The sequence below is a fragment of the Bidens hawaiensis genome, unplaced genomic scaffold (genome assembly GCF_021521415.1).
Source record: "Bidens hawaiensis isolate Kalapana, Puna unplaced genomic scaffold, B.hawaiensis_p1.1 tig00006961_1, whole genome shotgun sequence".
Lineage (NCBI taxonomy): Eukaryota > Viridiplantae > Streptophyta > Magnoliopsida > Asterales > Asteraceae > Bidens > Bidens hawaiensis.
In genome coordinates this window covers 1,089,243-1,161,331 of record NW_027491477.1, presented here as the reverse complement: position 1 = coordinate 1,161,331, position 72,089 = coordinate 1,089,243, and the positions used below count along the sequence as shown (strand labels likewise).

Below are 72,089 nucleotides of genomic sequence, written 5' to 3'. Positions count from 1 at the left end.
ATTCAGAACCCTTTTGGACCTATATTACGACTACATATTTTTTGCTTTAGCTTTCATTGAAAGTAATGAAATTATAATAATAATAACCTACAGAACATAATGATAATGAATTATTAAACCTGTAACCCCAATACTAGAACCCACAAGGGTACTTCACTTCAGCCTTTTCATATTACAATCAACCATACATGTGAATAGAAAATCTTGATAACACTTATAACTCTTACAAAATATGCTTATTCTCTCGTTTCTTGAACCAATTTATTATTCGTGACGGTTGGATTGGTTGTTAACAGTCACTTCCACCTCAAATTCTTCTTTATCTGTACGTTTTTTATTCGGTTTCTCTGTTTGATCCTTATCATTTTTCTTATTGGAATCCTTGTATATGCAATAAAGTATCATCTGAGCTATCCCAAACAAGAATCCAGCTACATTTGGTACCTATTAACCCAAACCAACATCATTATCTTAAAAACGAATAATGACGAAAACGTGAGTAGCTAAAAACGCTCTTTACTTACCGCTATATAAAAATCGTTTACAAAGAAGCCATAGAAGAACCATGCAGTGGCACACAAGGTGAGAGAGAAGGAGAGCATGAACGGCATGTACTCCACACTCCTTGTTCGAATCACTCTCCTCTGCACGAACAGATCATATTTGGATCATAGTTATTTTTGTGACGTTCGTGTGGTTGCTATATGCTCTTACCATGATGCTTAGAGGTGCCGCGAAGACTGCTAGATTGATGACTGCACAAATCCAGGCTACAAGTTCAACTCTTTTGGGGCCTTTCACCAACATCAAAGAGACTAGCATAACCGTGCCGAGTCCACCCACGTTGAATATAGATATAAACTTTATTGTGGATATCTAAAAGCAACATTGTTAGTAACATGATGGAACTGTCAAAGCTAGGGGTTTTGATAAGGAGAGCAAAAAACTTTTTATCAGTGTGGTTAAGATTTTGTACCCTGGAACTGTTAGTTGCATAAAATATGTATATTGAAAGGTAAGCTATTTCAATAAAACATCCAATGCAGTTGATGCTGATGATCATGTCCGCATTCGTCTTCAGAACCGCATAGTACAACAACAACGCTGCACTAAAGAGAGCCACCATGTAGGGTACTGCTTGGTATCCTTCCGAGGATTTCTTTCGGTAAATCTTGTAAAATGTTGGCCTAAAGAAGTAAAACAATTAAAAAATTTATAAAAAAGAATCATGATTTTAATACTAGTTGAAACAATGGTTTGAGTTTGTGTGACTTACAGGGGGGCTAGGAACACAAGAAACGATATAATATTACCTGCATAAGCATCAAATATACAATTAAAGCCATCTTTATGAGTCATAAGTAGTCACTAAACAGACCAAAGCGGTCACTAATTGGCATTCGATGATATAAAACAATACCTAAGAGACCGAAGACGAGAGCCAAGAAGTGAGCGTTTAAGAAGGCCAACATGTTGTCAAATTAAGCACTATTTTCTTCGAGGGACTCCTCAAAACGTTCTATATTTAAGCTTGATACGTTAAGAGCGAGTGAGATGAACACTTAACATGAACATGATATATATACTCGTAGTTTGGCAGTCTATAACTTTGATTGTTTTGGAGTTTTGGTAGTCATAAAAATGCTAATGAAATTGGATACATTTTAGGTTAGAAATGTATGGAGTTAGGCAGGGATTTTTGTCGTCGTGATGCGAGTGAATACATGTTTTATGAAAGTTTACATGAAAATAAATGGAAGAAAGATGTACATGAATGAATGTATTCATATTTTAACCATCAGTCCATCAAGACATAGAAAATGAGTCGGAAAAGGATCTAACTTAAAAAGGGCACGCTCTTACTACGTTTGGAGTTACGAGGATTTAAGTAATGGATGGAAACGTCTGAACATGCCAGATCATATGGCCCGTTCTATGAGAAACAGTCATCCATATCAACCCAAAACTTTTAAAAAATGACCCGTATCAACCCATTTTTGAGATGGTTAATGGGTCAAATTTGACAGGCCTAGTGCTTCCGCAATTAATCATAATTTCCTTAAAAAAATACACACGGGTTAAAAGAATACAAGGTAAAAAACAGTCCATTTTCTGTCATGAAAACCAAAATTTAATGTGCGTGTGGGGACGCCAGAATAAAATTCATAACCTGATAATTTACTTATTGTATAAATATGGAATATACGTGTTTGGTAGGTTACAAGGTTGAGGCTTGTCTCCATTACATATTATTTGCTAATTAAAAACAGTTTGCTTTTGTTGTCATTTGTCTCTCATTAGTTTCTAGTACTAGTAGTTTCTTCCATGTCTAACCATCAAAACATACCGGTTGGTCTGCAAATAAATATCTTGTCTGATATTGGTTCAAATTGTACTGAAATTGATATGGAAGAAGTATAATGACAGGACATGGATCCACCACTCGTGTGTCTATGAAACATACACGCACGTTGTTAGAAAAAGTAACAAACGCAATAATTCTTCGTATATGGTCACTCATTTTAAAATGTGTTAGCATGTTATTGATCGCTCTTAGACGGACATTAGAACACTTCTTAATTAATACTTAAATAACGGATATGTTATATTTATAACGGTTATGTTAAGTTCTTTATAAACTAACACTTTTTTTTGTTTTTTATTTTGATAAATTGTATGAAAGGTATAATCAGTACAACACAAAAAATATGATAACACGGATCTCTTCAGGGTGGTGTTGATGACCCACAATTGTGAGAGGAAAGTGTTAGGCCAGAAGAAGCGTATCCTTGTCTTGAAACCACCAATATCGATCCCTGTTACACCATGACCGATATCTTATAATTTGAGCATGGAGAGATCTCATGCTCCATATCCTCATCTAGATGTAGCAATATTATTTATATAGAATTACTATTCAATTGTTTAATGTTTGCAGGTTAAAGTAGTCTAGACAAAGTTTTTGTAAGCACTGGAGGCACCTAACGAAGCCAAATTGGTAGAGGTGAAAGCTATGAAATACGGTGTACAAAGAAACATTTGTCGGCAATTTGTCAAAAGTCTTATTAATCCCAACCTAATTTCCAACCAAGTATCGCGATTCTAGAATGGATTTATGTTGATACTAGGAGTCATCCTTACCAATGGATTATGGTGTTAATGAGTGTCATTCGTTGTTTTGCGGTGAGTATCAGCACAAATGGGCTTGATTGATGTGATGTGTACCACACAACTATTGTGGCATAATGTAACAAACGAAGACAAATGTATGTGCTTTTGTGCTATCCGCTGGTTGTTGAACTTAGTTGAAGATGCAATATTCGCTCCCTTTGTATAGAAATATGTAAAGCATGCCCAACGTAAATGAGTGAATAAATCTTGTAGTGGTTTGTAAGGAAGCTCTTTTTACTTGTCACAGTTCTACTCAACCCGCAAAGGCAGGAACCATTAACCAATGTAAACCCATCACTGAGCAAGTAAGTGGTTCATTTGACCGATATCAAACAGTTTAATTGCATTTTAAAAATTGTTTAAAAGCAATTAAAAATAATAGATTGAAGGATGGGATCTTGATTCTTGAAACCAACTGCTGCTAAAAGGTGCAGAAGGAAAATATTCAAAACCAAAAGATTCATGTGCCCTGTTCAGGTCTATGTTCTTGAATGTGTATAAATGTTTTGATTGTTTTGTTTTCACCAAGCTTATGAATTCATTTCCTGTCTTCTAAAATCGACACATCAAACATTACCAAAAGTTATTATCATCCGGGTGTATTCCAACACAAAACATTTGTAGACAAAGATAGAAGACCAACAGTTGACAACAAACCATCATCATCCATAAACCCAAAAATGCAAACTATTAACATCTCTAAAGCAATGACCATACCATTTAATTAGTTGGCCCGGCTTTTAAAAACCTCAAGATCCATCTCTGTTGGATCCGTTGCTTGAAGCTCCACCTGAATCCCATCTAATTCCCTCTTGAATCTATCCTTAGAGCTTGCATAAATCATCTTGCTTCTCACCCGTGCAGTGTCAGGAGACCTTTACAAAATTAACAAAATAAAAGAACAATTACACCATGATTCTAAAAAAAATAAATAAATTTTCTTTCAACGTCTTATTATGATTACCATGCAATGAAAAAGATCCTGCTTTTTTGGCAATTCTCTTCTGTAACAAAGTCATAGTCGAAAACAGCATAACGACACTCGGACTCAGGAAGACAAGCAGCAAAATCCTGGTGGCTTTGAGTCGGCTCGCCAACTTTTTCCACAATCACTTGCTTTTGTTTCTCTTCAATCTTGAAGATAATGTATCGGAAGGTTCTTTTAGCCTTTAACTCCAGAAACCTTAGCTTGCATTCATCATGCACCGCCATCCCAGATGCCGCGTTAGCCTACATATATTAACAATCAACCACATACAAACTCCAAAATTGGATAATAAAAAGCGTTCCAACAGACTAACCAAATAATATGTGTCAATGCTGCATAGGGTCCAAACAAAGAACATTAAATATGTTGACTAACCCCCACAAGGTTCAACATCAATAATAAAATAAAGATACAACCCAACTTGCATATTATATAGCTATTATGAAAAGACAATAACACATACAGCAGCACTTATCAAGTATCAACACAATCACTTAGTATAGTTTGTCTTTAAACAACTATTATTCATACATAGACACTACTGAGCGTAAGAAATTAATAGTATCATAAACTATCACAATTGAGCACTTTTGAAGAAAGTTGAGGCCTTAGGTGGTGTTAAACGAGTCGTGCTTGCGAGTTGGCGGGCCCAACCGAAACCGAACACGAACACGAACCAGAACACAGCCTGAAAATCATGTCAGACTCGTGAACCCGAACCCGAACACGACCCCTTTGACCCGAAATTATAATTTGTTTTTCACATATTAATATTTTAAATTTACATTTTTACAACAAAAAGTACAAATTTATATAAAAAATACATTTTAATAATAAAATCTTGTGTAAATTTCATTTTTAGTTTTACACTTCGGAATAAAATACCCAACCGGTTTAATTTGTAACATAAAATACATTAAAAAAACAAATAAAAATTAAATGGGTCAACCCACGTGAGTTGACTTGAACCCAACCCGTTTAGCTAACAGGGTTTGGGGGTTTAACCCAAAACTGACCCTGACCCAAACCCGCGAATTTCGTGTCATAAATCATAATTTTTCACACCCCTAGAAAAAACCAATAATATACTAGCTCTTGCAGCAATATTGTAAATGATATCAAACAAATAATGAGCATATTTATCACATTAAATTGGTAATTTAAAATTTGTGAAAAAATAAAAACAATCTGCCTGAATACGAAGAAAGTCGTTCTTAAAAAAAACACCATCTGCCTGAAGTAACTAAAATCAACAGGTAAAAGACAACAATTCCTAAAATAATTGGAAACAATTATCATCAAAATTAGGTAGAATCAGATCCAGGAGCTCAAAAGACAACAGCAAATTAGGGTTTGAAACTCAAGGATGGAACACCAAATTACTAATTAATAGCAAATAAATAGATTATTAACCACTACACAAACAAAAGGTGGGAGATTAATGTGTTTAGAATGAAGTAACTAACTAACCATGGCGGATGATTGATCGGAGGAGATGAAAATAAAAATAAAGGGTATTGATTGAATTGAATTATTATTATTATTATTATTATTATTATTATTATTATTATTATTATAAAAATGAAGGGAAACTTTGAAGCAAATCAGGAATAATAATAAGTTTGCAGGTGAAAGAGATATTTGGGCATGCTAGAAACTAAATATCTTTGATATTTGGTTAGCTTTAATAACTGCTTCACTTTGAACGGGTTGGTTATTCCACTTGTTTAACGCTTCAATTTGGACTTGGTCACAATATCAATCAAGGTCAAGTTATAATTAACTTCCAAACAAAAACATATATAAGGCAACTTGATGTCTATAGTGGTCACTTACGGGGCATTTAGGTCATGATAAGTTACGATATTGTAACTTATAACTTATTTTAAAAATAAGTTATAAGGAGGTAAAAATAAGTAGGGGTGCAAACGAGCCGAGCCCGAGCTCGGCTCGTTTAACTTACACAGAGCTCGAGCTCGAGCTCGGCTGGTTTCGAGCTCAATTTCCAAAGCTCGAGCTTGGCTCGTGAGTAGATTTTTCAGTTCGAGCTCAGTTCGGGCTCAGCTCGTTTACCATTTATTTGTTATTTTTTAAATAATATAATTATTTTTATATATTATTATCTTTTATAATTTTCTGTATAAACTAATATATATATATATATATATATATTATTTAGTTATTTTTATTTATTTTTTATAAAAATATATATTAACAATATATATATATATATATTAATAATTATTAAATATATAATTTGAAAAATTATATAAATGGCAGGCTCGTTTAGGCTCGCGAGCCGGCTCGAGCTCAATAGGTGAAGCTCGGGCTCGGGCTCGTTTATTAAACGAGCTTACTTTTAGGCTTGAGCTCGGGCTCGGGCTCAATTAAGCTCGGCTCGTTCGAGCTTTTTAACGAGCCAATCCCGAGTAGCTCGCGATCAGCTCGGCTCGTTTGCACCCCTAAAAATAAGGCATCCCAAACAACCTCATAATCAGTTTGATCCCGTTAGGCTATGAATGCCATCATGCATGTCTATGTTGTCGATTTTCACATCACACTTTTTGCTCGTGTATCTCAAATATGATAAGAGATGCCTAGATTATGTTGTATCACCCAATACGATTGCATATTGCAACTTTAGTGACACGAACGTCCATTTAGTACAATATGTGAACCTGTTTATGTTTATTCATCTCCCATTTAAACTGGTATTTATTTTTCAAACGCTTTCTCTCCCCCTCGTGCTCTCTCTCTCTCTCTCTCTCTCTCTCTCATACAAAAAGAAAAGGCATAAAGAAAAAGATCTTTATATTTGTTAGATTGTTTGTTAGAGATCTCAGTGATAAAATACATGTGGAGTGGCTAAAGTAATACAGAGGGTTTTCATATACCACATCAATCATTGTTGATCTACAATGGAGTGGCTAAAATAGTCACACACCTTATCTTTTCTGTCAAATGGCATAACTAGTAATCTAGTATTGTTGTCACTTTCTAGAAACTCGGCAACTTTGTTAGAGACCTACAATGTGTTTAGATCGCCATAATGTATAGTAGATAACTCACACATAACCGCGATATCTTTTTATATCATACGTATGCGTATACTTTAAATATACATGTATACACGAATAAGAACCGATTACACACACGATCCAAACTTGTGATGTATTAGTCTACATCAACAAAGCATAACTTTTGTTAAGCATGTGTGAACATTAGGTGACACACTAGAAGTTATACTATACGAAATAGCTATTTAAAATTCTTAATATAAGCTAGCTAATTCATACCACTGGACGAACCCACACCTTATTTAAACAATCTATCTATTTATAAGAGTAAAAAAAATCACCAAAAAATAGTAAACTGTTGTAAAACAACGACCTATTAGCAAGATCCATACACGATCATTTACATGTAGAGATGATAAAGAGAAAGAGATTGATTCTTATTGATGTCCATAACCAAATACAAGATACATCTATTTATAAAGACATTGCATTAATACAAAGGTAATGAATAGATGGAGGTTATGCATGTGGAGAGTCACTATATTAAAATGTATTCATAACACTCCCCATTGACTATCCACATGATGAAATATGTTTGTTGTTGCCTCATTAAAAACCTTGCTAGGAAAACCCATTAGGACAAAACCATAGCTAAGAAAAAAAGAGTGCAACGCGTATAATACTCCCCCTCATTTATACATCCGTAAGTTATGGGTTTCGATCTTCTTGGAAAGTTTGGTTGAGACTTTTATAGTTAAGAATCCGCCGCTTGATCTTGTAGCACACACTTCATTATTTGGAGAATTCTTCGTGTATGACTAATAGTACATCATCTTTTATATAAGTGACTTGTAGTGCCTCATCTTGTAAATAAGTACCACAACATCTATGAGTTTGCTATATTACATTCCCTGCATCAACATAACTAACCAAACCCTTTTTATTACGGGTTAGTAAAATATAAACTCGTATCTTTCATACCTTGAATGTATCAAAATTTATATGTTTAGCTCATTTCAAAAGTAAAATATAGACTCGTATCTTTCACACCTTGAATGTATCAAAATATTTATGTTTAGCTCATTCCAAAAGTAAAATATAGACTCGTATCTTTCATACCTTGAATGTATCAAAATATTTATGTTTAGCTCATTTCGAAGCCTCTTCACTTGAAACAAGTTATATCTTATCAATAAATATAAATAAATAATATATCTAGTTGTGTATAACTAGCAACAAAATTTTACACCAGTTGCAATAAACTATAGTACTTCTTGACTAAAATGTTGAATTTTGAATTAGAGTATTTGTTTTATATGAGATGAACTTCATTCATGCTCCAACATTTTATATATGAAGTTTGATTTATAAAAATGTCATCATAGAAATGCTCTATACGCATACCATCTCTTTATAAGATACAATGCAATCATCAACATGATATTATTGATTTAGTATTAAAATATTCCATACATGGATCAAATATATCATAGTCGTATCTCTTTTCCAAGAGATAATCACCGAGTTGATAATGTCATTTGACTCATTTCTAACTTGGCTTTTATAGTTCACGTATAGAACTTGTTAATTTCATATAATAAATACCTTGAGCTTTTAGCTTAAATGCTTCATGCACGCATAAATTGTCATGAACTCCCTTCTATGTTAACCAATCATGTATACAATATACGACTCAAAAGGTTTTGCAATCCATCATGGACTTCCTTCCATGTTAACCAATCATGTATACAAATTTACTCTTCAAGAGTTTGACACATAAACTTTATCTGGTTAGCACATTCATTTCTATGTCATATTTAAAGATGTCATCAAGAATTATTTTAATTTTATTCCATATTGTACCATTCTTATTAATGCATAGGAATTACATCCTTAAGATGCTTACTTTTAACCAATAAATCTTGTTAGGAAACTCACCAGGAGTTTCATATATATTCCATTCATCAATGTATACAAGAATAATATGTACTCGGATCCAAATTTATACAATACAATCATATCGTTCTCGAGAACTTATTTTACATGACTTGACAATTCAAATCCTTCATAGATTTTCTTGTAAATCTCAATATCAACTGAATAACAATATTTATTGGACGCATATCAATTCTCTTTTTGTATTACCAGATTGTTTAGTTATCGGAAAGTCGTTGCTTCCATCATTGGAGAATGTGTCTCCTCATAATTAATCATGGGTCTTTGCAAAAATTCTTGTGCCATCAATTTTGCAATTTATCACTTGATGAATATTCATAACTAATATACAATACCCGTTTGTATCTAACATATTTTACAACTTTAGTTGTACGGACTGCTGGTCCAACATACTTTCCGTTATTTAGAGAATTCAATTCTACCGTGTTTGCGTCTTGCTACTTTGGCCAATCATTTTTATATCTCATTTTTCGGCAGACCGTAGTTCTTAATCCTCAACGTTTTCATTATTTCAAGCGTTATACAAAATTATCAACGACGTCGATCTTTTTTACGATTCCATATATATCTAGACATGATATAGTTTGTTGAGATCTCTTTATTCAGGTACCTGATGTTCTTCTGGAACCATCATGTCTAATGTCTATTCTAGAGACCCTTTTACTATACCTCGACTTGACCATTTTAATTACCTACTTCATTTTCGAGGATTTTTATTGTGGGAACCAAATTGTCTAGCATGCTTCAGGCGTGCCATATACTTAGCAACAATATATTGTTGTCCTTCAGGGACACTAATCATAATTGGAGCACTAGCAGTTGGTATATGCGACTTGGCTAGTCACTTTGTTCAGGTCAGTAAATACGTCTAGTAATTAATTCACATATTCTTATAAATGAATTATCTTTTAAATTTATGATTCATACTTTTTTTCGCTTGAGGATCAATATGACATAATGATAATTCATTGCAACTTTTTTTCGTTGTTATTTTCAACTGCTTCTTATCTTCCCCCTCATGTTGGAAAAATTATTTTGTTAAAGTAGAAATCAATAAACTGATTCGTAAACGAATACCACATTAATGACTCTAAATTCATAGTTATGAATATTTTTCTACATCCAACATATATTCTCAACTTTCCTTGAAGTCACATCTTTGTGTGTGGTGGATCAATTTTAATACATACCGCACACCAAAAATCACATATGAAAAATCTTTGGTTTCTGACCTAAACCCAGTTGTAACAGGGAGGAAGTATTATAATTTATTGGCCTGATGTGAATTAGCATCAATATGTAAAAACACATGTTACATTGTACACATATGAACTTTTGCTCTCATGATTATTGGATTTGCAATCAATCGGAGATCGTTTGTTCGTCCTCTTCGACAAAAGCAATTTTGCAACAACATTCATCACATGTAGTTAACACTTATTCCGATAATCATTAGTGATATGGGAATTAAGATCATCCGCATTAATCAAAATATTCTATAAGAATGTGCTTGCTATCAGCTAAGTCACAAGTCACGCAAACTGCAGGTTGCGAATTTGATAACCATTTAGACGATGCATCAATTTAAATACACTAAATGGTATCATGTCGGGATATGCATATCCTTTTATAATTTTCATAGTATATCAGAGATTTACACCCAACTTAGTTGGTTAATAATTAACTTCCCATTGAGAGCAAACATCGTATGTTTAATTACCATGAAAAACTTTTCGGTTCTTCAATATTTTCACATCATCAATGACTCGGAATGTTCTAACCGGTCAAATCAATATATTAAAAAATCATGATCCATAAATTTCCTGTTTATGATCATATATGTTTTAGTTTCACTCGTGTTTGCTTGATACACGACAGAAAATACGAGATAATATTGTATTATTGTTTCAAGTGTTCATGTTATAACACATTTTATGTATTTATTCTCGTATAATCACTTCCTTGGTGCGCCACTTCGTGTGGTAAATTTTAATATCGACATGGTTGATCTCATTATTAACGCAAGGGTCACTACAATTTGCTTATTTAACCATGACTATTACCTTTATAACGATCATTGTATAATCATCACATTATTAACATAGTTATCTCATTATTGATCATAAACATTTTTTTTCAATTACCATGATCAAAGACTTTAGACCGGTCATTCACATAACATTAACTTCGAGGAATGGATTATTAACCATATAATATTCATGGTAACACACATACAATTTCCTTAGTTATGTACATGATCACAATCTCTCACAATGATCATTTTGACATCACATTCGCTTCAAATAATGGATTAGCACCACAAAACTATCATAGTGGGCATTTTCATGGTGGTCGTCTCAAACCTTGTATATTTACTAAAATCTTGTTACTTCAAGATCATATTTGAGATGAAAACTATTTTATCCAACCTTTACTCATAAATATTCTTCTCATCACATGACATCAATTGAGAAGATGTGACAAAATCATTAAGATTTAGCGGTCTAAAATCTTACACGCTTCTATAAATTTATAATAAGCTTTAGTGAGTTTGACACAACGGTGTCATATTATAAATAAATCTTGATCACTATTTAGTCATGTTATAACATGTGATCATATACCACAACTTTGATCCTTTGATGTTCTTTTCAAAATTAATAACATATGGGACACAATATATACATAAAGCTAGATTATAAAATGCATGGCTTTATAACATATCACAAAGTAAAACAAGTTATAATATGACTGTATGAAACACATGTGTTCATTACTTATAAGAAATATTTTTTTTTTACTCTAACTTGAAACATATAAATGTATTATAATGCTTTAAAACAGAATCAAATATGCCATTTTTTATCTTCCATATAATTTGATAGGTGTCATGAGATTGTCAATGCCAAGTTAATTTATTACATATCCTTTATAATTCAAGCATTTCACATGTATAAAAACTATTAGCAAGGGCATAAATACAACATTCACATGTATCAATAAAAATATTATACAATTACCAACATTTTAACATACCATCATATAAGACATGTTATATAATGCTTTTTATATAATTGCAATAATGATAAACTTGAAATAAAAACCATCCCATATCATTCTTAATATGTTTTGTATATGCACCAAAAGTTATCAGTTTATCATGCATAATGTGTTTACGATGATGCAATGATACGAATAATTTGTTTTTAGGACATGAACTAGAAAAACAACTTAATCTTAATGGGTGAAAACTTAATTTCATACATGTGTCAACAGATTCCAAAAGTTCTTTAATTTTATAAATACAAATAAATGCAGATCTTGTTCAAGTGACATTTTCATTGGTTATATAAATATATAATCAATAATGATAAATATTGTTTAATTTAATATACCTAAGTCACATATACGATTAAACTTGAAAGATCTTAAATTCATTGTGCCTTTGTATACATATCTATAAGAAAAACTTTCAAAGATAACCAAATAACTAAACCAATAGTAAACACTAATTTCAAGAAAAAATACTAATTGAAACTATATATTACTCCTTCTTTATATAATATGAAACACAAAAAACGTCAGCTTGATTGTCATGATAAACATTTTTTATCAACACCTTATTTATGTATCAAGGTTTTTAACGTATTTAATAAAACAAGAAGAGTAATTATAATAGATCTCTATAACAACCCAAAATTGTACGACTTATACCATGGTTTATGTGTGAGATAATAAGGAATTATAATAGATCTCTATGACAACCCAACATCCTGCTTTTGAAAAAGAATTAATAAAATAAATTTCGTTTATTTAATAGTGTGTCGTTTATCAACTACTGATTCGGGTTAGAATTTTAAACATGATTCGGGTTTCAAATTTATTTTTATGGGTATTGTTGAAAATAGTTAAAAGGTTCGGGATTTGACAAATTGACTATTTTTCATTCGATATTAAAATTTAAGAAAACATTACGAACATTTTCGATAACTTTTATCAAATTTGAAATATTTCATTCAATTAATAAATATATCAATAAAGGTAACGCTCCTTCTGTATTTAGGATTAGTTGTTAGAACTATTATCGTATGAGAAATCTTATTTCCTAGTTGGTTCATAACAAAAAATCATTCAATGTCAAATAATCAAATCCAGGAACACTAAACCAATTATTCGGCGGGAAAAAACAAAAAAAATACTAAAACACCCGTGCAAATTCAAAAAATTCACGCAGCCTTGTCATTGGCCAATTAAGTTTGACGCGGATCAAGAGAAACAAATCTCAGACGTTGATCAACCCCAGATCCAACCGCTACAAACAGCCCGGTTCAATCCGTCCGATCCTCCACCACCCAATATATAAACGATTTCACCGGTGAACCAAACACAATAACCAAACCAACCGATCATTCATTTCCATTTACAGAGAGAATATTATTATTATTATTAATTAAGAGAAATGGAAACCACCGGAAAAGCTAAAAAGGGTGCCGCAGGACGCAAGGCAGGCGGCCCAAGGAAGAAGGCCGTCACCCGCTCCATCAAAGCCGGCCTGCAGTTCCCCGTCGGAAGAATTGGCCGTTACCTCAAGAACGGACGCTATGCCAAGCGGGTTGGAACCGGAGCTCCGGTTTACCTCGCTGCTGTTCTTGAATACCTTGCCGCTGAAGTAAGTTCACTTATTCCCAATTTGTAATTTGATTTCTTAGGGGTTTGTTAATTTTACTCAATTTGCAAATTAGGGTTTTGTTTGTTACCAATTGGGTGTTACAATTCGTGGGATTTTTTTTTCTGGGTTTAATATTATTTGGGTCTTTTTCGATTAGATTTTGTAGTTGTTTGTAATTTGATTTCAGGGGTTTTCTTGAAATTAACTGAATTTACGAATTAGGGTTTTTATTGTTACTAATTGGGTGTTACAATTTGTGGGTTTTCTTTTTCTGAGTCTAATATTATTTTGTTTTTTTGGAGTTGATTTTTGGGGGTTTCTTGAAATTAATAAATTTGCAAATTGGGGTTTCGATTATTACTAGATGGGTGTTATGATTTGTGGGTTTTTATTGGTTTAATGCTAATTGTTTTTTTTTTTTTGGATTTAGGTTTTGGAGTTGGCTGGAAATGCAGCAAGAGATAATAAGAAGACAAGAATAATCCCAAGGCATGTGCTTTTGGCGATTAGGAACGATGATGAGCTTGGAAAACTGTTGTCAGGCGTGACTATTGCTCATGGTGGTGTTCTACCTAACATTAACCCGGTGTTGTTGCCTAAGAAGACTGCTGCTAAAGAGGCGAAGACACCCACGAAATCGACCAAGTCTCCGAAGAAAGCTGATTAGAGAAGTTTAAGTTGGATGTTGTTTTTATGGGTTTATTGTAGTTAAATGAAAATGGAATTTAGTTTGACGTTTATGGTTGTTTTATTATATGAATGGAAGAAACCAACCTCTGGTTTCTGTTTTCTTTATTTACTGGTTCTTGTTACATTTTCTATCTTATTGCGATGATGGCTTGTTAAGATGAATCAAATGGTGCTGTTAATAATTTTGTTATCGTTGATGCATAATAATAAAAACTCAACTTATCAATGTATTCATCTTAAAGTTCCTTCTGATAAATTCTATCAAGTTGCAGATACTATACCAATATGGAAAGTTATTGGGAAATAAAGCTAATGTTGTATAAGTTTTCGTTTTCAGTACACAGTCAATTAACTTGGTATAGTTAAAAGAAACATAAGCTTTAAGCGTGTGTATCGGTAAATATATCATATATGTTTGATTGCACCATTTGAGTTTCTAGAATTCGGTCTATCGATTTCAAGAAAGAGATGCTATCTGAAATTGGAAAATTGATATGTGCAGAGGTTGAAGATGAACATTATATAACCTTTAGCCCACCAAATTCAAAACATCTCATTTTTACCAAGAAAAGTGAAGAGGTTTTTATTATTAGAGAATACTAAAGAATATATTATTATAATTAGAGTTTTATTATTACAAGAACATTAATGCAATCAAGAGCTCCATGACTATAGGCGCGCTTTCTTAAGACCTAAATTAGAAATAGTTAAATCATATAATTTCATCCATATATAAGAAAATACAGATACATTTGAGTTTCTAAGACCATCCGTAGTCGCCACAAGATGTGGTGTTTTAGCCACAAAACGCTGGGAGTACACTCCCCCTGGCTTTTTTCCTTAGGCGTTTTGGCACAAGTGTTGTGTACAAAACATAAGTTCGGCTCGATATAAAATTGTGTGTGGGAGGGGGAGAGGGGATTATATGCAATTATTGTAGGAGAGTTGTGGGTTTTTTCATACTACACTACCTTTTACAAAACTCTCCATTGCTCGGGGATGCCACATTGCCACGTGCCTTACAACGCCTATATATGAAGAGTTTTGACTACGCATGGTCTAAGAGTGATGACAATAACATAACCAATACACTTGCATCCAATAGTTCATCTGAAAAAAGGAAAAGTGAATAACCAATGCACTTGCATTCAAGAGTTCCTCTCAAAAAAGAAAAAGTGAATAGTCGCTCACATCATCTAAGATTTTAAGGTTAAAAAAGGGACATAAGAGCATTCACATCCCATCCCTCATCCCCATCTCTATAATTACACTACAAAACACTATATTTCTCTTTCCTGTTTAATTAAATAATACTTTTATCATTACAGTTTTCTCTATACTCTACTCACAACCAATCCAACAAATATTAAAAAATATATAGGGGCAAACAATATACCCCAAAATTTACAAAAAATCACTATATTTCTCTCCACCCTATAATTTACACTCACAATCATTCAAAACTCCACTCTATAATTTACCAATCCCCCTCACATAATTATGAGGATGGGATGTGAATGCTCTACTCAGGCCAAATATAACTTCACATATCTTTACAGAAACAAGCTTATAGTGGATCTCCTCATTCAACCTATCTAGATATTAGGAAATTAGTAAAACGTCACGACAATGACAATCGGAAATAGAAAGTTAAGAACACTAGAATCATTTAAACTTTATTACTCTTTTTGAGCCTATCGATAATTCAACTTCATACGAGATTTGTGATATTGTTTCCATGTTTATTTCATTTAAGGAAATTGGATTTTCAAATAAGTTCTTGCTTAATGCAATATTTAATATCAAGATATTTTGAAATGCTTGATTTAACTCGTATAAGGTATTGTGTCAAGAGCTTGCATGTGCAAGAAAATGGGAATTTCATCTAAGTAGCGTGTGCATTTTAAGCCGAAAAAGTAGGTTTAGACCAAAAAAGAGCTACTTATCAAAAGCCAAAAAAAGTAATAAGAAAAAAGTAGGCTACACGAGCAAAATTAATGAAGAAAATAGTAGGATATTGTGCCTTAACAATCAAGCATTCCTGCAGTAAATCTTCAATTTGTCACCCATTCATAATCAGAAATTTCAAGACTTTCATGGGAAGCACTTCATTTAGTAGTGTCATCTCCCTCTTTAGGTGTTACGGGCTTGGCAACTTCGACAAAGATCAATCTACCATCTATTATCTGTGCCCAAAAATACAGAAAATAAGGTTAAGAACAGTAATTAAGATAATAACTAGATTAACTGTAAAAATAAATCATGAATGTCAAATTAAAGTATTAAACTACATAATACATAAGCTCCATCTGATACACTTCTATAGAAGTTAACTATACAAAATTAAAAATCATTGGGAAACCAAGCTAATGGTGTAAATCTTTTCTTGGCAAGCGAAGTTAAGCCACTCAGAATGTTTTTGTAATAAGCAGTAATTAACTTGGTAGAGTTAGAAGAGAAAATAACGATAAGGGCGTAGTAGCAGATAAAAAAATGTAGGCATCTGTAATTCCATGTGCATATGATTTGATATCAGCATTTTAGGTTTCTTGAATTTATAAAACTTTGTCTGCAACAGGAATTCCATGTAGACTAATCTGAATATCTGATATCCACAATTGGTGAGATTGAACCTTATGTCGACAAATTATGCAGGGTAATCATGTAACCCATGAATGATGGATTGACCTGTCTGGAGGTTGAAGATGAACATTATTCAAACTTTTGCCTAATTGCCTACCAAATTTCAAAGATCTCATTGTGACCAAGAAAAGTGAAGAATTTTTACTTGCAAGCTTCGGAGAATATATCAATCAATCATACCCAGTGGAGTCCCACCAATAGTAAAACTATAAGTAGGGTCTGGGGAGGGTGGGATGTAGGCACACCGTACCTCTATCCAATGGGATAGAGAGGTGGCTTTCAGAGAGACCCTCAGCTCTTGATTACATATGTGTGAGGCAATATAAAAGGAAATCAAAGTACAACTATAGTATCATTGATAGTAACACGTAGTAAAAATGATAATACTATATATATATATATACACACACATATATATATTGAAAGAAAATATCATAATAGTGTGTTACCAAAAAAAGGTAAATAGAGGCCCCTAAGGTATTCATTTTTCTCTAAAAATCCTTAACTTTAATTCTACTTCTCCAAAAATTCCTATCCCTAACCATGTCCTCTGAGAGATTTAGGTCTATCATATCATGCCTAATCCTCTCATCCCACGTCAATTTAGGTCGTCCTCTACCCCTCCTCCACTCTACAGTAATGTTTTCTACGGATCTAGCCGGGTTCGTCGTCTGTCTTCTCTTCACATGTCCAAACCATCTCAATCTCCACTCTCTAATCTTGTCTGATATGTTAGCTACCCCTAATCTCTCTCGAAACACGTTTCTTGGTCCTGTGCCACTTGAACTCAAATCTATCTTACCTTCAATCCATCGCTGTCCAGTCAAGCCAGCCATAAAAAAATGTTAGACCGGCTGACACAACCGAATTGGTTGAGGAAAAGAAAAGCCCAAACCTTGTGTGCCCACACATCCATCGTAGCATTCTCATCTCTGCTACCTCCATCTTCCGCACTTGTGCCTTCTTGATGGCCCAACAATCTGTTCCATATAGCATTGCAGGTCTAACCGCTACCCTATAAAATTTTCCCTTTAGTTTAATTGGGAAACTCTTGTCGCATAAAATACTTGTGGCTGCTTTCCATCTACACCATCCTACCTGAACTCGATGGGTCACATCAAAATACTTGTGGCTGCTTTCCATCTACACCATCCTACCTGAACTCGATGGGTCACATCACTGTCTAATTCCCCATCGCTCTGAACAAATGATCCTAAATACTTAAACTTCGTTACCTGTGGGACCGCTTGCCCTTCAATGGTGATCTGGGCATCCTCATTGTCATTTACTCCACTGAAATCACAGTGGAGGTGCTCCGTCTTAGAGCGACTAATCCGTAGACCTTTTGTCTCTAAGGTTGTTTGCCACTCCTCTAACCTCCTGTTTAGGTCTTGTTTTCTCTCAGCAAGTAAAACAATATCGTCTGCAAACATCATGCACCACGGGAGAGGCCCATGGATCGACTTTGACAACTCATCCAAGACTACTGCAAAAAGAAACGGACTCAACGCTGACCCTTGGTGAAGTCCTACCTCTACGAGGAAGAAATCAGTATCCCCCACGGGCGCACGTACACTTGTTGCACTCATGGTATACATATCCATAATTATCTCTATATATTTTCTCGAGACTCCTCTACCCTCCAAGCACTCCCAGAGCACTTGTCGTGGCACGCTGTCGTAGGCTTTTTCTAGGTCAATAAACACCATATGCAGGTCATGCTTCTTCTCCCTATACTTTTCCATCCATCTTCTTAAAAGGTGTATTGCCTCTGTGGTGGAACGCCCCGGCATGAAGCCAAATTGGTTCACCGTAACCTGAGTTTTTGGTCTAAGTCTAACCTCAATCACTCTTTCCCATAGCTTCATAGTGTGGCTTAGTAGTTTGATTCCTCGGTAGTTACCACAGAATTGGGCGTCGCCTTTGTTCTTATAGATAGGAACTACAACGCTGCTCCTCCACTGGTCTAGCATCTTACCAGATTTGAGGATAATATTGAACAAAGTAGTTAACCACATGACTCCTTCCTCTCCCAAACACTTCCACACCTCGATGGGTATATTGTCTGGGCCAACCGCCTTAGCCCTTCCCATCCTCCTAAGTGTAGTCTGCACCTCTTCCCGTGTGATCCGTCGGCAATAGCAGTTATTCGGTTGTTGTCGTTGGAAGGTTGTGTCGTCATAATCTTCTTGGGAAGCTCTCCCATTGTTAAAAAGATTGTGGAAGTAGGTTTGCCATCTTAGCTTGATGTCCTACTCCTTGACCAATACATGCCCATTTGTATCCTTTATGAACTTCACAAGCCCTAGATCTTGCCTTCTACGTTCCCTAGCTTTGGCAATCTTAAACATAGCATGTTCCCCCTCTTTTGTTTCTAAACGTTCATACATACGTTTATAGGCCGTGTTCTTTGCTTCCACCACTGCCTTCTTCGCCTCTCTCTTTGCCGTTTTGTAGGTCACCCTCAATTCCACTCGCTCCTCATTCGTGCACCTCATAAGCTCCCTAAAACATCGTTGTTTGTCCCTTATCTTGACTTGTACGGCCTCATTCCACCACCAAGACTCCTTATGGCCACCTCCCTTTCCTGATGTGACCCCAAGAGTCTCCTTTGCTACTTGAATGATCTTTGTCGCCATAGCCTCCCATATATGAGTTGAGTCCCCATTTATTCGATCCAGCGTCTGCAGTATGAGTTTATCCTTAAACAGTGGGACATTTTCGTCCTTCAAATTTCCCCATCGAATTCTAGGTGTACGTTTCCTCTCTCGAACAGTCAGCTTATTTCTGAAGCCTATATCTGCCACCAGTAGTCGATGTTGAGACACAACCGTCTCCCCAGGTATGACTTTGCAGTCCTTCCACCAACGTCGGTCTCCTTGCCTCATCAAAAGGTAGTCAATTTGTGTGTCGCGTCCGCCACTACTAAAAGTGATCAAATGAGAATCTTTTTTCTTAAAATACGAATTTAAAATACCTAGGTCATGGGCCACGGCAAACTCTAGAAGATCTGTTCCGTTTTCATTCCTATCACCAAAACCGAAACCCCCATGCACGGCTTGAAAACCATCGTTAACCTTACCAATGTGTCCATTAAAATCCCCCCTATACAAATCCTCTCACTCCTAGGTATGGCCCCTACCACTGCGTCTAGGCAATCCCAAAATTCTCTCTTTTCCTGCTCCCCTAGGCCTACATGAGGCGCGTAGGCACATACTACTGCCACTACTTCCTCTCCTAGTACTAATCTCAACACCATAATCTTGTCATTATGTCTTATCACCTCCACCACACTAGTGTGTAGTTCCTTCACCATTAGAAACCCCACTCCATTCCTAGCTCCATCAGACCCCGTGTACCACAACTTATACCCATTACACTCCGCCCCTCTATGCCCTTTCCACTTAGTCTCCTGGAGACAAACTATCTGAACCTTACGTCTTTTAAGCACATCCACCAATTCTAGCAACTTACTATTTAGTGTTCCTACATTCCAAGAAGCTAGTCGCAATATATACTCCCTACCTACACCCCTTGATTCAGGACATGGTCTCAAGTAATAAGCATGGTTCCTACGCTCTATGATTGCGACTAATCACACAAACACAAATAATAGGACACCCAATCAAAATAATAATGATAATAATAATAATAGTAATAGTACTGTTAATAATAATAATAATAATAACTATACTAATATATTAATAATAGATGGGTAATAGGATATGAAGTAATAAACTGTAACCTGGTTCTTGTATCCAAAAACAGAGCAACCCCACCCACCCAATTAAACCTGTTCTTGCCGTTCTTAGTGGTTTTGCCGGAGAACGAGTCCACCTAAACGAAAACTCCCCAGTGGCTTGAGACAAGCTTTACCCAGAATTTGTCCGCCGCCGTCACTAAAATGTCTCCGCCGTGAGTTGTCTTGCTGGAGATAGAGTTGAAAGGTTGTGGAGTTGATTTGCAAATCGGCAGAAACCGAGCTCCTGGTATCTTGAAGCTTGCTTGACCAGAAGACGACTAGCTTCCCGTCGGTCGTGCCTTCGTTTCTCAAACGGTGACGTGCTGGTGGTTTGTTAAGAGCCTGCGAGAAAGACAAGAGAATATGGGGAAGATTTACATGGTTGCCGGAGAATTTCCCGTCGGGAAGGGTGGTTTGCAGGTGGACGTTGGAATTGTTGTACGGAGAGAAAGATGTTGTACGGAGAGAAAAAGATCATAATAAAACAAAACTGAAGATGAGCTTCGGAGGATTGAATACCTTAGGGGCCTCTATTTACCTTTTTTTGGTCACACACTATTTGCCTTCTACGTTCCCTATTATGATCAAGGTTCCTAAAGTTTCTAAGTCTGAACACATGAACACAACTGAGACAAATGCAATCAAGAGTTCCACGACTATAGGCGCAGTTACTTTAGGGAAAAAAAAGGGAATGATTACTCGCAGCATCGTAGGTTAAATAAGGGATCATAAGGATATCAAACATAAGCTCAATTAAGTTTATAGTAACAAAACTGTAGTGGATCTCATCAATCAAGAATCTGGATAATAGGAAACTAGTAAAGAAGACACGCCGCTCAGAAATAGAATCTTAACAAACAGTGGCGGATCTATGTGGAGGCAGGTTCCGGGAATCCGGGATACCCCTCAATTTTCTTGAAGAAGTGTAATTTTATGTATTGTATACCCCAAAACTTTATTCTCTCTCTTCATTATAATATAGCAAAACCTTTCTTGATATGCAATATTTTTTTTTGGGATATCCCTGAATATTTCTTCTAGATCCGCCACGATAATAACGCTAGACGTCATCACAATGTTGTGCTTATGATATAAATAATACACATGTGACATGAGGAATGTCGTAAGAATCATTACAACTTTATCACTCTATTGTTTAATTAAATTTTGTACAATACTTGTGACTTTGCTTCCATGTATATTTCATAAGCGGAATTGGATAATATGGATTCCTAGACAAGTTTTGCTTAATGCATATTTTATATCAAGACATTATAATGTCTTGATAATGCACGTGCAAGAACATAGGACTTTTCATCGCATAAGGAGTGTGCGCCTTTTAAGCTGAAAACGGCACTAAAAAGAAGGTTTTAGACCTAATAAAAAGCCGCTTATAAATGTAGAAAACAGCTGTGCACTGTAAATGATAATGATGAAGAATTGTATCGATTGCACATGCATTCGATACTATTGCTGAGCCTATAGCTAGATAACATAACAATTGCAGCGATATATAACAAAACGTAGTACCTAATCTGTATCATTTTATATGTGAAAGATACTACATTTAACCTCAGTAAAAAACTACAAAAAGTAGCATACTACGCAACCGGGTCAAGAAAGCAAATTAAGTTTGTAATACAATTGGCATTCACGTGATTAGATAAAAATTTCAATGGTGAAGCCTTATATATTAATCTAAAAGTAGAATCTTATCTTGAGCTTTTGTATGTTTGAGCCTGGACAAAAAAAAGTTGAATTCTCTCCCCTTATTCCACTCATAAGAATCACAAGCATTCCATATGCAGCTCAAGAATACTAACTTGGCTAGTGAAGAAAAGATCTTCTAAGTTCTAATATCAGATTATGCTAGACAACATGTTCCTTGATTATAAGATTAAGACGTGTAATGATTAATCAGTATTCGGCAAAGAAGACAGCTGCAAAAGAGACCAAATCACCAGCAAAATCTACCAAATCTCATAAGGAAGATGCTTAGATCACCTTAACTTGGTTGTTCTTCTGTAATTTCACTGTAAACTGAAAATGGAAACTATAGGAACGTATCAATAGGTAAAGGTCTAAAGGATGTAAGCATTAGGAATTCCATCTGCATATGATTTGATATCAGCATTTAGGTTTCCTGAAATTGGTCTACAGATTTTATGAAATAAATAATTAAAAATGTAAAACTTGTGTGGCTGCAATGGGAATGTATTTTAGTCTGATATCAGAAATTGGTTGGATTGAACCCTTTGTTGACAAAAAAAAGTGCGCAGGGTAATCATGTGACCCATGGATCATGGATTGAGTTGTTCAGAGGTTGAAGATGAGCAGTATTCAACCTTTTGACAAAGAAAACTAAAAGAGTTTTTACTCTAAGCTTCTGCGAATATAAACTTCCTAAAGTATCTAATAGTGATCACAAGACCGTTATTGAGACGAATGCAATCAAGAGTTCCATACTTCCATGACTATAGGTGTGGTTTCTTCAAAAACAATTACTCACATCATTTTAGGTTAAAAAGGTAAGCTCAATTAAAAATATGGTAACGAGCGTGCAGTGGATAACTTTAATCAACCTATATGAAGAATACAAAAATAGTAAAAGGCACAACAGTCAAAAATAGAATCTTAAGAACAGTAGACCTCATTCCACTTTTGTACTAACGATATAAATAATAAGCATGTGTCATGTAGGACCAATAAGAGCATCAGAACCAGACAACCAGTAAGTGGTAAGAATCATTGTAACTTTATTACTCTTTCTGAGCCTATCATTACTCGTCATATTGTTTAATTCAACTTCGTGCAATATTTGTGATACTGTTTCCAAGTTTATGCATATGCAAGATAATGGGAATTTCGTCTCATAAGAAGTGCATGCGTTTTAAGCTAAAAAAGGTACTAAAGAAGGTTTTAGCCCAAAAAAGAGCTGCTTATCAAGCCAAAAAAAAAAATAGTAGATTTTGTGAGCCGAAAATGATAATGATGAAAAAATGTTCCGATTGCATGTGAAATTGTGCGTTAGATACTGCTGTTGATCCTATAGCTAATAATTTAATAACTGCAGTAAAATATATAACAAAACATTGTGCAGACAAAAAAGTTAAAACCAAAAATGTGAAGAAAATCTGTCTCCGTTTTACATGTGAAAAAATACTAGGGTCCTCAAAGTCAAAAACATACAAAACAGAGGATATAGCAACTGCATGTATGATGATCATATGGAAACAATGATGGTAACTTTTCTATCATGATGATTACTACGCAAACAGATAAAGAAAACAAATTAATTCGGTAAAACAATAGGCTTCCATATGATAAGATAAAATGTTCAGTGATGAAAACCCTGTAACACCTCATTCTCTATCTTTTTCATACTTACATCATAGTTATTAAAAGCGTTGCTTTTCTGCGCCTAGGCGTTTTTTTTTCAGTTCACGCACCTGCAGCGCCTTCCTTAAAAGCAGGCGCAATTTTAGGCAATTAATCGCTATTTTTTTGTGTTTTTTAGCTTGATTCTATATAATTTGTTTTTGATTTATCACTTAACTTAGTTAAAGAACTTACCTAACATTAATGGGTTTAACAAAATTAACTCAATATCGTTATAAAACGATTGATCTCTGCTTATTCAATATCACAAAGCAAGAAGCCAAGAACGGAGTTATCAAAATTAAAATAAATAATTTCTGACATTTGATCACTTCGGTAACATCCATTAGTATGGCCACAATAAACATTTCAAAATTCTTCTACTAAATATATACTTACAATAAACAGTTGATCGCATTAGTAACTTTCACTATTATAGCAGATTATGGAGATATTTTCAAGAATAACCGGAGATTGATCATTTTGGTACTTGCTTTGGGTTTATAAATGATTTTGGTACTTTATGTTGAGGATTATGGTTTTGAAATATTTTGGAATTTATAAAAAGTGATATTTTCCATTACAAATTTTGCTTTAGATGTTTTTTTATTTAAGTGCGCTTATTTGAGGCCCGCGCTTTTTTTGTGCCTAGCGCCTAGGCCCTCGAAGAGGCCTATGCGCCTTAAGTGCGCCTAACGCATTTGATAACTATGACTCACATATACTTACTTTATTATTTTTCTACTTTTTATACACTATGTATAACAAATAATATTGTTTCAATGTGAAATGCATAACAAAATATAGTGCAGACAGAAAAAAATTAACCAAAAACTGTGAAGAAAATATGTATCAGTTCTGCATGTGAAAAATACGACATTTGATCTCAAAGTCATTATACAAAACGGAAGATACAACTAAATGCATAATCATCGTATAGAAACAATGATAATAGTTTTTTTTAATCATGGTAAATACTACGTAAACAGATTAAGAAAACATATCAAGTACGTAAAACAAGGCTTTCACATGATAAGATAACAGAATGTTCAGTGGTGAAGCCTCAGCTTTGGGTATTTCCATATACAGCACAAGCATATACTAACTTAACTAGTGAAGACTAAAGAAAACAACAGATTCCTAGATTATAAGATTAAGACATGCAATGATTAATCATTATTCAGTACTAACATAAAGCTTAATCTTTATTCAGTAAAAATCTAAACTTCCCTTACAAAAATAACCATTTACATAAATTCTCTAAAGTTACAGATCTTCTATACATATTCATAACCCTTAAACACAATTGGGAATAATTAGACAGCGTAAAACTTTTATTTGCAAGCATGCATAAACTACTGGCAATGTTTCTGTTTTAACCAGGTAATTAACTTGGTATATTTAGAAGAGTAATACAACTGTAAGCACGTATCAATAGGTAAAGGATGTAGACGTTAGGAATTCCATGTGCATATGAATTGATATCAACATTTGGATTTCCAACATTGGTCTACGGACTTTATGAAAGACATGGTAATTAGAAGTTGTAAAATATATGTAGCCGGAACAGGAATGTGTTTTAGTCTGATATCAGCAATTGTTTGGATTGAAAACTTTGTCTACAAAAAGTGCAGGGTATTCATGTAACCCATGGATCATGGATTGAGCTGTCCAGAGGTTGAAGTCTTGAAGATGAGCAGCATACAACCTTCTGACAAAGAAAAGTGAAGAGTTTCTACTCGAGACATTCTGACAATATAAACTTCCTAGTTCCTAAATCTAAGAGTGATCACAAGACCATAATTGAGATACATGCAATCAAGAGTCCCATGACTGTAGGCGCATTTTCTTTATTACTCACATCATTTTAGATTAAAAAGAATTCATAAGAAGGCCAAACATAAACTCAATTAACATTATATTAGCGAATGTGTAGTTGATAGCATTAGTAAACCTATCCGGAGAATATGGAAAATAGTAGAACACACGAAGGTCAGAAAAAGAACCTTAAGAACACTAGACCTTATTACATTGTTGTACTAATGTAATAAATAATACACATGTGACATGCAGGACCAATATAAGCATTGGAACGAGTAAGTCGATGGAATCATTTGAACTTTATTACTCTTTCTGAGCCTAACATTACTATCATATTGTCTAATACAATTGTGTACTATATTTGTAATGAGGAACTGGATTTCCAGATCAGTTCTTGCTAAATGCGTATTTTATATCAATACATTAAATTGTTCACTAGAAATTCTGTAATTGTGCATGAGCATATTAGATGTGACACTTTTTAAGCTGAAAATGGTACTAAAAGAAGGTTTTAAAAAAGAGCTACTTATCAAGCCAATGAAAAGTATAAGAAGAAAGTAGGCCTAACAATCAAGTATTCCTGCAGTAACTTTTCAATTTGCCACCCATTCACTGATAGGGTTTGATGCGTTCTGATTGTAATTGGTTAAGTTTAGAGATGAGAATAAGGAAAACAAAGGACCGAACGCTTGTATTACGGAAACCTAAAAAAGAAAGTAACAAGAGATTCCAGGGCCTAGCCCTATGTCACTGCATATGCAGGAGCCATGGCAATACTATCTTAAACATAAACATACTCTCCTCTCTCCCTATTGGTTTTTGATACCTATTTATAGTAATATAAGTTGCACTTGCCCTCCCAAAATAGATAAATGACATTTAGACTAGAACTAGAGCATGATTCCTATCATTCACATTCAGAAGTTCCAAGACTATCATGGAAAGCACCTCATTTAGTAGTGTAATCTCCCTCTTTAGGTGTTACGTGCGGCAACTTCAACAAAGGTCAATCTACCATCTATTATCCGTTCCCAAAAAATTAGGTTAAGAACTGTAGTTAAGATGATAACAAGATTTTCTGCTTAATGAATTAAGAATGGCATATGATTTGATATCAGCATTTGAGTTTCTTGAAAATGGTGTATGGATTATATAAAATAACTGGTAATTAAAATTCTATAATTTGTGTGGACACAGTAGAAATGTATTTTAATCTGATATCAGCAATTGGTTGGATTGAACCCTTTGTCAACAAAAAGTGCAGGGTAATCATGTAAACCATGGATCATGGATTGAGCTGTCAGAGGTTGAATATAAGCAGTATTCAACCTCTTGACAGAAAAAAAAGGAAAAGAGTTTTTACTCGAGAGCTTCTGAGATTATAAAGTTCCTAGAGTTTCTAAGAGTGATCACAAGATCATAATCGAGACAAATGCAACCAAGATTTCCATGACTATAGGCGAGATTTCTTAAAAAATAATTGCTTGCATCATTTTAGGTTAAAAAGGTATCATAAGAAGGGCAAACATAAGCACAGTTAAAATTATAGTAATGAACTTGTAGGGGACAACATTAATAAACCAATCTGGAGAATAGAAAAATTGTAAAAATAGGATCTTAAGAACACTAGGCCACGCTTCATTTGTACTAATGATATAAATAATACACATTTGACATGCAGGACCAATAAGAGCATCAGAACCAGTAAGTCGTAAGAATCATTGCAACTTTGTTACTCTGTCTGAGCATATCATTACTTGTCATATTGTTTAATTTAACTTCGTTATATTTGTGATACTTTTTCCGTGTTTATGCATATGCAAGACAACAGGAATCTCATCTTACTCATAAGGAGCACATGCTTTTTAAGCTAAAAATGGTACTAAAAGAAGGTTTTAGACCAAAAAAGAGCTACTTATCAGCTAAAGAAAGGTATAAGTAAGTAGGCTATGCGAGTCAACTTCACGAAGAAAATAGTAAATTTGTGAGCCGAAAATGATAATGATAAAAGATTGCTCCGATTGCATGTGCAGTTATGCATTACATACTACTGTTGATCCTATAGCTAGATATTTTAATAACTGAAGTGAATAATATAGCAAAACAAAGACAAAAAAGTTAAACCTGAAAATGTGAATACAATTTGTATCAGTGTACAAAAATACTAGGGTTCGCCTCAAAGTCAAAACATACAAAACGGAGGACATACAACTACATGTATGATTATCATATAGAAGCAATGACGGTAGCTTTTCTATCATGGTGATTAATACGCAAACAGATTAACAAAACATAAAGTCGGTAAAACAATAATAGGCTTCCACATTATAAGATAAAATGTTCAGTGATGAACCTCGGTTTTAGGTATTTCTATGTGCAGACGAGTAAAGATCGAAAATTTTCTGACATCAGCTAAACAACAGGTACCTAGATTATAGCATTAAAATGTGTAATGATTAAAGCTTAATCTACATTCAGTAAAAATCTAAACTTTCCTTATAAAAATGACCATTTACACTATTTCCTTTGATCGTAAATGAAGCCATAATCACAAATTCATTTCCTTTGATCGTAAATGAAGTAAAGGAAACCAAACGCACCTTCCCATTGATGGCTTTCAGGGCATTGTGGGCATCAACTTGTGATTCAAAAGTAACAAACCCAAACCCCTTTGGCCTCTGAGTTCTTGGATCAACAACAAGTCTAGCTGCAATTCATTACTAGGGTTGCTATTTGATTCTAACAATCTGGACATGAAATAAAGATGTATGGATGGATGTATGTATGTACCTTGAGTGATTGGACCGAATGGTGAAAACAATCTTTTCAAGTCCTTTGGTGTAGTGTAAAACGACAATCCTGCATATAACAATAATAATAATAATAATATTCAATTACTAAAGAGGAATTAGGGTTTCGAAAGGGGATGGATAAAGATAAAGAGAGAAAGAAAGATTACTGCTCACAAATAACTGCGACCCAACCAATCTCTTTGCCATTCTTCTTCTTCTTCTTTACTATTGTCTCTCTACCTTTTAACAATTACAGCTTGGCTTTGATTATTGAAATATTAGAAAATTTTGTGAAAAATTAAGGATAAAATGTCAAATGTTACTTTGCTTATCATATTTATAATTGTTCCTTACTTATAAAAGGATATTTTAGTGAACCTAGGTTTATATAAAGAGTTCATTCTCAGTTTTCCCGAATCTTCTCTATTTTTCCAATTATTGATTTCACAACATGAAACAATTTAATTTGAAAGTGAATCTCACGCATTTTAGAAAGGTATCCGTGACATTCTAGAAATACAGAACCTACAAGAAGTACCTATATTGCAATTTGAAGTTCGAGTATCAAGCTTGTTTATTTTCTATTTATGAACGCGACTTTCATTAACGGTACATGTCACACTAATGATTATGCGCAAAATAAAGACTATGTCCAAAACAGTCTAGTGGGATTTCATGTAGAAGCTTGTATCGCCCTCATTCAAAAACACGTTTTAACTACTTCATGATGGTAGAAGGTCGTTTATCCCTTACTCAAAAGCACGATTTAACCACTTCATAATGTCTGTATAGATAATTTTTGACTTACATATATGGAAGCAGCATGATTTGCGAGTAGCTTGTGCACTAGCCAAACATTAAGTTCGACACACCACAAACCAATCCAACCAACATGCACAAAATGTTAGAACAAAAACGTAAGAAATTAACAAATGCATACACGATTTTGTGGTGCGGATGGTGTTAACTAACCCCCCTTACATCACTCACTTGATAACCCTTCTATGGTCTACCTAACATGCCATTTCAAACCTATACTCATCATTTCTGTTTGGATACAAGCTAAACAGGTTCGTACATTTGGATAGGTAAATCCAAACATGTTAATAATATGATACTCAAATACATCAGAAAATCAAACAGGCCTTAAACATATTCATAAAACTGCAACAAAATTGATACAAAAATATAAGTTTGTATAAAAAGCATCCACAGCTATATCTCAATCCCTGTTGAGATCACAATCTTTACCAAAAATATAGAACAGATCAAATCAAACATTGTCATTGTTGCCTACCAAGACATCACAAATTCAATCCATCAAACATATTTCATTTCATTAAAACATCTACTAAAACGAAAGATTTTTATTACAAATTCTTCAAATCTCATATCCCGAACCGATCGAATTACAAGATCCAACAACAACAGTTACAACCCCTAAAGCTTTTTTTTTGAAAAACGTCATTACAATATCTAACACCAAACACACATACCCCCTAAAGCCATTTTGAAAAACGCCATCAACATGAAAACCCTAAATTCACGAACTCGTAAACTTAGTCACGGCCTTGGTCCCCTCAGACACAGCATGCTTCGCCAATTCACCAGGAAGCACCAATCTCACGGCCGTCTGGATCTCCCTAGAGGTAATGGTGGGCTTCTTGTTATACCTAGCCAACCTTGAACTCTCCTGAGCAAGCTTCTCGAAGATATCATTAATGAAGCTGTTCATGATACCCATGGCCTTGCTGGATATTCCGATATCCGGATGCACCTGTTTGAGCACCTTGAAGATGTAGATCTTGTACGTCTCAACGCTCTTCTTCGTTCGCTTCTTCTTCTTGTCTGCACCGGCTTCCTTCGGCAGCTTCTTACCGGCTTTCGGCTTCTTCTCGGCGGCTGGTGTTTTCTTCTCCTCTGCGGGTTTCTTCTCCGCTGGCTTCTTCTCGGCCTTTGGTGCCATTGAATTTGGGGGTTTAGGGCTTGGAAATTGATTGAATTGATGAATGATTGATGTGGTTGGGAGATGTTATATAGGAGATGTGATGGGTTTGTGATTGGTGGGTTGGGTATTATGCGGATCGGTGACGTGGCGTAAGTGTGAAGCGTTGATTGGGTGGATATAAGAGGAAAGTGGAATGGATGGTTCTGATTTGGTGTTTATTTGTTTTGAGGAAGGTGGTTGGTTTTTTTTTCTATACTCTAAATACTTTTATATTAATTTAGTTAACAATATTTTATTTTCGTATAATCCTCTTTATATTTCAATCTATCTTTCTTCAACAGAAATATGATAATTATATTTAGTTGTAATTTTGTAGCATTTTTTAAATTTAAATGTTAACATAGTATTATTATTCTCGTCAAAAAGTTGTGCTATATATATTATTATGGTTTTTCAATATTTAGAAACTTTCCTAACTTGATACTTTTTAGCACGCGCTCATATATTATAAGAATGATAGAGTTAAACAGCATGATACTCTTGGACAAGCGTTTCACATGCATCTCCATTTTGTGCATCGTTCAACTGGGATCCACTTTTCTAGTCACTATATTCTTCAATCACGCGTTTATGTGATCGCTTATCCCCAGTGTCGACTAAGCTTAATTTCAACTATTACAATGGCTAAGGTTAGTCTCCAATCATGGTTATGTTGACCTCCATCAATAGAAATAGAAACAATGATTCATTGCTCAAAATATGAGCAATCTCAACGTGCTCCTTGAACTTTGATCTTGCTTAAGTTTGGGTGATCGGTTATTTTCTCAACGTACTCCTTGAGTTGTCTATTGGGCTGACGTACAAACTCAACCCATGATTTCAACGTACGCATACCTCATTTACGTATCCATGTCTACGTCACCACCATAGTGCCGCGGCATCCTTAAAATAATTCTTGATTTTCATCAAGTTGCCTACGATGTTTAATATCTTATGTGTTATTTCGTTAATTTCCATATAAATGTGGTTCAAATGAAGCATGAAAGCGTATACAAGCTAAACAAGGTTGTTGAACAAGTTTAATTGTGAGGAGCTTTGATCTAAGTTAGGGTATGGATAATAGCAAAACAAGTATAAAACTTAAAGCATAAAGCATATGATACACAAAAGGTGTCCGATTAAATGCTCAAATAAACAATCTTACAAGAATTGGATGGATTCATGATAAACTATAGTGTGTTTTTAACTAGCAGGTCAAAATAAACGTATATGAATCATAAATCTAAGTTGAGTCTTATATGTGATTGAATGAATCACCGTGATTATTAATTAAATGCAGTATAGCTCATTTGCAAACTGACAATTAATTGATCTCCCATCGAGTGTATTGAATGTAGTGAATTTACTTGTACTCGGAAGTATGCCATGAGATCAACAAAATGGGCCAAGGCGGGTATATCTTATTCTTTAGCATATGGATTATATTGTCACCTTTGCACTATGATTGAACGGGTTATTCATACCCAATTTGTTAATGCGACGGTGTAGAATGATTAGGGATGAGATTTTTTTTCTTGAATACCCGCATTCGTACCCGTTCAGTATCGGTACTCGTATGTGTCTATCAGGTACGAGTATGGGTATCTAAATTTACTGATTTTAGGTACGGGTGCTGGTACCCGTTTAGAATATAATGGACTTTTATTAGGTTTCCAACACTCATGACTTAACTTTCAAGCGATATTTTCAAAACATAATATATATTAGTTGATTCAGTTCCTTCTCTCTTGTTTTTTTATAGTAATTGATGAAGCAATAAATAAAGAAATAGAAAAGTGAAAATGAAAAGATGACTAGTGAAGATTAAACGAATGTTAACTTTCTTTGCATAAGTTAACTTTGTTTTAAAATTTTATTTATGGAGACTTTTGTATGTTTTAGAATTCATTATTTGATTATGAATGAATTTTATATTTCATACCAAGTTTAGTGGAGATTTTTTTAAATAACAAAGTGGTACCAAAACGAGTATCGTACCCGAAAGTACCCGTACCCATACTCGGTTGGGCTGTCACTTTTACCCGAAACCCGAAACCCAACCCGAGAAGACACGTACCCAAACCCGAACTAACCAGACCCGAAAAACCCGAACTCGAAAAAAGACTAACCCGAACCCGAACCGAAGTAATTCAGGTTGGTTCTCGGGTTTGATTTATAAGTTTCGGGTCAACCCGAATAACCCGAACAAACTTTTAGTTTTGAAATTAAATATATATTTAGGTATAATATGCTTAGTCTTAGCCACAAAGTTATCAAAATCTAGTCATAATCAATTGTTGTCATTACAACTATTATAGATCGATTGTTTGTTAATTTATGTTTTCCGTTTATTACTAATAACAACCGTAATCGAACAACTAAATCACGTTCGATTGAAAGCGATTATGGTTTGGGTTAGTTTTACTCTTCTTTTGGATTGTTTTATAAAGTTATGTTGATTTATTATTTGATTATTTGCTTACGAGCAAACATTAATATGTTAATTTAGTTTTAGCATTGTAGTTTTTAAAATTTTTTTGTTTTGTTTTCTAAGATACTCGAAACCCGATTAACCCAACCCGAAAAAACCCGAACCCGATTAACTATGTATTAGTTAAGTGACTCTTGGGATAATAAGGTTTTATGACTAAATATTTCATACTATAATATAGAAATATAAATAGTTTAAAAATGTTTTGTCTCAATGTTTAATTTTTCTAATAAGTGTGTTAGAAAGAGTTATTTTATAACTATAAACAACGCTTGTCTAAACATTTTAATAGTTTAACGTGCGTGTTAGATATGATTTTATTCGTGAAAACTGATGGTTTTAAACAGTTTCGAAAGAAACAAATTATTTTATAGAATAAACGATAAATAAAACTTGGTGTTTTTATGAACATAAGTTTTGTTAAAATTTACAAAGTGCATGTAGTTAACAACTTGTTGTTTTGGATAAATTATGATTGTTTAAGAGTATGGTTTCAAAACTGAAATGAGGATATGAGGATATGTGTGCATGGATTTCTATTTGAGGGAGTATCTTAATACATAAAATGATATCATTGAGATGATTTTGATTGGATGATGAAAGTGTTGAAGTTAATAACACTATTTAATGTCTAAATGTCATATGTGTATCCATTGATTGAATTTAAAAGGTGTTTTACACTTTATGTCGTAGTTTCGGTTGTATTATTATTTTGTGTTCAATATCTTCGGATAACACATGCAGTTTTACAACCAAATACAACAATATTTATTGTGACGTGTAAAATTAGTTTATAGAATTTTTTTTCGGATTAAAAAAAATAGTTAATTTAAATTGATAGTTCAAAAAGAATTTTGCATAAGAAACAACTTGTGAGTTGTTACGTTTACTAAAGTCTATGACGACACATCAAATGTATAACCACATCATGAGAGGGTCATGAAATAACGTGGTGGGTGTATTAAGATGAAATACACAAGATTATTATATTCAAATCCTTGAAATTCACTAAGTGTGAATTATAACATATGAACTAATATATGTTAATGAGAAATTAAACTTCTTGAAAATTCGCTAAGTGTGAATTAGAACATATAAACTATTTCTTGGAAATTCGCTAAGTGTGAATTATAACATATGAACTAATATATGTTAACAAGAAATTAAACTTCTTGGAAATTCAATAAGTATGAATTATAACATATGAATTAATATATGTTGATGGTGTATTTAACTCTTTGAAGATCCACTAAAAGTGAATTGTAACGTAATATCGTTAATGAGATATTTATATCATTGGATATTCATTTTTCAAAATTCACCGAGCGTGAATTATAAGAGACCTATCATGTTATTATTGTAATTGAATCTTAATAGATTTATTATAATATGCTTACAATAGTGGTGAATAGATAAATGTTTTTACTCCCATCCATATTTGAACTATGTGAAAGTTTGTCTTTTATTTTGAGATAATATCTCAATATATAGTTTCAAGAGACAACAACGAAATGTATAAATCACTTTATGCTAGTGTGAATCCCAAGAGTTTGAGTGTCAATATAATTGACTTTATCTCAACATAATAGTGATTGTAGACGAGTAGTGTTCATCTTGTTGGTAATAAATGTATTCATCAAAATGATTCGGATTAAGACTTATAAGTCAATGGTGAAGCCTTGAAGATCAAAGGCAAAAGAGTTATGTTCCTTAAATGAATGAAAAAATTATTTATGTTCTATATACAATAACTTGTGAGACTTTCCTGAATATTAAGGTTTGGGGATTGTGAATAAGTCTCATAATTATGTCTAAACAAAGGGTTGAGTGTTTCAAAGTGATATTGTAATGGCTGTGAAAGATCAGAATGATGCATCTTCTGTTCACATGCTAAAGTATTGTAGTCTAAAGCATGCTAGACTAATACTTGTTAATTATGGTGCTTTATGAAGACTAATTAACGCGGAAATTTGAAGCATCAACAACACAAGAATTGTGTATAGACAAATTTAAAGAAATTTTCATTCAATATAAGGTAACAATGTAACTTATGAGGATCTTGAGAAGACCTCAACTTTCTAGGGTTGCCTTGGAGAGTGATTTAGAATCCTTCTAAGTTAGTGATGTTTGATAATAAACTTTTGACAAGTGTTACTTTATTAGTAAGCAATGATGAGCTCATTGATACAAAGACATGGTCTTGTTCAAATCCTGAGTGTCAAGTTGTCTGCATAAGTAAAGTTAAACATACTATATCAAAATGCAAGAAATGTGGAGGAAAGTCATTTAAGAAACTACTATTTAAAAGTGTGTAGAAATGATAATTGATATGATTTATCAAACTTGTGTAGAAAGGAAGAACCTTCTTTACCCCATTATGTTATCCAATAGAACTTAAATGTGGAGGTGTCTTGCATTTGAACTTGGAAAGTTTAGCAATGAGGATTATAGTAATCCTATCTAACATTGCAAACACACGACTTAGTGGAGAACAAAAAGGTCGTAGTGCATAATGGATATGTGTTTGCCTTAATGATAAGTGTATCTTACAAGACAAATATTATAACCAGATTCAGGTGGCCACTGAGGTTATTGTCTTAGAAAGTTAACAATAGGCAAAATTAACTTATAAGTTAAGAACACATCATGACAACTGATCTCAACTACGCAAGTTATCTGTGGTGACTAGACATAGTCAAAGATAATGTTATGGATCCAACAACATGAGGGTTTAGTAGAGATCAAGTTGTGGAATGAGACTAAAGCGGTATATAAAGGTAAACCTAACTTAGTTGACTGGAGATCCCATGATCTAAGTTCAATAGGACAACCTAATTATATATCTAAGGGTGGTCACTGTGGGGGCATAACTTATGTATAAGCTGATATATAAGCTAATATCTATATCCTCCTAAATTAAAAAGGGAGTCTAACTACTTCCTAGTCCATTCCAATAACAGCAGTGACATGTTGTGAGGCTAAGCATAATGTATGGTTAATGATTTATACACTAAATGCTTTTAATGATTTATGGATAATCACCTATGTGAAAGAGAGGTGTGGTCGCTTCAAATGAAATTGTGGGGTGCGCAATTCCTAGAGCTTTCACAGAACCAGGCTAGTGTTCCAGGACCATAATGGACACGACAACGAGGGGATGTGCCCGGCTAGGGAGAGTATTGTGTGAAGTGTATTGTCGTCTACACAAATGGGGGTTTGTTCAGGGACACTGCGTCTACTAACCGCTAGGAGACTAAGTGTACTTCACAATGGAAGGTTCAAAGCTAACAACTACCTATCTTGCAATACTCAACTGTCGAGGTTACATTGGATATTTTGAGTGTTTTTATCAATCTCCATTCATGTGGGGGATTGTTGGAAAATTGGATAATGTAAATGGAAATTTATTGAATTATTATATTAAATTCTTTATGTCACTTTTTTGATTTATTAGAATTTATATTGATATTAAATTCTTCATATGGTGGAAAACTTTTGAGTGGAGCTCTTTATGAATTTGATTAGTTTTTATTAGACTTTATGTCTCTAATTAAATTTATAATTAAGAGAGATTATTCACCATCCATAACTCTTATACATAATAGGCTATGTGCCTCATTTTAGAAATACTAGAAAAAGTATTAGTTTGAAAATACAAGGAGATGTATGCATACATGAAGAGTTCTTGGTGAAGAAGAAAGTCTTGAAGATCCATATGTTGGGAATATATAGAGATGAGTTTCTCTAATTAATTCATCTAGATTTTTTATTCTATTTTTTCCACAAGTTCTAACACTACAATTTACCCGATGTAGCCTCGGGCCATGGATATCTCCGGCAGTACCAACTGCTTAGGCTGTTGTACCCCGGGAGACAGACGCGTTGTCTTATGTAGAGGCGCGAAATCTGTTTTAAGGGAAGCGTGTTAAATGCGTGCCTCAGCCTCAACCGTCAAATTTAGTTTGTTCATTGTTGCAGCCAAGAGCCGACTAGAAGACCTTGTTTTGGTAAAAGTTGAAACTAAGTTCTTGTCAAGAAGATTACAAGAAAATGTTGCTAAAGAAAACTATTGAAGACTTTATCATTTGAAGAAGCTTGGTTGGAATCATTTAACATAATTGTTATATTCTTTCATTATTTGTTTTAGTTTTGTATTACGGTACATGTACTACTTATTTTCATGTTAATAACGAGAGTATCGTTATTATTAATATTAATTTTAATATAAAAGTGTCCCATTTTCCTACATCAAGTCAACCTAATACACTACACACAATACACCATAACCAAAACTCAAAACTCAACACTTACTTCATAATTTAGTTAACATTAAGATCATTAGTTCAAAAGACACAACAACCATTACCAAATAAAGTCAAGTGATCCCACAAGTTCCAAAATACATAACCATAAACAGAAACCATATTAAACAAGTTCAAAATACTAAACCAACTAATCTAAACAGAAACCATAAACAGAGCATATTAAGCTGCCTTTTTCCCCTTCTTATTAAATGGGCCTTTGCAGGTCCTCACATTATGGCCAGTGCTCCCACACCTGCTACATGCTCCCAAGGTGTTCTTTCTTGTCAATTTTCCTGTTGTTGGTACATCATCCTTTTCCACAGCTGACCTCTTTCTTGCCTTCTTAGGTCTACCTGCCATTGTATGATATTTGGGTGCTACAATGGTTGTGGGAGCCTCACATTTTGTCCACATAGACATCCCATTTATTGGATTAATTTTGAATGAGTAAACCAGCTTCCACCTATCCATTGTGTGCACCGGGTGAACCTAACTTTCTAATGTCCCCACCCTTTCTCCATTAGTAGCCATGACCCAAAGTGCAGCCACAGCATGTCTGCATGTCAAACATGTAAAGAGTATATTAAGCATTTTGCCCATATAATTAAGAGTATATATATTAAGCATTTTGCCCTGTGTAGACATACCTGTAATTTCCCAGGTCCTGCAACTACAAGTCCTCAATGCCAAATTCACAACTCTTGGATCAGTGGGTTTACCACTCACCTTATATAGATCCCCTCCATTGCACTGCACATGGTAGTGATTTGCCTGATTTTGGATTGTTGCAAACAACTCAGTGGCTCTAGATGTCAACAAGCCATCCCATTTATCAATAATACCAAGCACAGTAACAATCCTCCTCATTAGATACTCCCTTACATACTCAAGTGCAGATATTATAGGTCTGTCCATGCCTTCCACTATCTTGCCATTGTAAAACTCAAACATATTGTTAATCATTACATCAGAAACTGTCGTTCCTAATATCAAAGTTCAAAATGCATACCAAATTAATCAAAATTGAACTTGCATACCAAACCTAATTTACTCATAAATAATGTTAAAGTATATGAATACTAACCAGAGTAGTGTGAGCTGGCCCAGGATTCAGGTGCTATTTTTGACAACCACAAGTGTGCTTCCTTGTTGAATTATTTTAACTCATTCATTGCAGTTAAGAACTCAGGTTTTGTTGTTTTGGTAGCACAGTTGTACAACATGTTTTTGTAAAGTACACCTCTATATCCTGCAAGCTTCATATTTTCATGGATATGCCTAAGACAGTATCTGTGCTCAGCACAAGGAAATAAAGTTTGAATGGCTTGAAGAAGCCCCTGTTCAACATAAAGACATAAGGTTAAAAAATAAAATAATGAAAGTAAATAAGGTTGAATATATGGAATTCCTTACCTTTTGCCTGTCACTCATGAAAGTAAACCTTGAATTGCTTCCAATTTCTAGATCTTCTGACATAATCTCTAAGACCAAGTCCATGAGTTGTTACTTTCTGACTCCACAATTGCATAACATACAAGATATAGACCATTGTTGCTGTCAAGACCAACTGCAGTAAGCATCTGACCAGGAAATGTGCCTTTCGTAAATGCACCATCTAGACCAAGCAAATCCTTGTTTAATGCTTTAAACCCATTTTTTAGTGCAGCCAAGCATACATATATCCTTTTGAACTGTCTGGTTGTAGATTCAGGATCTGTTGGTAGCTCAACCTTAATCTTCACAGTGCTACCTGGATTCTTATCAACTAACTCAGCAACATACTCCCTAAGCAAAGAATATTGTTCTTTGTAGTCCCCTTCAACCCTTTTCTTTGCTTTCATCTTAGTCCTATATGCTTTCATCTTATGAACACTAACACCATACTTCCTCCTAAATTGACCTTGAACTGCTTTTAGTGAGATGGTAGGGTCCTCTTCAATTTGTTCTAACATTTGTTCAGATAAAAAAGTTGATGTACAAGCATAGATGTGTCTTGATTGAATGCATGTGTGGTTGGTATTCAATGTTCTAACCACCCAAGATTGAGAATCTTTTTATTTGGAAAGTAACATCACCCATGGACATTGATATTCATTAGGATTTGTCCTTCTCCCCCTCTCACCAACATTACTTTCTGCTCCTGTAACCCCTCCACCTTTAGGTTTAACTTTTTTCATAACAGTCCCCTTACTTTTAGAAATTTTACCACTTGCACCTTTGTCTTTGGTTTTCTTCCCTTTAGAAGCATGCACCCCACCACCATCAACTTCAAAATCTGGCTTAGAACCAGTACAAACTGCCCTAACCCTAATGTGATCATCTTTGATGATTTTAGTTAACCTTCTACTTTCAACTGCATGTTTTCTAATAAGCTTCTTGGCCTCCTCCTTTGTTCCAAAAATCTGACCTAGGTAAAGGTTTGCCATGTTTTCATTTGGTCTTCTTATGCCATGTAAAATGTGTTTCCTTGAACTTGCTTCATTCCCATCTGACTCTGACCCACTTAGAAACTTGTCATTGTCTATTACATCCTCCCCCAAATCCATTTTCTGTTCATTTCCAAAGTCAAACCCATCCTCTACATCTGAATCAACATTAATCCTATAATCACTCATGTCAACTTTAGGGTCAGTCATATTATTTTCTGGATCCACAATATAATCATCATCACACTCATCCTCACTGCCACCACCCCCAATCTTAATCAGCAACATGATCACCATCACCTATATCCTTACTGCCACCACCCCCTCATCTAAATCATCTAAATCATCTAGATCAGCAGCATGATCACCATCACCTATATCCTTACTGCCACCACCCCCTCATCTAAATCATCTAAATCAGCAACATGATCACTTTCAGCTCCCGCTTCAACACCTATGTCCACAATGACACCACCCCCCTCTGCCAAATCACCTAAATTCTCATTTTCAACTCCAACTTCAACACCTATATCATCATGCACATCAACTCCAACTTCAACACCTATATCATCATGCACATCAACTCCAACTTCAACACCTATATCATCATGCACATCCCCCCACTGTATTCCCCAGCCCCACTAGATTGCCCTTGCCCAGCCCCACTAGATTGACCTACATTCTCATCGAAGTTTAATTTTAAGGGCACAAGAGCATATGGTCCAGGTTCATCAATCACTTCAATAGTAACAGTCCTAGTTGGCGAGGTAAAAAGAGCTTTTATGTTATTTATCCCATGACTGGTATAAACATGGATGAGCTTATGCTCTTCCACATGTTTAGCCAAGTTCAGACAATCCTGGTCAGAACTTAGGTGTTCAAGACCATTGTCTAAGTTCTTTTCAGGATGCAAGAACTGGTAAAACCTTGGAACTCTCCCACTATAGCCTAACATATCCAGCATTATATCCAGCTCATGAATTGAAAACTTGTCTATGTTGACTAAGTCCACAAATGTTGTGTTACCTCCAACATAGGTACGGTTTGGAGGTGATGTTAACTTACCACCAGAATGCAGGCATATGCTAAAGAGACTTGGGTATAAAGCTGAAAAAACACAATTTTGAGAAGTTAGTCAGCAAGTTCATAAACTAGGGTTAAAAATCAAAATTGGATATCAAACATTATCGTATACTTGGTTGAGGTCCACGTCTATAATTTTTTCTCGTATGTACCAGCCTGAATCACCCATTACCGTATGCTTGGTCGACGATCAATAGTTTGGTGGGTAAACCCTAAATTATAGAAGACGAAGGACGATGACAATGGAATAGGGAACGATCGGGGGTGGGATTGGGTTTTAAAAGGTGGGAAATCAAAAACGACTTGAAATGACGGAAATACCCCCACGTGAGAAGCATGTGACATGACTTAACGGGATTTTTTAACTGGGTTAGGCCTAAAGGACAAAATGTGTTACTTTTTAAAACGTAAAGGATAATAAACATCAATTTGAAAGATAAGGGACCACCAGCGAAATTTGGTGTAAACATAAAGGACAATTTATGTAATTCTGTCTATTTAATATGATCTTTTTAATTGATATATTTAAAATATAGTTTAGGTTTTATAAAAGTTTATTATTTTATATAAATATTATTATTATTTATTATTTATGATGTTTATTTAAAAAGAAGTTTTTATTAATAATAAGAATATACATAAATACATAAAATGTATTTTTGGATTTAAAATTCTCATTTAAAGCAATTACTTTATATAATTTATCCAACAATTTTATAAATATTTATTTACGTATCTTTTAGTATTTTATTAAATCATACTATTTATGATAAAGCTTTGTTGATAAAGTTGATAATAAATCTAAGTAATAAAAATCTTTTGTAAAGATTACACTCTATCATTAAACCCGAACTTCTCTCTAGTTTTAGATTCTTTATTCAATCCGTGTTTATTCCGTAATTATTTGTTACTTAGGATTCTCATCGGTATTTTCTCGAAGCGCGTGATTTTCGCGAATCGTTATTCTCTTTTCACTTTTGTTCGTCTATCGAGGTGAGTACCACATTCCCCTATTTTACTTGTTTTCCACGTTTTGGGGACATATGCGTAAATATATTTCTCATACATACTTATACTCAAAACTGCAACTATTGTCTTATGTGTTAACAACTTATACCTTACTTGTTTATGTGCTTATTTGCTTTGTATGCTTCCGCATTCGTAGAGGTCCAACATAATCTCAGTCTAGTATCATCATACGCCAGTCGTTAGCCTTATGCTTCTCGACATCTCAGTTATACTTGCTCATTTGGTTAATTTGTTATTCTCATATGACTTGTTACAGCTACGTATTTTGTTATATATACTATATGTACAACTAAACTGGTGTGTTTCTCACTCAACATGTGTTGTTGACAAAATTCTATTTTAAACGTATATGCAGGTTACCGTAGAAATTTAATGCAGGTTGGTGAAGAGATAGTGAAGAATTGAAGTTAGAAATGATACGATCAAGAATTTAATTTGTAATTGCTGTTTGTTTAATAAGTTGTATTTTGTACTTGAATTATTTGAAATTGTTAAATAGATATTGAAACTTATATTGTGCATGATAGTAACCTTGAGAGCTGTGACAATCAGTTTGCGCCCCGATATTTCCGCCGTAGGTTGGGGTGTGACAAATACGATTTCAGTTGGATTCTTCTTGGTTTTAGTGCTATTTTCATATATTAAATTTTTAGGTTGTTTCATGTCATATCAGTCAGCTTGCTTGTTTTATTTGCTTATTTTCTTTTGGTCGTCAACTTTCTAAGGTGAGTAATTCACACCCCTTCGTCATTTTTTTAGTTTTGGGGGTAATATGTGTACCATATATATCAAATTTATTTATTTACATATATACCTTATCAATCACAATTTGATTTATGTATTTATGAATTTATTGCTCATCGATGACATGTTATATGGTGTTTATTTTTATTGTTTGGCTGTTGGGTGTAACAATTCAGGTTTTCTCGTTTATTATTTTGTAACCATTACCTGTCCCGTTTTTAGGTTCGGGTAATCTTATCAATAAAATACCGCATTTATCGAGTTTTTATTGTTTTATTATTATTTGTTTAATATTCAAAATAACTATCAAATATGTACCATTTATACCCTCATTAATACTTTAACCTCATTATGTACCCATATCTGTAGTTGAGGGACTAAATTGCAAAATCTTCCAAACCATAATATATTCAACCCGTTACCCAGTATCCAAACCCGTCTACCAACCCGTGACACGTATCCAATGATCCAGATCATGTATTGGACGACAATTCTCGTGTTAAACTAGGAATCTATCAACGAAAATCATCATATTGGCCATTTTGATCTTCACCGACACTGTAGATTTAGAAATAGTGATAATTGATACGTATTGACTAATATACCAAACAATCTTAGCATATTAGGTATTATACATCTAGAGATCATATTAACTCAATTAAATTCGTCTGCACCATCATACATACATCGTCGGTAAAACCCCTATAGTTAATTACAATATATTAACTTCTTATTTGTTGTTCTTGATTTGGTTTAGGGCGTATTTGTATCAGTCTAATTAACCCTTGTTCTTTCATTGTTTAAGGTAATAAATTACATGGTTTGATTCGTCCTTAAGTCAGGAATATTAACCCCAAGGTTAATCGGTCAAACGATTAACGATTTGGCCGATTGATCTTGCTCGGGTTTATGTTATGAACTGGGTGTTGTGATTGTTTGTTTAAGAATTTTCATTATTAGGTGTAAACTAACTGACACCCTAGCCCAGATGGCTAGGGTGTGTGTGTTCCATGTGTTAGGCCGGCTGGGGGCGTAGATTCGAGCCCAACCCGTTTTGGCCCTTTTATTATTGGAAATTCATTTATTTATTATATTAATTATTTTAATCATTTAAATTACATTATAAATATAATAATTAATAAATATTTAATCAAAACCAACGTGTTAACTAGTCGTTTTTCCGAACCTTGGTTAAAACCCTATGTGTATGTATATATGTGTGTGTGTATGTATATATATAGAAAGGATCAAAAGAGAACTACTTCTTAAAGAGAGAACTAGAAAACTAATAATGATGTATTTTTAATTTAATTAAAAAATATATTTTTAATTTTTTTTGTCTTTCATCCTTTTTAAATGTTGTTATTCTTCACCACAAAAAATATAAAAATAAAAAAAATTAAAAGATTTTTAAAAAAAAAACTCGTTGTAATGCATATATGCAATACATTGACTTTTTTATAATGCATATGTGCAATAGTGTGTATTTTGATATTTGAAATAGTGTTGAATATCATATATATATTTGTTTGTATTGTATATTTACAATAGTGTTATATTATATACAAAAATAAAAAAAATCAATATAATTCATATGTGCATTAATGTCGTATTACATATATGCGAAAGTGTGTTTTGCATATAATTATTAGTGTTGTATTATATAATGCATTTGTGTTGTATTATATGCAATAAAACACTATTTTATACATGCAATACACATTAATGCACATGTGCATTACATCGAAAATTTCTTTTTTCGGAACAATATCATCTTATTAAAATGAGGAAAGAAAAAAAAATCGCAAAATATTATTTTAAAAAAAAAGTTAAAATCAATTCTTTAGTAGTTCTCTAGTTCTCACTTTAAAAGAGGTTTTCTCTAGATACCACCCATATATATATACATATATATATATAGGTATATATAATAAATATTAAAATTGTTAAAGGTTTTAATAATAAAAGTTTCAATAAGGTTTTTAATTTGAAATACATAATTAAAATGTAATCTTATTATTTAATATATTAATATAATTATTAGACAAGTATTTTATAAACAAATATTTATATATCATTCATTACAACTTTAATTAAAAATAATATTTATAAGTAAATGATAAAATTAAATAAATTATTAACTCTCACATACCCATTAAATCTCAAATTTTAAATCTATAGAATCCATTCGTTAATCAATAATACTTCTCCTATTACTTTTACCTAGGATTTTCCGTTGATACATCTTGACGAGCGTGACGCTTATTTTATTACCATTCTTATCGCAATTATTCCCCTCGCTTATTTGATAAGGTGAGTAATCACTCCCCTCTTTCTACCATTTTTAAATGTTTTGGGGACATATGCGTACCTTATATTATTATTAGTATTCACATTAGCAACTGCTAAACTTGTGTGTTATCGGTTAATTGCCTAAATTGCTATATGTTAACTTGTTTTATTTGAACGCATTCATAGAGGTCCATCATATTCCCATATTAGTATGATCATATGACCGTCGTAGTAGCCAATGTCCACTTCGCAAGACGATGGTTTTACCGACACTCATTAATTGCTCATTGGCTTGATTGTATATCTCATAATGACAGTTTGCTCATTTTTTTATATTATATTATATTCAGCTAATTGGTGTTTTACTCACTCAACCTAGTGTTAACAATATATATATATATATATATATATATATATATATATATATATTACGCATATGCAGGTTTTAGATTGAATTGATTGCAAGATTGATGGAGATTTAATGCTGCTTTAAGTTAGAAGAACTTTATCAAAACATAAATTTATTAAGAATTGAATTTAAAATTATTCGTTTTTTGCTTTAATGATTTGTACTTTGTTATTTGACATTGTATGGATTTATTTGGATATTTAATTTAAATTAATAGATATTTCCACTTTTAAATTATTGCATGATAGTACTTTGAGAGCTGTAAACAATCAGTTCGCGTCCTGACATTTCTGCCTTATGTTGGTGATGTGGGCCCAACTGTAGAAGACCGAGCCATTATGTTTCTAGAAGCCCAATATCGCGCTTCAAAAGGGGCTGCACGAAAATGGGCTTAACTTGGGCTGCGGGCCTCCGTTTCAGGCGTGCTGCCAGTCAAAACGATCGTTGGCCTTAGGCGGGTTTTCCCGTTTATTTTTCCGAAATAAGGCCTCTAGATACACTTTTGGGCCACTTTTGTGTTTTTCGTCTACTTTTTGTGTTTTGTTTTGGGCTGTTGTTGGGCCTTTGGTTGTTTGTTTCGGCCCAAACCTATTTTGGCCTCTTTATTAATATGTTATGCATGTAATGTGACTGATCATTCAATATTGAATAAAAAAACTTATCTTTTCAAATTCTTGACTTTTGGGTCGAATTGGGGGTTTTGGAAGGATCTCCACGGGTATCCAAGAATCAACGTGATAACCTTCATTCTCTATTAGTACGCTGCAACAGTTGGCGTGTAACATTGGGCCACCTCATCCTCATCTAGTATGCGTACATTATCCCGGTAAGCTGGCTTTGTGCTAGACCGAAATGGATGGACACTTGCGGATTTGAAGAGTATTAGTCCTTCTATTGTCATGCATAAAATAATAACGGATGAGGAGGCTAAACCAACAAAGGAGACTCAAAGAAGATTGAACCTGAATTTGCGGAAAGTGGTGAAAAAGGAAGTGATTAAATGATTGGATGCGGGGATCATCTATCCCATTTTATACAGTGCATGGGTGAGTCCAACACAGGTAGTGCCTAAGAAAGTCGGCATCCAGTTAATAAAAGACGATAATGGTGAACAAATTGCCACCCGACCGGTAACGGGGTGGCGAGGTGCATCGATTATAGAAAATTAAATAATGCCACCTCAAAAGACCAATTTCTGTTACCATTCATTGATCGAATAATTGAAAAACTTTTGGGTCAAAAATATTAATGTTTTTGGGATGGGTATTCGGGGTACAATCAAATTGCAACTTACCCTGATTACCAACACAAGACCACCTTCACTTGTCCATATGGCACTTTCGCCTTTAGGCGGATGCCATTTGGATTGTGTAATGCCCCAGCCACTTTTCAAAGATGTATGATGAGTATTTTTTCAAACATGGTCGGGGAGTCACTTGAAGTTTTTATGGATGATTTTTCCATTTCTGGCTCAACTTCCGAGTCTTGTCTCAATGATTTAGAAAGAGTTTTAAAACGATGTGTCGAGACAAACTTGGTGTTGAGTTGGGAGAAAAGTCACTTCATTGTGCAATAGGGCATGTGTTGGGTCATGTGGTTTCAAGTATGTAAATGGAAGTTGATCAAGCTAAAATTGAAGTAATTTCATCTTTGCCACCCCCGAAAAACGTCAAAGGGGTGAGATTATTTTTGGGACATGCCAGATTCATAGGAGATTCATTAAAGGTTTTAGTGCAATTTCAAAACCTTTATGTAATCTCTTATTGAAGGATGTCCCCTTTGAATTTACCAATGAATGTTTACAAGATTTTGACAGTTTAAAGAAAAAGTTAGTACAAGCAATAGCACGGTTGGAGCGGTATTGGGTCAAAGAGTGGATAAAAAGCCGATGGTGATATATTTTGGGAAGTAAAGTTGTGGTGTATTTGAACCATAGTGTGGTTCGATATTTGATGGAAAAGAAAGATGCAAAACCGCGCTTGATTCGATGGGTATTACTGTTACAAGAGTTTGATGTTGAAATCCGGGACAAGAAAGGTTGTGAGAATGTAGTAGCGGACCACTTCTCTCGAATTTCACTTGAAGGTGTTGATGATCCGATGGATATAAACGACCGGTTTCCCGACGAACAATTGTTAGCCATGCCGACCGCACCATGGTATGCCCATTTTGTGAATTATTTAGCCACATGGTCTATTCCAAGTCAATGGGAGAAGAAAAGAAGACAACGGTTCATGGCCCAAGTGAAACAATATATTTGGGATGAACCGGATTTGTTCAAGATTGGTTCGGATCAAGTGGTAAGGAGATGTATCCCCGATTCCAGGGTATTGGGGGTTTTGAATCATGCACATGCATTGGCGTGTGGGGGTCATTTTAGCGGTCAGAAAACGGGCTACTGAGTGCTTCAATGTGGATTCTATTGGCCCACCATTTTCAAAGATGCAAGTGAGTATGCCCGACATTGTTTAAATTGCCAAAAGATGGGTAGTATCTCAAAGAGGGATGAAATGCCATTACAACTGATTTTGGTGATTATATGTCCAAGTGGGTAGAAGCGGTAGCAACAAAAACAAATGACCATTCGGTAGTTTGCAAATTTGTTCAAGCAAACATCTTTGCTCGGTTTGGCATTCCGCGGGTTATTATTAGCGATGGTGGGTCGCATTTCAAGAATTTCAACATTGGGAAGCTTTTAAAAAGGTACAATGTGAATCATTGAATCTCTACACCTTATCATCCGCAAACGAGTGGACAAGATGAAGTGTCTAATCGACAAATTAAAGAAATTTTGATGAAGATGGTACATATCGATAGGAAAGATTGGTCATCAAAGTTCGATGATGCGTTGTGGGCATATCGGACCGCCTACAAAACTCCTACTGGTACAACTCCTTATCAGTTAGTATATGGGAAGGGGTGTCATTTACCAATGGAGTTGGCACATCGGGCATTTTGGGCGATCAAGAACGTGAATGCGGATTATAAGGAAGCGGGTGAACTGAGAAAGTTGAAATTGAATGAGATTGAGGAAATCCGAGATGAGGCATATGAATGTGTATCCGTATATAAAGACAAACTGAAAAAGGTACATGATGCCAAGTTGAGAAAAAGGAATTTTGAAGTGGGTCAAAAGGTGTGGTTGTATAATTCAAGGTTGAAGTTGTTTCCGGGTAATATCAAAAGTAAGTGGATGGGCCCATACATAATAACAAGAGTGGGTCGGTTTGGAAATAGAAGATGCCCAAGACCAAACGAAACAAGTGGTGAGTGGACACAGACTTAAGCCTTACTTGGAAGGAAAGTACATCAACATGCTCGATGTGGATAGGGTGAGTTACTTCTTATGCTCACCGGATGAGGAAACAGTCTAAACGGTTTAGGTTTTTTGAATATTATAGTTTAGATTTTTGTTCAACTTTGGTTTTGAAAGTTACCTTTCTCGCTTTGGAGTGTGTCCAAATCAAGTGTGGGAAATTTTTATAACTTTCCTTACCGTGTTGGGGACAACTCGGGATTTTCATGGGGGATAGGGTAATTTTTATTTTCTTTTTAGTTTTTATAAGTAAGCTTTTGAACAAGTGTTTTATTTTTTTGTGTAAAGTTTGATCTCTATAAAAAAAATTGAGTGAATCGTGGACCACGGTGGAGACCGTGGCCCATGGTGAAGGAAACGTGAGGCACGATGGCAGACCACACCACGGTACGGTGTGGTATGCTCGTTTTGACACAATTGAACCGTGGCACACGGTGTGAACCGTGGGCCACGTTCCATAGCTGACTGTCAGAAGAATATAATTCACTGTGGACCACGGTGGAGACAGTGGCCCATGGTGCGATGCTGACTGATGACTTAGGTCCGGTTTTGGGTTAAATAAAAGAGGAAATAAAATCCTATTTTTACACCCTTTTACACCACATATTACACCTACTTTATTATTTACTTTCAATTTCATCACTTCTCTCCCATATTCACCACCAATTCTCTCTACAAACCCTAACTCTCACCATCCTAACTTTCTCATATAAGCATCAATTTTAAAGATTCTTAACCCTATTTTGATTGGATTTCCGTAAGGATTAACAATATCAAGTCTAATTCCACTAATTGTTAAGTGTTAATCCGTTTGTTGAGCATTGGGGCGACGAATTTCTTAGGAAATTTTGGGGGTTTTTATTATTATGTGAAGAAAGAATTAGTTTTCATCCTATTCAACAATCAAGGTATGTTCTTTGTCAATTTTCTTGTACACATTTAAAAATTTGTTAAGTTAGAATTGATTTGAACTATACCCACTTGCTTGCTTGATTAATTAGTATAATGGTTGTACATTATGGTTGTGGATAATGGATAAGTGTTCTAAACATATGGTTGTTTATTGATAAATTGGAAATCATGTGTTGAAGTAAATCTTGAGATGTTGGTAAATACATAAAGTTTATAAAACTTGGAGTAAAAGTGTATATTCTCAGTAGTAATACTATACTAAAACTTACTTAAGTTTGATAAACATAAATAATGTTTATTTATTATTAAATAGTTACTAATAGTATTTATGTGCATATAAATGAGTAAGTTAGACTTACAATAATATAGGACTATAATGTGTTAGGAGCTGCGTGCTTTTGTGAGATTTAACAATTTCAAATTAACCGAACCAATGTCGCCAGTGGGTCATTTGAACACAAAAATAATGAAACAAACGTTTTTAAAGAATAAAACGTTTGTTTGAACACATTAAATTGAATGAACAACTTAAAATTATAAACATGAATAGATTATTAAAACGTGCACTATATTAATAGGACACAAGTGTTTGGACGTTATTGACATATTACCCGCTAAAGGTGAGTTTCTCTAAAAAAACCCCTCGTTTTTATATGAAATGTTTTTATTGTGTTTTGGGGGAAAGACATATTATATTTAAATGCATGTTATTTTACAAACTGTATTATAGTGGAATGAGTTAAATTGGTTAAATAACTGTTAACGGAAAGAAATAAAGGCACAGAAATATTATAGATCAATTGTGGTGACGTCCTCCACTTCCATTTGTGTTGGATTAAAAGTGAGAGTATTTTGAGTTTGGTATGTTTCTAGTTATTAGTTTGATACTCATGCACGCATTGCAAGCTTAGCTAGTTTACAATTAATACGATTTGTTCAAAAATAATATGTAAATTTTGAAGGTTCTTAATTACCATTGTTAAAGAACGGTGATGAATAAATACTACCGTTGATTATGGTAACAAATTGGTGTATAATGGTCACTAAACCATTATACCGTGAAATTATATAAATAAATGTTTATTTGAGAACTCACCAACCTTTTTGTTGACAAAATTTTAAACATGTTTTTCAGGTAATTAAGATGGAAGCTTCGTGAAGGAATGTGGGAAAATTGGGTGTCGTGTTCGAACCGAAAAAGTTTGACAAAAATATTATTTAAATAAATGTGTACTAAACTCATGTATAATGATTTTATATTATAAATATATTCCAACTTGTGTAAATATTCGTGTTTGAATATTATTGGCTAAAGAACGTCTGCCACCGCCCAAATTAGCCTAATTAAGTTTTCTAGTTGTTAAATTAACGATTTTGGGGTGTGACAACAACACCGAGTGTTCCCTTATTCAACACGTCATCAACGGTACCGGGTGGAGTCATCCCTACAAACATCGGACGAATCTGGCTACAATCCGCATACAGTAGAATTCCAAGAAAGAACTTGCACGTGTGGTAAGTGGCAAATTTATCGTTTCCCGTGTAGCCATGCAATTGCAGTATGCCACCACATCAGTGGAAATGAAAGAAAAACTGTTGATCCAAGTTATTACACATAAACCTACCGTGCACAATACAGCCACCAGTATTTTCCGGTGCCTCATAAACAAGATTGGTTGTACGCCGACTAGAGAATTCATGGGGACCCATCGAAGATAACCATCTTAAGGGGAAGACGGCGTGCGATGATGATGCACAATGATATGGACGCCAGCTACGCTGAGGAAACGACGGGTCGTAGGTGTTTTGGTTGTAAATCAACGGGTCACAGGTTCAAACAATTGTCCGAACCGATAACATTAATTATTGTATTTTTTTATTATGCATTCAAGTTTTTGTTTGTTTTATTTTATGTCTTAAGTATAACTTAGTTTTCAAGGGAATTACCTGTCATGAAATGGATCATATCATTTAATATCTATGGACTCTTTATGTTTTATATATTATGAACTACACCCGGATGCTTTTTAAACTATATACTGTAAGTTTATTATGTTACCCAAAAACTGTTATTAGTATGTTACTGTGTTCAAAAAATTAGGGTTCAAAATATATTTTATTACATAAAAGTAAAACACATTATATAAAATATTTTTATATATACATATATGTTTACATATACGTACATACACAGACGAACGATGCGAGAAACACCCATAATATAGGTCGGTCCTTTATGAAATAATTTATTTAATACATATTATTATTATATTTAATAAAATGGTTTAAATGTATAAATTAAAAAAAAATTAGAAAAAAATGGATTGGCAGGGGTTTGAACCCGCGAACTCCCATCCATAACCAATGATCTTAACCAGCTGGGCTACCAACAACGTGCATAAGATCTTGGGATGGATTATGTAAATACTAAAAAGAAGGAAGCTGCCAAAATTTATTATTTCCTAATTCGCTATTGGGAATGGCGGATTAGGTAAATATTAATTTTTCTAACCTTCAAATTTGACCAATGATATACCATTTAAAATTCACTCTCATCTACAAATCCATTCCAAATTTAAATCCGATTATTTTATATGGTCTAAACCAACCATATAATTTGAATATGACACATTTTTTAATATGACATTCATTTTAAATATCTAAAGTCCAAACCAACCATTTTAAATATCACATTTTTTAAATATGACCAACCATTTTTTTAATATGATATTCATTTTAAATATGACACATTTTAAATATCTAAAGTCTAAACCAACCATATGATATTCATTTAAGTTATAAAATGTATAATATAAGTCATTCAAATTGATGTATATTTATGTATCGGTCCTCATTTAAATATATTCTAACATAGTTAATAATTATATTAGTATTACAATGGTACGTAATTACCTTGCTCCATATGGATGTCTCCAATCGATTTGTTGATTGGCAATTGTGTGTCTCAATGTTCGAATCCAGGTCCATGCCCATACTTGTAGCAGTGACATTGGGCCGCCAACTGCCTTTGTTTGTGGTTTGATTCCCTTATAGAGTTCTCTATAAAACCACGCCAGGGTAGCAGCACCCCAACTCAGTTGCCCACTAACTTTAAAGTCAGTCAAATGAATTAATAAATGTAATGACGCGTACCCATTATTTGTATCTGCTAATATGTTATTAGTAGCCACTATTAGGCAAACACACCGGGCACGCTGCGTACATTGTGCATCGCTAGATTGAGCGGTTATTGGGTGATCTAACATAAAGTTTACTATAGTATTGACTTTTAAAAATTGATTTTTATAATCAGATTCTTGTGTATCAAAACCCAAATAAGTTAGGCACATTTGCCTACGTTGGTTGTAGTAAAACGAACCCTCGTACCCAGTTAACGCCTCGCCCTCAATGGGTAGCCCCCATAGAACGTTAACATCCTCCAAGGTTACGGTCGCCTCGCCAAATGGCAGGTGAAACGTGTTCGTTTCGGGCCGCCACTTTTCAATGAGAGCTTCTATCAACACTCGGTCAACTCTCCTATACCCAAAACGTACGATACCGCCAAATCCAAATAAATCAATATACGTCATAACTCTACCCTTTAGAGAAATGAGTTCGTCCGTAACTCGCTCCCAAAATGTACCATCCCCACGTTTAAAATCCATTATGGAGCTCTCCCCCTCTAGTGGATTGAGGAATAAATTTCCGGCTCGGTGTTCGGCTCTGAGGTACAAGAGACTTTCATCCCTTGGACTCGATGTGACACTCATCAATTTCAGGTTAACTCCGTTAACCCGAACTCCGTTAACCCGAACTCCGTTAATTCAAACTCAAGATCACACGAACTATGTCATTCTAGTTAACGTATTTCTCATTGCATTTAATTAGAGTTTAAATGGCACATGACAATCACTACACAACTAGTCTTTCGGAGTTTCACCGAATCACACACGAGTCGACTCAAACCGTTGGTGAATAAAGAATAAATATTATAAACAAGTACTTGGTATAAATACGTGTTATTTTTATATGTAATTTGGTGCTTGCATGTATAACATCATATTATGGATGAAAAAGACTAGTCTGTGCTAGAATTAAACTAAATAGAAGTTGAGGGTGCAAGTTGTAACATGTGATATATTTAATTACTAAATAAACAAATTAATAACAAACCCTAACCCTCTCCCTCTTGCGACGGCAACCCCCCCTTGTTCGGCTGAAACACAACACACACACACATACAATAATTCTTGCAAGCTCGTTGAAGGTTCAAGGTATTAATTAGGTGACTAAACACTCTCTCTAGCCTATTCCATTGATTTAATGCATGATTAAGCATGATAATCATAAACCCTAAATGTTAAAGACTGATTATTGATGAGTTAGGGTTGCATGTATGGTTAAATGTTCATAGATTGATAGTTTGTTGAAGTTTGATAAAAACTGATGCTGGACAGAATCATAATTGCATGTTAAAACGGTTGTAACTTGATGTTAATGATATGTTTGACGTAATTATTGATTCTATGATGTATTAGGTCGAGTCTAGTTTCTAAAGAATATGAGTTTGTAATTTTTGGACGTGTGGAAGTCAGTTTTTATTAATTTACAAATTAGTTGTGCAGTTCTGATTCGGGAAGCCTTTTTATAGGCTGTTTTGATAATAATATATCTCACAAACTACAAGACCAATTGAGTTGATTCCACTTATGGAAGTTAATAAATTGAGTGTGGAATCTAACCCAAATGTCCTTGCATTAATTGGATTAAGCATGTAACAGGGATACTTAAGAACTTTTTGTTGCGCATGATAATGACTGTTGTGTACTTACTGTGTTGTTTTGACTCTTGTGATAAAACCATGTAAGCTAAAAATATAATAAAAATATTTTTAGAAACCTAACTCACGTGTGCTTCTGTGATGAATTTTGGTGATTTTATCTACATGTTATGGTTATGGGTAGTGAAGTAGAGTAATCTTGATGTGTTAAATTCTGACTCGGTAACTTAGCTGCTGAATGCTTGATATAAATGTGAAAAATGATTTGTTTGACCGATGTTTGCAATATGTTTGACATGCTTGCCCTTGTGGTATATGTTTTATTGATAATGTATCGTAGTAACGTTTAAATACCATACTTAATAACACCTCTAATTTATCACCAACGTGTTTGTCGAGTCGCACTTGTTTCACAAATGTAAAACGAGCACATCTCATGCACAATTATTATGTGTCGAGTCTAGAGACTCACTCGTAGTTCAAACACTTAGAAATCTCGTTTTTGGTTTTAGAGCACTAGCGAGGATTCCTTTTACGCACGCTTTTCCCAGATTTTGATAACTTCGCAAATAGTGAGTTTCACGACCCCTTTTACTCTTTAACGCTTTTATTAGAGGGAGATAACATACTCCAACGCTTTAGATTTTGTTACTCTTTATATATCACTTTTAAGGCTAAGTGGCAACAAACCAACTAAGCCCTTTAGAACTATCGAACTGGCTAATATTGGATAATAGCGAGTCAGCGTTGAGTAGTACTATTGGGTTTGACAAACCCCACCCAAATCTAAACTCGACTGTAGGTCGAGTGGGTGTAATTTTGGCTAAAACATTACCATGGTCGTGGTTGACATGGTGGCAAGGCAATCGTATAAACAGTTAGTTTCGGTGTCGAATACTTAGTAATACATGCTTGATAGGTTAGCTACCTATTGATATATATTGATATAACTCTATCTGGTAACGCTAAAACGCAACACTTAATTTACTTAAACCTGTGAACTCACCAACCCTGTGCTGGCACTTTTAGTATGTTTATCTCAGGTAGCCGAGGCGGGCGAGCGGTTTAGGACATGCATTCACTAAACTCTTATGATTTTAAATTTCTTTTAATTTCATCATGACAACTGTTGCTTTAAGTCGTCCCGTGTGGCGCAACCATTTACTTTACAGTTTACGGTTCCGCATTTTACTTAAGACTTGTTTGTCTTGGTTGTTAAAAAAACTTAAATTATGGTGTTTGATATAATTAATGACTTCGATCCTGTTAGTTCACACCCTCTGACGGTAAAAATCCGTTAGTGGATTTTGAGGGTGTTATACCCGGGTTGAGATACAAGTTCGTATTAATTTTCTTGGTTGAATTTGGGTTTGGGTGTGAGGTGTTGGATGACGTTTGTGAGTTTGAGTGTTGAAGTGTGGGTTTGTGGTGCGTGTGTGGGTGGTATTTATATAGAATATAGTATAAGTAAATTATTAATTGTTTTTGTTTTTTATAAATTGTAAATTTATAAATTGTAATTCAATATTTTTGTTTTTTATTTTGTTGAAGTAAATTATAAGAGTTATTAGTCTAGATTTTAAAGTGTTAGAATGAAACAAACTATAATTAAGCAAACTAGAATTAAACAAACAAGTTGATTAAAAACAAATTTATGAAACACATAACAACTTTATTAAAAACACATTAAAAAAACATAACAACTTTAATAAAACATAGATTACTTCCAATGACAATCGTCATTTGACCACTCGAAATCCGATGAGTGCTCTCCAGGATACGGGTCATGGCGGTACTCCGGTTCAACTTCTTTCCCTTCGTTTTCATAAATAATCTTCAACACATCTAGGTCTTCAAACAAATCAGGATTCAACTGGTCAAAACTTAACTCCGGTGAGGGGGGTTCTGAGGGGAGGGGGGTGTACTTTTATTTCAGGCTGAGGAAGCTCACACTTACAATAAGAAAACAATATCTAGTTACTCAATCAAAATAAATATTTGATCAAGATAATAATATATAAACACTTACACAATGTAGGACCCACATATAGCAAATCATATGGTAGAAAGTAGGAGCACGACATAGGTAACATAATTCCTTGGGTATGACTCTTGTTGGACTGCTAGCATATACAACGTTAGGATTCATTATAGTCGATGATGAATTACCAAGTAATATACAATCTATTGTCACTATTTATATACTACTTTGAAAATACTTTATACTAATAATATAATATTAGTACGTTACTGTGTGAAAATTAGGGTTTTAGTAAATAACTTAATCCACTATTGATAATGGCGGATTAAGAGAATTTTTTTTAAAAAAAAAACCTAATTCGCCATTGTTAATAGCGGATTAAGAGAAACTTTTTTTTTGAAAAATATAATCCGTCATTGTTAATAGCGGATTAGGATATTTTTTTAGGTTCATCTTCTTCGTCAGTAACCTAGTTTACACAGCTCACACAACTCATGGGTTTTGATACATCTTTAATAATAGAAGGATGGCAGCATGTGATCAACTTTAATAATAATGTGAAGGATGGCGGCATACAGCTTTAATAATAATGTGAAGGATGGCAGTTTTGAATAGAAGATGACATCATGTGAAGCTTTGCATGCATGATAGATAATTTGTGGACACCATTCATCAGCTTTTGCATGCATTATCACTCACTTTGTTCACCCCACTAACTCTTACTCTATTTTCTGTTTGTGTTCTAATGTGGATTAATAATGATTCAAAATGTATGTAATAACTCCTATATGTATCTTGTATATATTACATCATAGAGAAAGAACCATATGGACCACTTATTAGGTTATATACATGGCGAATGCCTTATCTAATTTATACAATCTAAATATGTGAATAAAAATGTTTAGTAGGATGTATGCATTAATAATATTTAATAGATATTATTATATTTATTAAAATGATATAAATGTTTATAAATTAAAAAAAAAATAGAAAAAAAACGGGGTGGCAGGGGTTGAACCCGCGACTTGCCATCCCATAACAATTGATCTTTACCAGCGACGTGCATAAGATGTTAGGATGATTATTTAAATACTTTTCTAGGAAACATAAGAAAAACTAATCCGTCATTAGTAATGGCGGATTAGGAGAAAACTTAAAAAAAAACTTAATCCGCCATTGTTAATAGCGGATTAGGAGAAAACCTAATTCGCCATTCTCAATAACGGATTAGGAAAAAAATATATATTTTTTTCTGGTTCATCTTCTTCGTCCATATTAGGGTAAACAGGTCACGGGTCAAGCTTGTGTGGACATGGCATTTCAATTGGCAGCTTTTAACAACATTTCAATTGTGTGGACACCAGCACATGTGAAGGAATCTACTGCCATCCTTTCTACTGCATGTTTGCTTTTATCATACTGCCATCCTTCAAAGAATCTGATGTTTATATCACTTTGGCAAGGACAACAGCTTTGCATGCAATGTATTAACTTGGTAGAAAACAAAACTTTGGTAGGTATATAGTATTAAGTTGGTAGAAAACAAAACTTGGTTAGTTGGGGTTAGTAGGTTAGTAGTTTCGTTAGTGTGGCTAGTTTTTTCGTTTGTTTGGTTAACTGGTACATAATGATACATGACGGGGTTAAATAAGTTGTTCTCCTAATCCGCTATTCACATCAGCGGATTAGGGTTCAATGATTGATCCAACATTAACAATGGCGGATCCAATTATTGTGAGACATGGATTTAACCAAAATCCTTTTTTTTTTACTTTCCCATTATCCTTTTTTTTCATTAATATACACTATTTCAAAAAAAATCCGAAGCACAACCCGTTATTAAGAATTATGAAGATGGGGTGAATGTTGAGTTGAGTACCGAAAATCATGAAGAAGTTGTTGGGTTAGATGAGTCCAATGCAGAAAATAATAAAGAAATTGATGAGCCACTTGTTGAGCTCAATACAGGAAATAATTATGAAGGTGATGGGGTGCACATTCTACAACCTGAACCCAACCAATTTAATAAAGAAATGGAAGACTCACCAATTATAAATGATGCAAATCCTTTCAAAGAAACAAATAGCCACCAGTGTGATAACAATGAAAATTTTGGGCCAAATTTGGGACATGTAGACCAGCCTAGAGAGAAAATAAACCGAGCTCGACCACGACACCTTGATGACTTTGATGTTAAACTTCCTTCGTCAATAGACCATAAGCAAGCCACTCCTAATCAAAAGTCCTTAACGGTACACCCTTTGGCGCATTTTATTTCTTCTGATACATTTACTAACACACATAAAGCATTCCTATCGGCCTTACCTCAGGTAATGAACCAAAACACTACAAAAAGGTTGCCCGTGATCCACGTTGGATAGAAACAACGAAGAAGGAAATCCAAGCTCTCGAACAAAATGAGACTTGGGTTTTGGAAGAGTTACCAAAGGGGAAACAGGCGATTGACTCGAAATGGGTCTATAAGATCAAATATAAGCCAAATGGAGAAGTCGAGAGGTATAAGGCGGGCCTCGTGGCAAAGGGTTTTACACAAATGGAGGGAATAGACTTTCATGAGACCTTGGGTCCTATCGCTAAACTGTGGCCGTGAAACGAGGATGGCATATCCACCAACTTGATGTGAACAATGTCTTCTTACACGGGGATTTGGATGAGGATGTTTACATGAAGATACCTCAAGGCTTTGGACAACCAGAAGACAACAGAGTTTGCAAGTTGAAGAAATCTCTTTATGGGCTAAAACAGGTGTCAAGAAATTGGTACCAAAAATTCACCAGCTCATTATTGGGAATCGGTTTCAAACAAACATGTGCTGATCATTCCTTATTTGTTTTCAAAACTAAAGACCTTTTTATTGCAGCACCAATCTATGTAGACGATGTGATCATTGTGGGAAATGACTTAGAGCAAAATACAAGAAACGAAAGAATTTCTCAACAACAAATTGTAGCATTAAAGATCTTGGTGTCTTGAAGTTCTTTCTTGGGATCGTGGTAGCAAGAACAAAAGAAGGAATGGTGCTAAGTCAACGCAAGTATACACTTGACATCCTTGAGGAAACGAGCATGATGGGGTGCCGACCAAGTCCATTTCCAATGGAGCCAAAACTTAAAGTTAGACAAGTGTGAAGAAGAACCACGTGTTGATCCTCACCAATATCGTCACATGGTTGGGAAACTGTTATACTTGCAAGCAACAAGACTTGATATTACATATGCAGTCAATTCGTGAGTGACCCGAGGGAAAGTCACATGGAGGCAGCTAACCAAGTACTTAGATACTTTAAAGCAACTCCGAGACAAGGTATTTTAATTCCTAAAGTTGGTGGAACCAACCTCATGGCATATTGTGACTCAGATTGGCTTGGATGCCCGTTTACAAGAAGATCTCGAACCAGATATCTATTACTTTTAGGAGGAGCTCCTATATCATGGCGTTCAAAGAAAAAATCAGTTGTTTCACGATCATCGGCTGAGGCTGAATATCGAGCAATGGCACATGTTGCAAGTGAAATATTATGGATGAGGTGGATACTCACCTTACTCGTAATACCACCTCTTGGACCAATGCCCTTGTTTTGTGATAATCAAGCGGCCCGTCATATCACCAACAACCCCGTGTTTCACGAACGAACGAAGCATGTCGAGATGGATTGTTATTTTGTAAGGGAGCGGGTTGACTCACGACAAATACAACCCATGAAAATCGATACCAAAACACAAATCGCCGATGTCATGACAAAACCCTTGGGCACACATCAGTTTCGTACATTACTGGACAAATTGGGCATTCGAAATATTCATGCTCCAATTTGAGAGGGAGTAAGGGAAACTATCATTCATATATTTCCACACTATTCCCTTCCGTTAATATGGCTATCCTCCATTATTCATTTTCCTTTTTTATTTTCTAATTCTATGACATGATTATTTGCATGATTATAGAATATGTTTGTATGTAGGATAACCCTTTTGTAATTGTCTTTTAAAGAACAGATTCAATATACTATGTTTCTTGATTACCCATAAATTCTTTAGTACGGTTATGTGTTTAAAGCTTATGCTTGATGTAAAAGATATCGTTAAGTTGAGAGGATACGAACGTTCATTAAGACTATGACTCTATGAGTCTAAGTTGGATTGACAATTCAAAATTTTCACTAAATCCAAACGGGTCAAGAAGATTTATGTGTATATAGAAGAGGACTTCACTAAGCTTTTTGGAGTAGAGGTGTGCAAAAAACTTGGTTCCGGACCCGACCTGGTCCATCTTATCCGCGGGTTCGAAGCAGGTTTCAGTTTATCAAAAAAATTGTACCCGATTATGGAACCAAAGCGCACCCATAAGAAATCGTTCCACCGCTACCCGGTCAAAATCCGATAAAAACACTACAAAACAGTCCAAAAACCCGACCATATCTGGGACCGGTTCCTACGTGACCCGGTTGTTGACTTTTTTGACCATACCCAAAACCAATTCTTACCCGATTCCTGGAAAAACCATGTTTGCCCACCTCTACTTCGAGAAAAAGTTTTAGTATTCTACAAGGTTGCAAAAGTCGCTAGGCGGACCTTATACGGTCGACTGGGGAGTTGGGTGTACTCGGAGTACTCAGGCAGTACTCGGAGAGTACTCGGACATGGTAAATATAAAGGAAATTAATTTTTGGATTTTGTATATAGGTCAAATATCATGATTTTAATAATATTTATAACAAAATAGGCGAATATTAGTATAAATAAGAGAAATACATTCTTAAATACTAAATAATTCTAAAATTCGCAAATCCATAATTAAAAAAAAATGATATTTGTTCTTTAATATTATTGAAAATAAGAATTATTTTTATTTTTTAAGTTAAAATTAACCAAATTTGACAGACTAGATGTGATTTTGGTTGATTTTGACTACCTTTGAACGATTTTTAGTAACTAGGCGGAGTTTAAGAAACTCGCATTAGCGTCATACCTTGTAGCGAGTACTCGGCATTGTAGACCTAATTTTACCACATTGGTATTGTATATATTTTTGTTTCGAAAAGCCAGTTTTAGTATTTATATATAAAGTTGTTAATTAATATTGACACGTCAATAAACTTTTGATGTTTGTTTTTGGTGTTTATGTCATTTGAGAAGAGTTAGAGGACCAATTTGATAGCTGTAAGTAACTTACTCCTCCATTCTTGTCATTTTACAAATCTCATAGCCATAGCTGCTGCAACACCACCATCGATTGATTCGATAAGATCTGATATCGAAGATGGCACGGTTGGGTCAATTATCCAAGAATCTGAAAGAGCTACGAGTTCTCTTTTGCCAGACTTCACCAGCCAGTTCTTCCACAAGGTATCATCAAATTCAAATTCAATCGATTCGGTTTTAATTCGTTACATATATTTAGTGTAATGATTCGTTTTTATATTCTTCTGTTATATTATATGGTGATAGGGCGTTTGTTGAGAATAATTACAAGGAGCTGAAGAAAGCAAACCCTAAGTTGCCCATACTCATTCGCGAATGCAGTGGCACCGAGCCTCAACTCTGGGCCAGATACGGTGCGTTATTCTCACTTCTAATATTATAGCTATTCAATGATATTATTATTTTTGTTGATTTTTTGAGAATTTAACTAGCTCCACATATTAGGGTTTTGGTTCATGTTTTACTCTTGCAGTTGAATTAAGCTGAGAAACGTAAATAATAAACGCTATCTTTTATACGAGTTTGATAAATGAATGTAAGAATTTGAATAAACTGGAACTTCTGTAGTTAGTTCACAATATGCAGATCAATTATGAGGTTCAATATTATAAGTCAATGTCGCATCTGTATCTGTATGTGTATACTATGAACTATCCAGTTTTTGATGCCTTCTCGTTTGTTTAGCATATGACATGAGCCCATAGTTGTCAATAGCGAATAGCGGTAAATAGCGACGGGTCACCTATATGCTACATAGTGAATAGCGGTAAATAGCGACCGCTATTTCACATTTAGCGATAAAGGAGTAGAAATTTTTTAAGCAAATAATTAGGCTTTATATTCACAAAAAAAATCTTTTTCGGTGGAACTTGTGGTAGGTGCAGCTGTTTGGTCGATAAACAAGCCTTAAAAATAGGTTTCTACAATTTTTTATATTAAAAAATAAAATAAAAATAAAAAAGAACCCTAAACACCGCTATAATCACGCTAAATGACCGATATTTAGTATATAGCGGCCTATAGCCGCATCGCTACATAGCGCGCTATAGCGCCCGCTATCACTGCTATTGACAACTATGCATGAGCCATAACTAAAATTAGAAGTTAGATTTCGATATTTAGAAGAAGGTTTTCAATCTCGGATGTCTCTAAACGTCACTCAAATTTCATATTTGATTAATGTTTAGTACGTTTGCAACCCTTTTTATAACCCCAAAACAATTATTTTTAAGGATTTTAGATATAGATACAGTTTGTTGGCAAATCGTTCATGAAAGATAACTGTTGTGTTCCCGAGTTGAAATTGAAACGATATTCCTGTTGATTTTTTGTGAACTTAACTAGCTCCAAATTAGGTTTTTGGTTCATATCTCACTCTTGCAGTTGAATTAAGTTGAGAAACGTGGTTAATGTATGAATTAAACCCTATCTTTTACATGAATCATATGACTTTGGTAAATGAAGATACAAATTTGAATAAACTAAAACTTATGTGGTTAGTTCACAATATGCAGATCTTAATTTGTGAAATATCTGGTTCAATATTATAAGTCAACGTGGCATCTGTTTCTGTGTGTGTATCTATCCTGTTTTTGAAGCCTCTAGGTTTGGTTACACCTGTAAACAACATATGACATGAGCCATGACTAAAATATGAAGTCAGATGTCTCTTAACGTCACTTGATAAGAAATTGTTGAAGCTGCGCATGAAATTGTTGGCCCAGTATGTTATTTTAACCTCTGTTGTATGTATTTTTGCTTTATGATATGAATTATGTAAGTTTATGCTGGTTGAAGTATGCACATTGATTGCTAAGTGTTTTTGTATCTTAAGTTATCAGCCAAATAAGTTCATTTAACAGGTTCATATGCATATTCAGGTCAAAGCTTCTAATGATCACCTGAAATGTTTTAATCTAAATTTGAAATCTACACCAGGGATTGGAAATATAGAGTTACAAATGACTCTTTCAGGAGATTAGACTTATAAAAATATGATAAGCATGTCATATCAGTTATCACACAAATTGAAAAGATCTCATTTTGCTTTTCCTATGTTATAGTTTAGTTGATAGCCACAACCATATTGATATGATCTGAATGTAAGAGATTTGAAGTGATGCTAAATTGCTAATAGTTGATCTAGCCTCTTATTCTCACTTCCTCGTGCATAAGAAGCTTCATTTAGACCACTTGCAAGCTTCTAAACACAATATCTGATAATTTCAGATGTCAGATAATGTAAGCTTGTAAAATCCTCCTTTTATTTGGACTAGATACTGCTTAACGCTTTACAGCCTCTTGTCTTATTCTTCTATAAGAAGCAGTGCTTTCTTTTTTGTTTGAATGTAGAATCATGTGTTTGAACATTACTGCCTTGTATGTTGTTTTATTTTTTAATTCGATTTTTCATTTCTTAAGTTTTGAGCAAAACCGTTTGATTGTTGACAAGGAAAAAGGGGTTTAACTAAAGATTTAAATCTTGCTGGTGGGTTTGAGCTTTGAATAATAAATACATGAAAATCTATATTAGAAAGTTTCAAAGAGTCAAAGTACTTAAAATTCATATTTGATTAATGTTTTATACGTTTGCAACCCTGTTTATATCCCGAAAACAAGTATTTTTTAAGGATTTTAGATTATTTTAGATATAGATACCATTTGTTGGAAAATCGTTCATGAAAGATAACTGTTGTGTTCCCGAGTTGAAATTGAAACGATATTCCTGTTGATTTTTTGTGAACTTAACTAGCTCCAGAAGATTAGGTTTTTGGTTCATATCTCACTCTTGCAGTTGAATTTAGTTGAGATTCGTGATTAATGTATGAATTAAACCCTATCTTTTACATGAATTATATGACTTTGGTAAATGAAAATACGAGTTTGAATAAACTAAAACTTATGTGGTTAGTTCACAATATGCAGATCTTAATTTGTGAAATATCTGGTTCAATATTATAAATCAATGTGGTATCTGTTTCTGTATCTGTATTTGTATGTGTATCTATCCAGTTTTTGATGCCTCCTGGATTGTTTAACATATGACATGAGCCATAACTAAAATTAGAAGTCAGATTTTGACTTTTAGAAGAAAATTTTTTAATCTCGGGTGTCTTTTGACGTCACTTGATAAGAAATTACTGAAACCGCTCATGTACTTGTTGGCCCAGTGCCCCAGTATGTGTTTTTAAACATTCGTTGCTTGTAGGTCTGCTTTATTATATGACTTAGGTATATGTTGGTAAAGTATGTGTATCTATAAATTAAACCCTATCGTTAATATCATCGATATGACTTACATGGAGATAAAACTTTGAATTAGATAGATCATATGTAGTTCACAAAATGCAAATTCCAGTTGTGAAGTATCGGTTTCATTTTTATACGTCAAAGTGGCATCTATAGTTTTTGTGCTCTCTATCCTGTTTTTGAAGCCTCTTGGTTTGTTTACACCTGTTAACAACATATGACATGAGCCATAAGTTAGATGTTTCTTAACGTCACTTGATAAGAAATTGCTGAAGCTGCACACGAATTGTTGGTCCAGTATGTTATTTTAACCTCTGTTGCATGTATTTTTGCTTTATGATTTGATTTAAGTTTATGCTGGCTGTTGGTTGAAGTATGTGTATTGAATGACTTAGGTTTATGCTGGTTGTTGGTTGAAGTATGCGTATTGATTGCTAATCGCTTGCAAATCTTAAGTTATCATCCAAATAAGTTCAAATAACATGTTCATTTGCATATTCAGGCCACAGCTTCTAATGATTACCTGAAATCTTTTAATCTAAATTTGAAATCTAGACCGGGGGATTGGATATATAGAGTTACAAATGACTCTTTCAGGAGAGTAGACTTATACCAATATGATAAGCATGTCATATCACACCATTTGCACAAAAACTGAAAAGAACCTCATTTTGCTTTTCCTGTTTTATAGTTACAAATGACTCTTCCAGGAGAGTGGACTTATAACTACATGCAAATTATCGTTTGTGAAAATAGTAGGTTGAATATTATAAGTCAAAGTGGCATCTGTAATCTTTATGCTCTCTTTCCTGTTTTTTAAGCCTCTTGGTTTGCTTGCACTCATTAACAACATATGACATGAGCCATGATATAATAAGAAGTCTCCAATCTCGGGTGTCTGTTAACGTCACTCGATAAGAAAATTCTGAAACTGCACATGAAATTGTCGACCTAGTATGTTATTTAAATCTCTTGCATGTAGTTCTGCTTTATGATATGAATTAGGTATATGTTGGCTGTTGGTTGAAGTATGTGCCCGATTTGAGAGGGGCTAATCTCTAATTTAAGAACACTTTGATAATTATCAAAATAAAAAAGACAGAGACAAAGAAAAGATATAACTCCAGGCCTATTTATTCTAAATACCTATTCGAAACTTCCCATCATTTTAGCCCTTCTTGATTCCTTGACTTGACTCTCCACTAGTTGAGCTCTAGTTGACTGGTTATGTGGGTAACAGATGAGTTGACCCGACCCACTGAATACTTATCATATTGATTATTACTAACCGCTTGTGCATCTAAGTTATCAACCAAGTAAAGTTCAAATAACAAGTTCATTTGCATGTTCAGGTCACAGCTTCTAATGATCACAAACAATGTTTTAATCAAAATTTAAGTGATTTGTGTAATTTATACTTGGCATTTGAATATACGGAGTTAATAATAACTCTTTCAAGAGATTAGACCGATAACTATACAATAAGTATGCCATATCACACCATTTGCTTTTCCTATATTATAGTTTAGTCGGAAAACGTTAGCATATACATGTTATTTGAACGTAAGAGATTTGAAGTGATGCTAAATTGCTAATAGTTGATCTAGCCTTTGATTCTCACATTCTAGTGCATAAGAAGCTTCATTTAGACTATTTGCAAGCTTCTACAACAATATGATATTTCAGAATTCAGATTACGTAAGCTTGTAAAATCCTTTTTTTCTTCTTGCAGTAGAGGCTGCTTTCTGTTTTATTTGAATCAAGAATCGTATCTCTGAACGTTACTGCTTTATAGATTGTTTATATGTTTTTTTGATTTTTCATTTTGAGCAAAAATTCTTTAATTGTTGGCCAGAGAAACCAGATTGAATTGAAGACTTCAATCTTGCTGGTGGGTTTGAACTTTGAACAACGAATACATGTAAATCTATCTAAGATCCAAGACAATTAGTGTACAAGATCACTGTATTAGAAAGATCCATGCTTCTTTGATAACATATAATCTGTCTACTGTTTATGGTGTCGTACTTATGCTGCCTTTTGGTTTATGTACAGACATGGGTGTCGAGAGGGGTATTCGTTTGGATGGTATGACAGAAACACAGATCTCTAAAGCACTCGAGGACCTTGTGAAAGCTGGGTCATCCCTCAGATCCTAAAGCATCTGCACTCAAGCTTTGTTCAGTTTCAAGCAATAAGGCTAAGATAGAGTCGCTCCTTAGGTGACATGGACGTTTAAAAATTAAACATGAATTTGTGTTGTATCACACTATTTTATCTGGTGCATGATCCAGTGAAGTGGGTCCTTTTCGTTTTCAAAATCGCTTTTGTTATGGTTTGTGTACTCATAATCCATCAGGGACCAAAAGATGTTTTAAGATCTGATGCCTATTGACTTGATTAGATGGTGAAGAGGTCTCTTATTAGAAGCATAAGTTCGAATCGTGTGAAGTTAAGCATCAAGGATTTTGCTTTTCACACACTTGGTTTAAAGTTTAAACAATATGCGAGCCGTCTAAATATGTTGTTTTGTGGTTGGGTGAAAATTTCATGCTTTATTATAATTTTAAGCACTTGCCTTAAATGGACACAAATTCTTATCAGCCACAATTCAAGCTTGCATTTGCTAGAGGTGCACAAAATGCCCTGGACTCGACCCGAAACCGGTTCTTACCCGTACCTGACCCGTGGGGAAAACCGGGTATAGGATTTCTCCCCTGAGCCGTACCCGGAACCGGAAATACCCGGTCAAAACCCAACCCAACCCAACCCTACCCAAAACCTGAATAAAACTTGGTGGAACCGGTCAAAACTCGGTCAAATACTCGACTATACCTAGAATGGTTCCTATCCGGACCTGGTTTTGACTTTTGTTGACCATACCCGGAACCAGTTTCTACCCGGTTTGTGCATCTCTTGCCATTTGCAATTAAATTTGATATCATTCAACTCAAATGGCCCATGTGGTTTGAGTCAAATTTTTTATATATATGGTTCCTAATGTTTAAAATTTGCATGCATGGTCCCTAACCACCAACTTTGGTTTTATTATTAGTCCAAAAAGATAACTCACTTAACTTTTGGTATAAAATGTTGCAAGTTAGGGTAGATTGGTCCTTTTAATTCTTTCATCTTTCTATATTTCCTCTTATAACAAAAAATTCTTTTTCACACCCAATCTCAACCTCATGACTAGATTTCTAATCCCAAAATCAAAGATGGTTCAATTTTTAAGAAATGTACCAAATCTTTACCATATATGGATTACTATGTAATTATGTAATTTGGCATTATGTGATAATGTCTGCTTTCTCCTAACTATCATGGGTGGTTTCATGGAATCAACTCAACCAAAATGCCAAACCATAGATCCGTTATCCAAGCAAAAGGCTTCAGTAACCAAGAGTTATATCTAAACATATTATAACCAAGAGTTAATTGCTACTAAAGTGATAATTGTACTTCTTTTTAATATAATCTACATGAAAACAAACATGGTTTGGAGTATGGACTCTTATATACTCAAAAAGTTGAGTATCAATTTTCGCATATGGCCATTTAATTGATATTTGGCCACAATAATCAACAACATTCTAAATGCATCTATTTTATATTTTACAAAGCCACCCTGCACGGCTGAAAATAAATGATCTCAATAACAATATCTTATTTACCTTACCAGAAAAAATTGAATTGATAGTTAAAAAAAATATCAGTATATGATATGAACTTCATCTCAAGCTGGTGCAATTTTTAGAACAAAAAATAATGATATAAAATAGTGAAAGAGAGAAAAATAATATAATAAATTGGACCAAACAACTCATTCACGTGCATCATTTAACACCAAAAGTTAACTGGGTTATCTTTTTAGACCAATAATAGTGAATCCAAAGCTGGTGGTCATTTTAAACGACGTTGCATAAAATTTAGCTCAAACCACATGGACCATTCGTGGAATTCTCTCTAAATAATATTTGTAAGTGTTTTCCCAATTCATGACAAAGGTGATATAGCTTAGGGGGTTTTGTGAAACTTAATAAAACTGGCCCAACCTGACCTGCCCTATATAAAAAACCAAACCCTAACTCGTCCGTCGCTCTAACCACCGTCAACGGGAACGCCGCTGCAATATTTGCTTTCAGGTAAACCCTAGTTTTCACTATCAGTATCATGTATCTTCACATCGATGATTTATTATTACTATAATGATATCGTCATTATTCTTTTGTACACAATTTTGGTTTCGATCTATCTTATGTGCTTAATGCTGGTCTGATTTGCATTCATTGTTCTTTCATTATTATTACTGCTAGCATTGATGAAATAGTCTTTAAGATAGCTGTTATTTGTGTCTGTGATTGTTTTGTCTTTAGATGATTTGATTTGTCTATTTGTACTTAACAGAATTTAATTCACAAATTGGCTTCTGTTTGAAATTGATTAACCAGGACTTCAACTCTATGATTTGTTTAAAAGAATCAGAAAAGAAAATCAGTTTTTTACTAGATAAAGCTTTGATTTTTGTTTTATTTTAATTTTTTGCCTAGAGTTTTAAATAAGTCAATAACATAATGTTATCAGTGAGGAAAAGGCAGTAGGACAGAGGCAGAGTTTAGAGGCTCTTTTTGTATTTATTTTTATACTAACAAAGTATTATAAACCTATAAACCAGAGTTGAGAGGTTCTGGTTTGGATTTTAAACATCTAACTAAAAATAAAGACAAATTTAGTTAATTGTTTTTAAATATTCAGCTTATGGTATGGATAAAACTATAAAAAGCCAAGGACTTACAAATTGATAAAAAAAAGCTGAATTTATAATTCATAAAGACAACAAATTGAAATTGAACAAGAACATTAAGTTTCCATGTTAACAAAAGGGCATAGTTATGAAATCTTATGTGGACTATATAGCATTTTAAGGCGCAAGGTTAAACAAGTTTTAACCTTTTATTTTTTGTTATTGTTGTTTTGCAGCATCTTGAATTTGCAAGAATAATGAGGGTTAGTGTTCTGAATGATGCCCTTAAGAGCATGTACAATGCTGAAAAGAGGGGGAAAAGACAGGTCATGATTCGACCGTCTTCAAAAGTTATCATCAAGTTTCTCATGGTTATGCAAAAGCACGGTATTCACTTTTTTCTTCCTTTTTATAATTAACACACTTTTAAACAAAAAACACCCTAAATGATGCTTCTTCAAATAACTAAAGGTTACATTGGTGAGTTTGAGTTTGTTGATGACCATAGATCTGGTAAGATAGTGGTTGAGTTAAACGGACGTTTGAACAAGTGTGGAGTCATCAGTCCTCGTTTTGATGTTGGTGTTAAGGAAATCGAGCCCTGGACTGCAAGACTTCTTCCATCTAGACAGGTAACATTTTATAATATATTGTGACTGTTTCATGTTGAAAGTTAGAACATGCTGTTTTTTAACGTATTGGTTAATGTGTTGAATATGTTTGCAGTTTGGTTACATTGTGTTGACCACATCAGCTGGAATCATGGATCATGAAGAAGCCAGACGAAAGAATGTTGGTGGCAAAGTGCTCGGGTTCTTCTACTAAAGATTTTGAGTTTTTCTTGGTAATGGCTTCTTTTTAAGGTAGAGGGAATGAGGTCATGTTTATGTTTTAAGACTGGATTTTGTTTAACGCAATCATGATTTGTATTGATTTCTCATTGTGGGATTCAGTTTTCGGATTCTGCTATAATATGTTTTTCAGACTACATTCTGTGGATGCTTGAAATCTTCATACTATACCAGCAATTTTGTCATAATTTAATAAAAAATTGAACACGTGACGATACATCAATAACACTTGCATTGAATAAAAGGTCACGTCAAAATAGCTTGTACATATACACCATTAAAGGTTAAGAAAGAACAGTAGCATCTTCTTGTGTATTGCCAAAGGTTGTGTAGGTGCCATGTATCAGAGATGGTTCCACTACTTCATCACCACAAACTTGGTTCTAAAGCGACCACTGTGGCCATCACTGCCCTCCTCTGTTTTGAGCCTACACTAAGGCGGGTGGTAGAAATGTTGATCTTTATCAGAGCCTCAAATGTGTGAGGTTTATATAAATAAAATGTGTGAATAAATAGTCAAGAAAGTGATTTAAGATTCTTTTGAATATAAAGAATGATTCAGGTGCTGTGAGTATATGTGAAGCATATTCTTCAAGCATTAACTTTTGAGGACGTTATGCTAATGATGTCTTTTTATAACACACTTCACATGTTATGTATAAATGCATGATAAATATTTGTAGGAAAAATTACAGAAAAGATGAAATTATGGAACAATTTCATGATAATTAGGCATTTACTTGTATTTTTAACTTGTATAGTTGTATTTGTCTTGGATCCTGCAGTTCTTTTTAGTTGCTTTGGTTTTTGTTTTGAACAACTAATTTGAATTATTGACGAACCATTGACTTACCCGATTCTCTCAATTCCACCATCAGGAGGAAAACCATCTATAGGTGAGAAATCCCCTGGCCCAACTTGAAACCGTCACTCATTTGCTTTGTTAACTTATCATGAAGATTTCATAATTATTGCATCAGCAGTTGATTTGTAATTTACACAATAATGATTTAGGCTGTACTAATTCCAATGGGCTGAATATGTCACCAGGCCCATCAGGGTAGATTGTGTAGAAGAAACTTGTTGTTTGTTAGTTTGGTTTTCATTCTTCATAGTAAAATTATTCAATTTATACTATTATTTAAACAAGTAATAAGAAAATGTAACCAAAACAAATTTCCGGTTGTTTGAGATTCTGTCTACAAGGGGTTTAGGGGCGTTTAGTTCGCAGAATCCATTGGAATTAGGACGGAGTTGTAATTAATTTTCATAAAATTTAATGTTTAGTTGACAAATGATGGAATTGTTATTTGAATATATTCCACCAATACTTCATTGGCGTAGTGGAATTCAAAATGTTAGCCAATAATATCCTATGTCTCCATATTCTCCACTAACT

General features: G+C 34.2%; 7 protein-coding genes across 7 annotated transcripts; 3 read left to right on the top strand and 4 right to left on the bottom strand.

Moving 5' to 3' along the window:
• Positions 1 to 118: 118 nt before the first annotated feature.
• LOC143633974 (bidirectional sugar transporter NEC1-like) lies at positions 119 to 1,472 on the bottom strand. Its single transcript, XM_077102176.1, has 6 exons — positions 1,421 to 1,472; positions 1,277 to 1,313; positions 977 to 1,187; positions 715 to 876; positions 525 to 644; positions 119 to 444 (listed from the first exon to the last, which is right to left on the bottom strand). The coding sequence occupies exons 1-6, from the start codon at positions 1,470 to 1,472 to the stop codon at positions 265 to 267; spliced, it is 762 nt and encodes a 253-aa protein (XP_076958291.1). The 3' UTR covers positions 119 to 264.
• Positions 1,473 to 3,737: 2,265 nt separating this feature from the next.
• On the bottom strand, positions 3,738 to 5,656 carry LOC143633990 (actin-depolymerizing factor 1). The gene is made up of 3 exons (XM_077102189.1): positions 5,630 to 5,656; positions 4,136 to 4,401; positions 3,738 to 4,046 (listed from the first exon to the last, which is right to left on the bottom strand). Exons 1-3 carry the CDS (start codon positions 5,630 to 5,632, stop codon positions 3,896 to 3,898), a joined length of 420 nt encoding a protein of 139 aa, XP_076958304.1. The 5' UTR covers positions 5,633 to 5,656; the 3' UTR covers positions 3,738 to 3,895.
• Positions 5,657 to 13,531: 7,875 nt separating this feature from the next.
• On the top strand, positions 13,532 to 14,596 carry LOC143633989 (histone H2A-like). The gene is made up of 2 exons (XM_077102188.1): positions 13,532 to 13,801; positions 14,232 to 14,596. The coding sequence occupies exons 1-2, from the start codon at positions 13,592 to 13,594 to the stop codon at positions 14,466 to 14,468; spliced, it is 447 nt and encodes a 148-aa protein (XP_076958303.1). The 5' UTR covers positions 13,532 to 13,591; the 3' UTR covers positions 14,469 to 14,596.
• Positions 14,597 to 16,338: 1,742 nt separating this feature from the next.
• On the bottom strand, positions 16,339 to 29,101 carry LOC143633972 (small RNA-binding protein 11, chloroplastic-like). The gene is made up of 4 exons (XM_077102175.1): positions 29,035 to 29,101; positions 28,866 to 28,934; positions 28,676 to 28,782; positions 16,339 to 16,677 (listed from the first exon to the last, which is right to left on the bottom strand). Exons 1-4 carry the CDS (start codon positions 29,072 to 29,074, stop codon positions 16,600 to 16,602), a joined length of 294 nt encoding a protein of 97 aa, XP_076958290.1. The 5' UTR covers positions 29,075 to 29,101; the 3' UTR covers positions 16,339 to 16,599.
• A 1,113-nt stretch (positions 29,102 to 30,214) lies between these two features.
• Positions 30,215 to 30,857, bottom strand: LOC143633988 (putative histone H2B.1). The gene has a single exon (XM_077102187.1). It carries the CDS (start codon positions 30,831 to 30,833, stop codon positions 30,411 to 30,413), a length of 423 nt encoding a protein of 140 aa, XP_076958302.1. The 5' UTR covers positions 30,834 to 30,857; the 3' UTR covers positions 30,215 to 30,410.
• Positions 30,858 to 61,849: 30,992 nt separating this feature from the next.
• On the top strand, positions 61,850 to 67,555 carry LOC143633971 (NADH dehydrogenase [ubiquinone] 1 alpha subcomplex subunit 2-like). Its single transcript, XM_077102174.1, has 3 exons — positions 61,850 to 61,990; positions 62,093 to 62,199; positions 67,151 to 67,555. The coding sequence occupies exons 1-3, from the start codon at positions 61,905 to 61,907 to the stop codon at positions 67,252 to 67,254; spliced, it is 297 nt and encodes a 98-aa protein (XP_076958289.1). The 5' UTR covers positions 61,850 to 61,904; the 3' UTR covers positions 67,255 to 67,555.
• Positions 67,556 to 69,146: 1,591 nt separating this feature from the next.
• Positions 69,147 to 70,836, top strand: LOC143633970 (small ribosomal subunit protein uS8-like). Its single transcript, XM_077102173.1, has 4 exons — positions 69,147 to 69,240; positions 70,076 to 70,226; positions 70,311 to 70,471; positions 70,566 to 70,836. The coding sequence occupies exons 2-4, from the start codon at positions 70,097 to 70,099 to the stop codon at positions 70,662 to 70,664; spliced, it is 390 nt and encodes a 129-aa protein (XP_076958288.1). The 5' UTR covers positions 69,147 to 69,240; positions 70,076 to 70,096; the 3' UTR covers positions 70,665 to 70,836.
• Positions 70,837 to 72,089: the final 1,253 nt, after the last annotated feature.

Coding starts and splice junctions, on each gene's coding strand:
- LOC143633974 (XM_077102176.1), bottom strand. CDS start 1,472: ATGTTGGCCTTCTTAAACGCTCACTTCTTGGCTCTCGTCTTCGGTCTC. Junction 1,188..1,276: donor CTTGTGTTCCTAGCCCCCCT/GTAAGTCACACA, acceptor TTACTTCTTTAG/GCCAACATTTTACAAGATTT. Junction 877..976: donor ATGCAACTAACAGTTCCAGG/GTACAAAATCTT, acceptor TGTTGCTTTTAG/ATATCCACAATAAAGTTTAT.
- LOC143633990 (XM_077102189.1), bottom strand. Junction 4,047..4,135: donor AGGATCTTTTTCATTGCATG/GTAATCATAATA, acceptor AATTTTGTAAAG/GTCTCCTGACACTGCACGGG.
- LOC143633989 (XM_077102188.1), top strand. CDS start 13,592: ATGGAAACCACCGGAAAAGCTAAAAAGGGTGCCGCAGGACGCAAGGCA. Junction 13,802..14,231: donor TTGAATACCTTGCCGCTGAA/GTAAGTTCACTT, acceptor TTTTGGATTTAG/GTTTTGGAGTTGGCTGGAAA.
- LOC143633972 (XM_077102175.1), bottom strand. CDS start 29,074: ATGGCAAAGAGATTGGTTGGGTCGCAGTTATTTGTGAGCA. Junction 28,783..28,865: donor ATTCGGTCCAATCACTCAAG/GTACATACATAC, acceptor AATGAATTGCAG/CTAGACTTGTTGTTGATCCA. Junction 16,678..28,675: donor TGAAAGCCATCAATGGGAAG/GTGCGTTTGGTT, acceptor TTTTGGGCACAG/ATAATAGATGGTAGATTGAT.
- LOC143633988 (XM_077102187.1), bottom strand. CDS start 30,833: ATGGCACCAAAGGCCGAGAAGAAGCCAGCGGAGAAGAAACCCGCAGAG.
- LOC143633971 (XM_077102174.1), top strand. CDS start 61,905: ATGGCACGGTTGGGTCAATTATCCAAGAATCTGAAAGAGCTACGAGTT. Junction 61,991..62,092: donor CCAGCCAGTTCTTCCACAAG/GTATCATCAAAT, acceptor ATATGGTGATAG/GGCGTTTGTTGAGAATAATT. Junction 62,200..67,150: donor TCAACTCTGGGCCAGATACG/GTGCGTTATTCT, acceptor GTTTATGTACAG/ACATGGGTGTCGAGAGGGGT.
- LOC143633970 (XM_077102173.1), top strand. CDS start 70,097: ATGAGGGTTAGTGTTCTGAATGATGCCCTTAAGAGCATGTACAATGCT. Junction 70,227..70,310: donor CATGGTTATGCAAAAGCACG/GTATTCACTTTT, acceptor AAATAACTAAAG/GTTACATTGGTGAGTTTGAG. Junction 70,472..70,565: donor GACTTCTTCCATCTAGACAG/GTAACATTTTAT, acceptor ATATGTTTGCAG/TTTGGTTACATTGTGTTGAC.